This window comes from Aquarana catesbeiana, linkage group LG02 (genome assembly GCF_042186555.1).
Source record: "Aquarana catesbeiana isolate 2022-GZ linkage group LG02, ASM4218655v1, whole genome shotgun sequence".
In the NCBI taxonomy this organism is placed as follows: Eukaryota; Metazoa; Chordata; class Amphibia; order Anura; family Ranidae; genus Aquarana; species Aquarana catesbeiana.
The window spans coordinates 572,154,066-572,226,154 of NC_133325.1; the positions used below are offsets into that span (position 1 = coordinate 572,154,066).

Consider the following 72,089-nt stretch of genomic DNA (forward strand, 5'->3'; position numbering starts at 1 on the left):
TGGCCCAGCCAGAGCCCTGACTTAAACCCAATTGAGCATCTCTGGAGAGACCTAAAAATGGCTGGCCACCAACGTTTACCATCCAACCTGACAGAACTGGAGAGGATCTGCAAGGAGGAATGGCAGAGGATCCCCAAATCCAGGTGTGAAAAACTTGTTGCATCTTTCCCAAAAAGACTCATGGCTGTATTAGATCAAAAGGGTGCTTCTACTAAATACTGAGCAAAGGGTCTGAATACTTAGGACCATGTGATATTTCAGTTTTTTTCTTTTTTAATAAATCTGCAAAAATGTCAACAATTCTGTGTTTTTCTGTCAAAATGGGGGGCTATGTGTACATTAATGAAGAAAAAAATGAACTTAAATGATTTTAGCAAATGGCTGCAATATAACAAAGAGTGAGAAATTTAAGGTGGTCCGTCCCCACTGTAATTACATAATTACAATATCATGGGAATCTGAAGTGTGTCTGTACTGCCTATAACACAATTGTATTGGAGTATTAAAGGAAATCCAGCATGACACACCAATGAAGGCCCAATTGGGCAACAGACAGCATAGTTTGAGACACCCACTGACAGGTGATCCCCCAGGGGTGGACTCGGGGGGCTATTGGGACAGACTAAATATATATAAAAAAAATATAATTAATTGATAAAGCAGTGGTTTTGACATAGAGCCAACGCACTAAAAAGAAAAAGAGATGAAAATACAAAGGATAGAGTGATAGGGGAGGGGGTGGGGTAAGGGAAAGGGGGGGGGAAGGGAATGGGAAGGGATGTGAGAGAAGAGGGGAGGGAGGAGGGAAGGGTTTATAGGGAAGAAAGAGGGAAAAGGGAAGAGAAAAGGAGAGGGGGGAGGGGGAAGAAGGGAAGGATGGAAAGGTGTTGTGGAGAGGGGAGGGGGGGTTTTGGGGTGTTGGGGAGTTAGGGGTGATTGGATGAGATAGCACAGGACACCGATGAGAGAAGTGGGGATAAATAGCAGAAGGGAAGAGGGAGAAACGAGAGAAGGGGGTAAAGAAAGAATAATTAATTGCCATGCCATCTCTCTACCGCCATCCACATGGCGGTAGAGAGCTGGAATGGCCTTACATGAAAAGAAATGGCATTTTGGAACCTGCCACTGTGGTACAGCACATTCCACAAATTCACGAAAGGGGGCTGAGTTTACCAGCTGAAAAGGCAGCAGTTGCAGTGCTAGCAGTTTGGCCAAGCTAGCATTTAGACACTGAGCATGAGGATGGCTGGAACCAAATTTTTTTTTACGTATCAGTATCTGGGTAGGGAAATTTGCCTGCTGAAACCAACTGGTGGTGTACTGCTAGCAGACTGGCTGCAAGTACTTGTGACACCTATTGCTATACCTTAATTTCTCTCAGTACAAGTTTTTTAGAGGACTGGAGATATAGTAGAGTTTGAGATCCCAGATGAGGAGGAAGGAGAAGTCTGTCTTTTTCTATGATGTGGCTCTTTCAGATGCTGCTGCCAACGGACTGCATGGCAGGTCATCATCAGTCTGGTCAAGCATGTGGTGCCCAAGTGGCTGCTGTTCTGGCCACGCTTGATCCACTTCAGACATAGGTTACAAACAGCAATGGTGCACTCTGCTGCACAAAAAAGGCCAACACCAAGGAACTTTTAAAAGTCAGCGGGGAGTCAGCAGTGCCCTGCACCTGCGGAGCTCTGCAGTGTGATGCAATAGGGTGGCTGCCCTTAAGCTGACCCCTGGAGGACATCCTGCCTCGTTGGAGTTGTGCTTCCTCTTCCTCCTCACTTTCCTCCTCTCTTCTCTCAGGCACCCAAGTACGGTCAGTGACCTCATCATCCCCTCCCTCCTCAATATTGGAAACATGATTGCCAGTATGCTGCAGCTTGGGGAACGTGACTTCCAGCTTCTTGTCCTTCTGTGGCACCCCCCTTTCTAAGCTCATGTTACTCCCTTCCTCAACCTGGGAACCAAGATCAGAGCCTTCAAATTGCTATGCATCCTCCAGCAGCATGTAACTGACACTGTGGTCAAATCATTCTGGGGACTCCTCCATGCATGATGGTGGGGCTACAGAGGGTGTAACTGGACAAGGAGGCAGTGGAATAGGCCGCTTTGGCAGCTGCGTTGGAAGGCAAACGATTATGAGCCTGGGTGACAGAGGATGAGGAGGATGAGGACGGCTTTGTTATCCACTCCACCAACTCTTCTGCATGTCGTGGCTCAATAACATGTATATAGTAGTGAACCACAGAGAGAATTTATAATTCTCAGTAAAGCGTTGCCAACATCCCAAATTATATTGAAAAATAACTGGCTCAATAACATGGCCAGCAGCAGAAAAAAAGGACACGCGTGCCCCACGGCCACCTGCAGAGGATGCACCATGACCACCACTGTTGACTAAAGACACAGAGGCTGCTTGCCCTCTTTTAGTGGCCTGTGAGCGTCTGCCTGTACTTGGTGGCCTTCCGGACATGATGGGGATTTTTTCTTTTCACAGCATACTACACTGTATCATATACTGTGTACACTGCCTGAAGTGTATTAGAAACTGTATACACTGTATTTTCTACTGTGTACACCGCCTGCACTGTATTAGAAAAAGTACACCGGGTGCACTGTATTACATAGTGTGTACATCATCTGAAGTGTATTTGAAATTGTACACACTGTATTATATACTGTGTACACTGCCTGAAGTGTATTTGAAACTGTACACCACCGAATGCACTGAATATATAGGCTACACTGAATGCAAAGTGTATGTGTATATATATAAGTGTGTATACAGTCTAGCATATATATCTCTATATATATATCTATATATATATCTATATATATAGATATATATATAGAGAGATATATATATTAGACTGTATGGGACATCGACACAATTCTAATCTTTTTGGCTCTATACACCACCACAATGGATTTGAAATGAAATGAACAAGATGTGCTTTAACTGCAGACTTTCAGCTTTAATTTGAGGGTATTTACATCCAAATCAGGTGAACAGTGTAAGAATTACATCAGTTTGTATATGTGCCTCCCACTTTTTAAGGGACCAAAAGTAATGGGACAATTGGCTGCTCAGCTGTTCCATGGCCAGGTGTGTGTTATTCCCTCATTATCCCATTTACAAGGAGCAGATAAAAGGTCCAGAGTTCAACTCAATTGTGCTATTTGCATTTGGAATCTGTAGCAAAAACATCAGGTGTGGCCAAATCAACACCCTTAAAAAGAAAGAACGCACCAGTGAGCTCAGCAACACCAAAAGAGATGGAAGACCACGGAAAACAACTGTGGTGGATGACCAAAGAATTCTTTCCCTTGTGAAGAAAACACCCTCCACAACTGTTGGCCAGATCAAGAACACTCTCCAGGAGGTAGGTGTATGTGTATCAAAGTCAACAATCAAGAGAAGACTTCTCCAGAGTGAATACAGAGGGTTTACCACAAGATGTAAACCATTGGTGAGCCTCAAAAACAGGAAAGCCTGATTAGAGTTTGCCAAACAACATCTAAAAAAGCCTTCACAGTTCTGGAACAACATCCTATGGACAGATGAGACCAAGATCAACTTGTACCAGAGTGATGGGAAGAGAAGAGTATGGAGAAGGAAAGGAACTCCTCATGATCCAAAGCATACCACCTCATCAGTGAAGCATGGTGGTGGTAGTGTCATGGCGTGGGCATGTATGGCTGCCAATGGAACTGATTCTCTTGTATTTATTGATGATGTGACTGCTGACAAAGCAGCAGGATGAATTCTGAAGTGTTTCGGGCAATATTATCTGCTCATATTCAGCAAAATGCTTCAGAACTCATTGGAGGGCGCTTCACAGTGCAGATGGAAAATGACCCGAAGCATACTGCGAAAGCAACCAGAGTTTTTTAAGGGAAAGAAGTGGAATGTTATGCAATGGCCAAGTCAATCACCTGACCTGAATCCGATTGAGCATGCATTTCACTTGCTGAAGACAAAACTGAAGGGAAAATGCCCCAAGAACAAGCAGGAACTGAAGACAGTTGTAGTAGAGGCCTGGCAGAGCATCACCAGGGATGAAACCTAGCGTCTGGTGATGTCTATGCATTCCAGACTTCAGGCTGTAATTGACTGCAAAGGATTTGCAACCAAGTATTAAAAAGTGAAAGTTTGATGGATGGTTGTTAATCTGTCCCATTACTTTTGGTCCCTTAAAAACTGGGAGGCACATATACAAACTGTTGTAATTCCTACACCGTTCACCTGATTTGGATGGAAATACCCTCAAATTAAAGCTGAAAGTCTGCAGTTAAAGCACATCTTGTTTGTTTCATTTCAAATCCATTGTGGTGGTATATAGAGCCAAAAAAATTAGAATTGTGTCGATGTCCCAATATTTATGGACCTGACTGTATACACACATATATATATATATATATATATGTATACTAGAGTGACTGTATATATATATCAAGTACACTGCAACTATTTAACTAACCTGCCTGCCTAATTTAGTTCAATCTCTCTGTCCACGTCAACAACACTACACACAGTCGCTCTGTAAGCAGCCTTATATAGGGTGGGGTGTGGATTTAATCCCCCTGAGCCATGATCAAAGGCACCCTGCAGAGCACGCTGTGATTGGCCAAAGCATGCAGGTCAGGTGCATGCGTTGGCCAATCATCAGATGCTAATGCACTGCGATCTCTCAGTGTATTATGGGGCGTTCCGCAGTGCTCAGATTTCCCACGAACGCCCCATATTGTTCTCTGTTCGGCGAATGGGCGAACACCCGATGTTCGAGTCCAACTTATGCTCTACTTGAACATCGAGCTCATCCCTATGCTACATCAATCTTTGCAGTATTAATGTAATTGCTGAATTACACTAGATATCTTCCCTAAAACTTACAGAGATAATGTTTCCGCGGTATATTCGGCAATGATTCTAGAAACAATTCTCTTAAAATATCAAAGTACAGATTAGAATTGCAAATTTCCATTACTTCCTAGATGTAAGTGTATTTGTTTGGCTTTTGACTTCCTTTTTATCTGCTTTATTTTTTTCTGTGATCGTCCAGCGTGGCATCCCTATAATCTCTGGTGTAAAGTACAATCGAGGATTGGCAGTTTCAGCCTATATAACACGAACACAGATTCATGTTAATCAGTAAATAGCCAAAGCATCACAGGCTCAAAGGTTACAGAAACTGAGTTAAGGACAGAAAGTAATCCTAACAAACGCTAGGACTTTAGTTCATTGAATACACATTTTTGGAAATTGTAATTTCGAAAAATAATTTTGGATCATTATGGGACATGCAGTAATTATGCTTTTACAGTTTTATATTTTAATACAAGGTAAGACAATATGTATTATTATTTTTAATTGTGATGGCATTTTAATCACAAAGAAACCTAATACTGTCTGAAAAGAATATGTTATCAGTATAAGTAAAGTGTAAATGTATGAGTGTCTGGCAACATTAATAGAATATTTCAATCTTGAACTAATAATTATGTAAAATGCTACAATTAGCATGACTAAAAACACTGCTACATGTAATTTAAATCAAACATATGTGGCTTTTGAAAAGTTATTCCCATAAAACAATAGTATTCAACATAGCATATTTTGTACTGGAATGTATGATGATAAAACTAGTATGTAGGAATATTTGACATATGTAATCCTAATGAACATTCTGTCAGAATGAATATTATTAGTCTGTGCAGACTATATAACACATAACATTCATAAATTTTTATTTTGATGGTGGTGGATCCAACATTTATTATTTTTCTGTCTTTTTTGGTAATTTTTTATTTACATAGAATAATCTGATTTTAAGCATACATTTTTTTCTATTTGCTTATTAGGTAGTCTAGGATATTCGTTTTTTTCCGAAGAAGCTCAAAATCAGTTTTTGAAACTTAAAAGACAGGCGTTTTCTAAGCACTTTTGGGAACCCAATCACTCAGAGATTTCATGGAGTTCAAAAATGACAGAGAAGGTAACATTGTCAAGCAAAAACTGGAAATGCAAAATGATATGATTTACATAGGTTGGACTTGATGGACTTGTGTCTTTTTTCAACCTCACCTACTATGTAACTATGTAATATGTGTTTTGTTAGTTTTTATTGTCCTTTTTTAACTTTTAAAGATAATTTGACAGAAATACTAAAGTTTACCATTTATTGTAAGTATCATGCTTTTGCCAAGTCTGTCAAAGTCTAGATTAATGGTAATACAAACTTTGCAATGCCGAATAATTCTAGGCAGCGTCCTGGCACAGAGGAGTGTCTAACATTCTTATGCTGCAACTTCTACATCAGCAAAAATGTCAGAGAATTAAATAAAAAAAAAAACATTGATGTTCAAGGTTTTGTTACTTAGCAATGATACCGTTAATTAAAAAAATTAACAGAATTTCTTCATTGTCCTGTTCTGCCCTGCAATACAGTGATCTAGATAGATATTTCAGAGACTGGCTTATTATTTTATTTTAAATTTCTTGAATTTCTATCTTTCACTATAAACATGTATGAAGGTCAAGATCCCACATTTGGAATAGTTATATATTTCAAGTATATAAGTGTAATGTTAAAATTCTACAAAATCTAAAAAAAAAAATTTAAAAAAATCTCATCCTGCTGTATTTAATTCAGTCTGAAACGTAATACCGTGTGTCTCTTAACATTTATGTAGTATATAGGTTTAATAAAAATGTTTTATCTTAAGTTAAACCCATCTACCTGTCAAATTAGCACACTTGTTAGCTATTAGAATGACATTAAACCAAACTCTTGAATGCTACTGTAGGCAGTTTAAAATGAAATAAAAAAAGATGCTTTGCTTTTACAGTGCCTTAGCTTTATCCATGGTCCTGAAATTTGCCATTGCAATGTGTCTTTCAAGACATTGATTTGTCATTTAAAAAAAAAATAAGAGCACTTTCAAATAAAGGTTTATGAGAGCTCCTCCCTTATGAGGATAGTTATCTTACCTACTACACAGCCTAGATACAGACATACTTGATCAAAACGTGCATATATCTTCAGCAATCAATATCCCTTGATCTTTTCATCAATTTTACATTCTGTTTTAAATAAAGGTAGTATCTGCTGTGGTCAGCAACTTTTTAAGGAAACAAATGCTGATTGTTGAACAAAGTAACAATTAAGTAAGTTCTAGGCAGGGACGTGCAGTCAGGGGAGGCAGGGAAGGCAGAGCCTTGAACACAAAAACCCACCAAATACGATATCGAGCCCCGAGTATCATAGCTCAACGACCGAGGGGGGGGGGGGGGGGGTAGGTGGTCAAAGTCCTACCCCACCACTGGTCAAAATTTGGGGCTCTTGGGACCTATGGTTCCAGAGATACAGGGCTCCTTGTGCAGCCTGTCAGAAACCACATACAGAGTGGCCAGTTTAAATACAAGCTGGCACACTTTGTTTGCAGCAAACTGAGAAGATGAGCTCACAGTGTCTCTCACTTCTTGTCAGAGGCACTGAGCTCAATGGACAGCCTGGAGCCTTGGACCAATAGTAAAGCACCTTTGGCCCCAGCTGTCCAATAAAAATGCTGCAGTGGAGGCTCTCCTCTTACTGCAGTATCATAGAAGGGGGCATGTGTCTAAAAGACAAATACTCCCTTTCAACCTAGCCCTCTTAACAAGAAGGAAAAATCATGGGTTTATGAGTATAAGGTTTACCCATAATTCCATGTTTTTCTCACACAGTGAGAAAGAATGACAATCTTCTGCTGCTGAAAAGGTACTGTTTTAATCAAGCTAAATCATATATTATAATGCTATATGTTATAACCTAATAATGTATTCTTTATCTATTTACTGTGAAATTACTGGTTTGAAGTTTAAGCCACCTGCTTGAATACAGATTTTGAAAATATAGTAAATTACCTTAAAAACAATATATAATTATTATTTGTATATTACTTACTTATGGTAATTAACCCCTTCCCACCCATGCCAATTCTGACACTTCTCGCCTACATGTAAGAAATCATCATTTTTTTGCTAGAAAATTACTCAGAACCCCCAAACATTATATATATTGTTTTAGCAGACACCCTAGGGAATAAAATGGTGGTTGTTGCAACTTTTTATGTTACACAGTATTTGCGCAGCATTTTTTCAAACACTTTTTTTTGGGGAAGAAACAGTCTCATGAAAAAAAAAAAACACTAGTTAGCCCGATTTTTTTGTATACTATGAAAGATGATGTTACACCAAATAAATATATACCTAACTTGTCACACTTTAAAATTGCGCACACTTGTGGAATGGCACCAAACTTCAGTACTTAAAAATCTCCATAGGCAATGCTTTCAAATTTTTTACAGGTTACATGTTTAGAGTTACAGAGGAGGTCTAGTGCTAGAATTTTTGCTCTCGCTCTAATGTTCGCGGTTTATGTAACCTGTGTGTATCTGGCACTGACCTCACCACATGTCCCTGGTTCTAGGTCATTTATATTAGAACTAAAGTTGCAAAAAAAATTTGGGGATATGTACATCTCTTGTTTAGCTATCTCATGATACATTTGCCATAACTTTCTTCTGAAATAATGTGTAATCTGGACATAAAGAGCCACTACCTCTTTTGAAACAACATTTTGATTGAAATGACATCTGAATGTACTAGATTTATTGGGATGATTATGAAACAACACAAAACGAAAATGCTTCATGTGCTTCAAATTATTATTTTTTTTCAAGTAAATTGAGAATAATGGTAGATAGAGCATAGAACACATTCAAGTTGATTCACTAAAATTGAAGAGTGCAAAATCTGGCACAGCTCTGCATAGAAACCAATCATCTTTCAGGTTTTTTTGTTAAAGCTGATTGGCTTTTTTAACAGTTTTAATAAATCAATACCATTGGCTTTGATTTACTAATGAAGTAGAGCATGTTCACTTTGCAAAGCAAAGTTTCAGTTAGCTTTTTGACTTTGGGAAAGCTGTTCTGACTTCAAACATCCAATAGTAAGCAAAATAATGTTCTTTTTTATATTCCTTGAACATGATTGGGTATTCCTTTTGATCTCAAAGCCCTTCTCTGAGTTGACCTCATACATAGATGTAAAGTACCTTATTTTCCCCGTTCTCACATGACAATACTTACCACGTGGGACAAAACTGTCTCTAAGCTGTGATTCTCCTGTATTATAGAGCCCATGACTGTCTTTTTTGGGAACCCAGAATTCCCCCCTGCTTTGACACAAACCAAGTTTCTGGCTGAGCAAAGACCCCCTCGTAGGTTGTCCCCAATTTTATGACCACGTTGCTGTGGCATTCCATGTTTCTCCCTGACCACATTGCAGTCACTGCCATACCGGCAAGTTGCCACTTACGTAAACTCTTTTTCTGACAAATGAGAACTGCCCTTCCTGTTAACTCCATTCGAGAGTCCCCTCCTTCAGGAATTTGCCTTCAATACACTGGTCAGTGGGCCATGGAGCATAACATATCTTTTTAATCTGAGAACTCGGATAAAGCTGTTACTCTCGTGCATCAACTATCCTTAGCAAACAAGGCTCAGGAGACTAGCTTTAAAATACTCTCTGGCTGCTACCAATGCCCAAGTAAATGCCATTAAATCTATCCATCGGTACCAGATCAAAGTCGGGAATGCCAAAACCACGCAGGAATCATGTCACAGATCTGGTAATTCTGTACCTGCATTAATATATTTTACTGATTTCCATGTTACCAGGCCCTATCAAAATTGCCAAAAAGGACATTCTTCAGCATTTCCTTACTGCAGCCCACACTGTGATCCCTTGGCATTTGCACTCACCATAGACAGTTTAATGAATTTCATTGGTATAAGCAACAATTTTTACTGAATGGTATAGATGGGCTGTGATTGGCCCTGTCTGTACCATGTGATCTCTGTGACCAATCACAGCTAGCAACACAATTGTATACAATGCATGGCATGAAAGGAAGCCATCCACAATTTACAATTGTCATGTGACCTGCTGTGATTGGTTACAGCAATTACATGATACTGGCAGCGGGCCGGTATAGTGATCAGTCATAGGCTGTGTCCAGTGACAGATCGCGCTGCTGCGTGGTGCCCTCTGAGAGTACATCATATGAAGTCCACTCAGAAGGACGAAAGGCCCATTTGCCCATCAATCTGTTATAGGCCGGGCAGGAAGTTTTTACTATATCTGTTCCCCTCTCCCTCTTTATATTATTAACCACTTCTCCCCTGCCTTTTTTTATTTTCTGCACATTCAAAATCAATAAGTTCAGATTGAAAACATAATGAAAATTCTAATGAACATGCCTAATTCCTAATTCAGAGTCACTGTCTCAAATAGATATTTAGACAATCAATGTATTAATGATATGTATGATAATCATTTTTTTAAGGCAAGTGATACATGGAAGTCACTGGTAAACTTGGCACGGTATTACCTGAATATAGAGTCAACATATGCATCCCATTATTCTCCTAATATTGGGTAAGTGTGGTATTTATTTTTTATTTCTTCAGTACCTTCCAACCAACTCTACAAGTGGTATTTGCTGTTTTCCAAAAAAAAAAGATACAAGAAAAAAACCTGAATATTATTTATTTATTATTATAATGTCATCCTCAGTAGACAGATATATGTTTTTAAGAAGAAAAACTAGCTAGATTTGAAATGCTTCAAACACCATATTGTTAGGATACCACAAGCTAGTATCCTGCAGAGAAGGTGTGACCTTCTGTGTGATATGTAGAGATGCACAGAGGAGATGCACAGAGGAGACAGTGCAAAAAACAATGAAGATTATTGAGCACACAACATACACTACTGTGCAAAAGTTTTAGGCATGTGTGAAAAATGCTGTAAATTGAGAATGCTTTCAGAAATAAAAGTGTTAATAGTTTATTTTTATCTATTAACAAATTGGAAAGTAAATGAACAGAAGAGAAACCCAGATCAAATCAACATTTGGTGTGACCACCCTTTGTCTTCAAAACAGCATAAATTCTTCTAGGTACTCCTGTGATCCCCAGAAGAAATAGAGCAAAAAGAGCTTTGACCCTACTTCTTCTTCAAAGTGGTTGTAAACCCTTACATATACCCCAAATATAAAACAACAATAGTGAGCACACCAGTCAATATAACAGCTGGCATGCAAGGTGACTGTACAAAACCTTGTGATTAAATAATAAATAGTAAAGGTGCAGCGCTTAACAAGAGTGAAAAAGTGTACATCTAAAACAATAAATAAATAAAAAAGTCCAATTAAAAGTGAGTTATATATAACTATAAACAAAATCCACAATCTGTGACTAGTCCATCCAATACGTACAGTATTCTACAGTATAGGTGAACTATACGTTCACCAGAAACGAATATCACCCAAATTCATGATGAATTCCTGTGCAAGGGAACCTCCACCCAAAATATGAACTCACAAGAAATAAAACATATAAAACCAACCAGGAGTCAAAGAAAGCTTATATAGTGTAATATTTATTGTAAAAATATTTAACCACTTCAATACAGGGCACTTATACACCTTCCTTCCCAGACCAATTTTCAGCTTTCAGCGCTGTCGCATTTTGAATGACAATTGCGCGGTCATACAACACTGTACCCAAACTAAATTTTTATAATTTTGTTCCCACAAATAGAGCTTTCTTTTGGTGGTATTTGATCACCTCTGGCACCAATGAGGTGGCACCGATGAGGTGGCACTGATGGGCACTGATGATGGGCACTAATATGCGGCACTGATGGGACACTGATAGGCGGCACTGATGGGCACTGATAGGTGGCACTGATATGCAGCACTGATGGGTACACATAGGTGGCACGGATGGGCACTGAAAGGCGGCATGGATGGGCACTGATAGGCAGCATGGATGGGCACTGATAGGTGGCACTGATGGGCACTGATAGGCGGCACAGATGGGTACTGATAGGTGGCACGGATAGGCATGGATGGGCACTGATAGGTGGCACTGATGTACAGTAATTGATGGTATGGATTAGACATGTGCACACTGAAATATTTCGTTTCAGAATTTCGTTTTCGTCCAAAAAATAAATTTATTTAGTTACTCCCGAAATTTATTTTTATTTATTTAGTTTTTCGTTAAAAATTGCATTTGTCCGAAAATCCAAATTAAGGTCAAATCTGTCATTGAAGGCTTATGGTGTCTGTTGAATGCTCAAAGAAGATTCGACGGAGCAGCTAAACTGTATGACGCCGTATAGTTTACCTGCTCCGTCGAATCTTCTTAGAACTTTCAACAGACAACATAAGCCAAAGTACGTGTGTACTTAGTTCTAGCTATTTTACTGCTCCTCCTCTTTGGTTACAATCAGCCAATAACAGTCATCATCATCATTATCATAATTTTTATTTATCTTTTCTCCCCTACGTCGAATCTTTTCTCCCCTACGTCGAATCTTTTCCCCCTACGTCGAATCTTTTCTCCCCTACGTCGAATCTTTTCCCTATGTCGAATCTTTTCTCTCTATGTAGAATAATCTTGGACTAATAGAGCTAAGGTTAGGCACATTCGACCACAGGTTTGATGGACACAGATTGTTATTGTCATCATCATGTTGAATCTCCTATCTATATCGAACTGTTGTAGCAACGAAAACGAAAATAAAGCATTTGTTTATGTCGGATCTTTCGTTTTTCGGATTCTGCACTTTCGTTATCGTTTGTTAAAACGATAACGAAAATACCTGAAATTCTGACGAAAAATGCATTCGGACGAAAACGAATGCACATGTCTAGTATGGATGGATGCCAATCAGTGCCAAACAATAATGCCTGCCAATCAGTAATGTCCATTGTGGGCACTGTCAGCCTGACACACCGCACCACCGATCGCCGTGATGCGCGCCCCTATGGGCGTGCGGTGGCTGTTATCCTGCTGGATGTCATATGATGTCCAGTCAGGATATTGAAACCACTTTGCCGCCATCATTTTGCTATATGGCAGACGGCAAGTGTTTAAAATACAAGAAAATATGCTGCAGCATTAAAAAACAAGCCAAACAGACAAGAGTGGTCCCCCAAACACGTGGACACAGCAGCGTGGCATCAGCACACAGCCCCCCCCCCATGTGTTTGGTGCACATGCATGTTATCAAGGAGACCAACTAAAGTTTTTTATGGTTATACTGTATATAATTCACTTCATTTTTAATTGGACTCTTTTACTTATTAATTGTTTTGGACATACACTTTTTCACTCTTGTTAAGTGCTGCACCCTTCATGTATCCAGTGAGGTGACTGGACTGTACCTGTTTATCTGCAGTCCTCCCTACTCTACATCCAGTTTCAAAGTCCAGAATTTATAAAGCTTGTCTGAGCTTTCAGAAAAAAGGGGTGGCAAGCTGAAATTACACTCTGCAGAGCTCAGTGAAGGGAGCTCTAAGAGCTAATTGGAGGGAAGGGACACATCCCCTTTACACAGCACACAGAAACAGAGAAGAGGCTGTCAATCAGCTAGAGCTCCCTCCCCTGTCACCTTTTTTCTTTTGGTGTCAGGAAAACTTGTCAAAAGTGACTCATGCTGATAGCAAAGGAATGAAGCAGCAAACAGAAATTATACTTAGTGCTCTTTGAGGTTTACAACCACTTTAATATGAATTTTTACTTCTTTTTTAAAAAAGTAAATCACTGCATGGTTGGAATAGTTATGCTAACAACTATAATAAAACTACCAGTACTCATAAGCAACATTTTTTTTGTTAACCGAGAGCATGGATGATCAACACAATCAGAGAAATATGTTTGTAACTGCAGCTTAGAAATCAATATATATTGCATGTATATACTTTAAAACAAACACATATGGCACTGAAAATATTGAAGCTGGTAGGGGTAGGGGGCATTAGGCAAGATACAAGGTTCCTAAAAACCTTGAGCAAAGTTTGAGATAAGTGGGACTTTGAAGGCGCACTCTTACATACTTACATACGTACATATAGTAACACAGTTTCGTAAAAAATATATTTATTTAAGATAAATGAAAAAAGTTAAAATAGCATTGTATACAATACATCTGCATCCATTTTGGGTAGAAAATGACACGTTTTGATGTTGTAATGCTGTAGTTCACACTTGTATTCTACATGTTTTGCCGTAAGGCTTCTTCAGGAACAGCATGGAATCTTATCTACTAAATAACAAAATATACATGTCAACAAATGTTATTGCAATTTACAAAATACAATATACATAGAGAAAAAACATGATTGTGTGCAAATGGATGCACCCACCTAACAGCGTTCCGAGGTATCTGGTGCCTACCTCATGATGCTGAGGATCCGGGACCAGTTGATGGCCTAGGGCAGAGGAGGGAGTGAAGATCATTGGCCCTTTGCATCCGACCAGTGGAGATCGCCTCAAAAAAGCCGGGTCTCCCGCAGGGAGTAGTATTGACAAATCGATCAAATTCAAATTAGTTATCTTTATACAGGATCATGCCCTCAACGCTGCAGCATTGAACTATGCTATTAATCCAGTGGACAATTATTACTTCAAAAACGCATCTTTCAAAAATAGTACTGGGAGCCTATAGATTCATCCAATAGTCCAATACTCTTATACCATATACTCCATTGAAATTGCATTGCCTTTTGTGTAGAGTCTAATAGTACCTGCCTCTATGCCGCAGCAGACCAACAGGGCATCTCCAAGAGAAAGAAAAGGGGTAACATAGAGCTTTCCAACAACCTAGGGTCCCAACTAGATCTACAAGTATGAATCACAAGATGTATCATCGGTTTCCCGGCCCCCAACAGTGTGGCGGTCGGGACCACCTACTTTGGGGCCTGATTACGTGAAAGTGCTAGTGTCGGTGCACACGTCCCAATCTACCTATGATATTATTAACCTTTCATCATATCCATTGTCAGGGGATGAGGCCAAAGTCTTACGACTTGGCCTCACCTTTTGCCCAGACCAAGAGGCAGACCACTTTGAGCTTGTAAAGGACCTACATCTATTTGCTAGGCGATTGATGTATAAAGTCCATAGAGACACTCAAAACCCCATCCATGATAATTTTGTGTTAGAAAATTTAACCATGGAGGATCTCAGGGCCCTTCAAGACTTTATGGAGCTCTGGGACAAGAGTAATCCGGAGGAGGATGGTTGGGTGTTTAATCCATCTGGGACTGTTCCAGATGTACCCAACCATCCCCTTAAACCTGTATTTGATCCACCAAAGACATACAAACAAAAAATCTAAATCTTTCCCCATCCTACAAGGAAATCTGAACATTTGGGCCTTTGTCATTCTGGTGACCAAAGAGATAGAGGCAATGAATTGGAGGTCGGGACCTTGTCCCAATCTACCAGTAGAACTAAAGAAGGCTTTAAAATTCCTAAGAATGAATAGAAACATTATCATCAAACCCTCAGATAAGGGTGGGAACCTCGTAATAATGAATGTTGAAGGCTATGAGAAGATGTTTTATGATATTGTACGCAATGGTGACTGGTACAGACAAGTCCTGAAGTCTTATGCCCCGTACACACGAGGGGAATTTCCGTCGGAAAAATCTTGGATGGTTTTTCCGATGGAATTCCGCTCAAGCTTGGCTTGCATACACATGGTTACACAAAAGTTCTCTGAACTTTTGACTGTCAAGAACGCGGTGATGTACAACACTACGACAAGCCGAGAAAATTAAGTTCAGTACTTCCGAGCATGCGTCGAATTGTTTCTGAGCATGCATGGTTTTTTGCGTGTCGGAATTGCATACAGTCGATCGCATTTTCGGATAGGAACTTTTTCCGACTGAAAAATAGAGAACCTGCCCTCAATCTTTTGCTGACTGGAATTGCGCCAGCAAAAGTCCGATGGAGCATACACACGGTCGCATTTTCCGACCAAAAGCTCACATCGGTCTTTTGCTGATGGCATTTCCGATCGTGTGTACGGGGCATAACAGTACAGTATTAGAAAATACCTTTAAGTTTTTGGATAACGCCAACCCTAGGACCCCAACCTTCTATACACTACCCAAAGTGCATAAAAGCTTGGTGTCACCACCAAGGCGGCCAATTATATCAGGCTGTGGCTCACTTACCGAGAACACCAGTATGATTATAGATGAATGCTTATACCCACATGTCAAAGGACACCACAGAACTACTTAAAATCATTGATGGACTACTTGTCCCAGATGGAGCTTAGCTAGCTGCAATAGATATAGAGGCTCTTTACAACTCCATTCCACATGCCCAAGGAGTGCATGAATTCCTGTATGAGCGGTTCCTGTATGAGCGAGATTTGGATTCTCATAATTACAGTGACTTGATTTTGGAAATGCCCAGCTTTATCCTTACCCATAACACCTTTGTATTCAAGCGGTCCCACTACCTGCAGATGCAGGGGATTGCTATGGGGGCAAGGTGTGCCCCCTCATATGCCAACCTGTACCTGGGGGGGTGGGAGCATGACCTTTTTGCAGATGAACTTCAGCAATCAGCAGGATACTATCTTGGCACCGTTATATTGACAATATCCATATGGTAAGGGCAGGATAAAAAGACGATCTCATTGGGTTTTTAGACAGTCTACAATTTAACTCTTATAATTTGAAATTCATGCACAATATCAGTCAGGAAAGGATCACATTCCTGGACATAGAGATATTCATAAATGAAGCTAGGACCCTTTGCTGTACCTTGTACAGAAAACCCTCAGCGGGAAACACTCTACTGCATGCGACTAGTTCACATCCTGAATCCCACTCATCCGAAGTATCCCATACAGTAAATTTTTGAGACTAAGACGCAATTGTATACTAGATGAGGACTTCCAGAGGGAAGCTAACTCATTGAGGGAGCGTCTTCTGGTGAGGGGGTATAGCAAGACATGCCTTAGGAAGGCCTTCAATAAAGTGAAGCTCCAAGAGAGACATTCAATAATCTACAAGCCTAAGGAGTGAAAACCAAAAACATCAATAAGAATTGTTACCATGTACAAAAGACAACATCGCAAGGTATGCAGTGTTCTGGTACCTTCTTACCTCTGATCAGAGAATCACCAAATTCATCAAACCCTATCTAGAGGTAACTTATAAAAGATTTATGTCCCTCAAGGGTGTCTATTCACCACATGGGGGATGATTCAGGGCCATCGAGCATCCCTGGCACATACCCATGTGGCAAATGCGATTATTGCCCATTCATCCTAAGAAGTGGCAATGTCTCTCTTCCAAATGATGCCATGTGGACCCCCAGATATAGGGTGACTTGTCAGTCTATCAGGGCGGTCTACATCATGAAATGTTGCTGTGGAGCCTTTTATGTGAGGAAAACAAAGCGCCCATTTTATCACGGAATTAGAGATCATGTCTCCCTAATATCCAGCAGGCATGTGGGACTACATCACAACTTTGATCCAACATCGATCAAATTCTTTGCCTTAGAACATATTCCAGCACATGAATGAGGGGGAGATATTGATAAAAAATTACTACAACTAGAAAGCAAATGTATATATTTGCTACAAGCAACTAGGTATCCAGGTTTGAATGAAAGAATTAGGTATAAACCATTTATTTGATTCTTTATTACTCAATTGGAACCCTCCTTCTCTGGGCTATAAGCCTAATTATGACTTCCTCATTTTCATTTCCATCTTCCCCCCCCATCTAAGGGATGATCTATCTAAGGGATGATCATGGCTCCCTTTTGGGCACTTAATGCGGTCTTCTTCTTTTCTATTCTATTTTTTGTTTTTGTGCCAAGGAACTTTTATAATATGTTATATGATCATATAGCAAATTAGTGACTTGGGCACTTGGTGCCTTGATCGCCAGTTTATTTGCACTTATGTCCTGTGTGTTCATAGATGTATATACCTCTTTGTTTGATACTGTATTTGTTTTGTGTATGTGGTCAAAATGGATGCGCCGCCCCACTCTTTCAGTGTTTTATTTGTCTTTTCTCCCCATTTCCTTCTGGGACTTATGGGGGGGGTCAAACATTTATTCCATACAATTCTTGAAATATTACATTAATCCGAGATCGCACCGACCAGCAATTGCTATTGTCAATGGATTCCCATATGGACGCCCAAGGGCGTTCATGGGGGATAGCCTCATAAATTTGTGACCAGAATTGGCCGCTGCCAGTGGGGCTTCACTCTGATCCAGCCGCTCGGTGCTCTGCTGTGCCCCACACTGTGGTCATCTCACCATCAGGGATGCGATGTTGTTCGATGCACAATTGATGCACGTTCGATGTGGATGCAATGTTTTTCAATGCACATTCGATGCACGGTTGAGCAGTGCACACTGGGGGCATGACGTGCATAGGGAGCTGTCTGTCGTCATGTGGTCTCTCCCACCCAAGCGTCCGCGTTGCGTCACCACCGCACAATATTCACGTCATGTTGGACACAATGGGGGGTATAAAAGGACCCGCGTGGCAAATGCCATGTTGCTGGTGTACATGAGAGCCTTGTTTTTGAATGTCCATGGCATGCAGGTTTGTTGACTAGTAGTAATGACTCTTGGTCTGCAAAAGACTAGGTTTGAATTTTGCTTTGACCATGGCTACATCTTGTGATTTGCACTTGTAGATCTAGTTGGGCCCCCTGGTTGTTGGGAAGCTCTATGTTACCCCTTATCTTTCTCTTGGAGATGCCCTTGACTGTTGGTCTGCTACCGAATAGAGGCAGGTACTATTGGACTCTACACAAAAGGCAATGGAGTATATGGATTTGTTAGATAAGCAATTCTCTGTTGTTTGCTTTATAGAAATTAATAAAGCTGGTCACTATTGAATTGTGTGCTTGACGCTGTTGGATGAATCTATAGGCTCCCAATACCATTTTTGAAAGATACGTTTTTGAAGTAAGAATGCTTCACTGGATTAATAGTGTAGTTCAATGCTGCTGCATTGAGGGCATAATCCTGTATAGAGATAACTAATTAGATTTTGATTGAATTGTAGGTTGTACCCTTCAAACGAGTACACATTACCGATACCCCTCCCTGCGTGAGATCTGTTTTTTTTAAGGCGATCACCACTGGTCGGATACAAAGGGCCAGTGATCTTCACCCCTCCTCTGCCCTAGGCCATCAATGGGTCCCGAATCCTCAGCATCATGAGGTAGGAACCAGATACTTGGGAGTTCTGTTGGGTGGGTGGGCGCATCCATTTGCACACATCTAATCATGTTTTTTTTTTTTTCTATGTATATTGTATTTTGTAAATTGTAATAACATTTGTTGTCATGTATATTTTGGTATTTAGTAGATAAGATTCCACGGTGTTCCTGAAGAAGCCTTACGCAAAACATGTAGAATAGAAGCGTGAACTACAGCATTACAACATCAAAATGTGTCCCTTTCTACCCAAAATTTATTGTATATAATGCTATTTTAACTTTTTTCATGTATCTTAAATAAATATATTTTTTTACGAAATTGTGTTACTATATGTACATAAGTGCACCTTCAAAGTTTCAAGTCTCCCAAATTTTGCTCTCTATGTATATTTAGGAATGGTGGTGCCATATACTCTTTAGAATAGATTCGGGAACTGACCACATATACTTTTTGCGCTATTTTCTTTATTAGTCTTAATACATTCTAGTAGTTTGAGAGACACTCTACAAGTTTCCCCATTGATATCTGTAACAGGGATATTATATTGTAAGCTCACTTGGTGCAAGGTGAAATTTGAATTGTATACACTGTATATTGTAAATGTTTAAATATTGATATAATGATAATACTTTTTAATGTAATAATATTTAGAAAACATATAATATTATACATGCGACCTATATGGAAATACATTTTATAGAAGTCCTTCCTTTGCCTTTATCGAGTTAAATCAGCAAAATATATTTGACTTATAATTTTAAAAATAGATTTAATCATTAGAAGGAAGCCTGGTATTTTAAATACTTCATAAGCCATTTTAATTATTTGCCTTGTTGGAAAATATCAATTATTTACAAGAGTTATCAGTTCCTATGAGCGAAGTGCATAAAATATGTAGAGGCTTTTTAATTTTCCTTCAGAACTTCGACATGCAGTTACACTTTGATTCAGAATATATGCCCGACTCATGGTAAATAAGCTAGTGATGTATACAATTAATTTAATAGTAATGTGGACAAAATTTTACAATTCAGCTTCATGTACTTGAAAATTGAACTACCCATTTTAAATCATATTTAGGATCAGTTTTTAATAACATAGGCAAGTTTACTGCAATTACATGTAGTAACATATATGGTTAAATTGTAAAAAAAATGGCTTTACAAAAAAAAGAATATTAAATGTAGTTTAAGCTATGTATGTGCAACAATAAACTTGCATCTGTTGTTTCTGGAATGTAAATGTAAGACCCTTCTATTTGCAATCCATATTCTAATGAACTCTGTAGCAGCTGCTCACTTTGAATATAAATGAAGAGAATTGATCACAGTTTGCAGAAAAATATGCTTAGTTTCATTCTGAAAGCTGCCATGATAAGAGACATGGTAGACAGCTTAACATACACCCCAAATATGTGATAGGATTACATTATTACTTTACAACTAAAGCAGCAGTGCTGCTGAATTTAATTGTATTCTGAAAGGATTCCTAAAATATATTTAATGCCGACTACACATCCCAGTGTTTTCAGCAAGTTTTAATATTATGAGTTACTTTATGAGGATAATAGTACAACTGGATCAAATCGATACAGTGGTGGACTATGAAAGGACCAAAATGGCAGTTAACTGAGGCTCCAGAATCCAGGAGGAGCCATTACAACTTCAGCCCCAGAAGATTTGGCTGCTTTTGCTTTAACTGACAATTGCGCAGTCGTGCGACGCTGTACGCAAAAGTTAAAGTTTCTACAAAATAGGGGAAAGATTTATGGCATTTTTTTTTTTTTACTAGTAATGGTAGTGATCTGTGATACGCGACATTATGGCGGACAGATCAGACACTTTTGACACATTTTTGGGACCATTGACAATTATACAGCGATCAGTGCTATAAAAATGCACTAATTACTGTGTAAATGTCACTGGCAGGGAAAGGGTTAACACTAGGGGCGATCAAGGGGTTAACTGTGTTCCCTAGGTGTGTTCTAACTGTAGGGGGATTGGAGTGACTGGAGGAAATGACAGATCGTTGTTCCTAGCTAGTAGGAACTCACGATCTGCCTCTCCTCTCCTCACAGAAGAGGGATTTTTGTGTTTACACACACACGTCCCTGTTCTGGCTCCGGTGCCCATGATCACGCATGGCCGGCGGTCATCGCGACCGCCGGCCACGTGCATCGGCACCCCCACGAGCACCTGCTATCCTGCTTAAAGGAGCCGACATACAGCTACGACGGCTCGCAGGATCGTGCCGACCTGCAGCAGTATAATGACGGCGGCTGGTTGGCAAGTGGATTCTGGAAAGGTTCTGTACTACAGTAATGTTTATAGTGAGTCAACTATAGCTTTGCCAGTTTTTAGACTTCATTCTCAGGGAGGTCAGCAATGGTAGCCTTTTGGATTCCTTTAAAAAGTGACAGAAACCTAGCGAACTAACTATATACAATATGTACAAATATATACAATATGGGAAGCAAGGGTAACAGGGGCAATGCAAGAAAAAGGGGAAATCAGGACTGGGTACAGGAACAAGGGAGCAGCAGAAAGGGTACAGGATACAAAGGTAGCTCAAGAGCGGGATGGATCTGGCAGCAAGCAATGAAATCAAAACGTTGACACAAGCTGCAATAGTAGAGGTGGGGCTTAAAGGCTAAGTTCACCTTTGTTCACCTTTTTTTTTCTCTAAATTCCAGCTCCCCTATATATCAATATAGCATTAATGTACTTCATTTGAAAAAATAAAAAAGCTTTCCATTTCTTCTACACACACTTACCTCACTGTCTTAATGGCTGTGTGAAAACACTGCTCCATTACATCTGCCTTACTTCCTGGACAGACTTTAGGTCATGACACAGTAAAGAGTTGACCAGCCGACCTCATTAGCACACACCCTGCATCACCTACCTTCAGCTGGTCAACTCCTTCCAGTGTCATGACCTAAAGTCTGTCCAGGAAGTAAGGATAAGTGTTTTTAAACAGCCATAAGGACAGTGTGGAAAGCGTGTGTAGAATAAATGGAAAGCTTTTTTTATTTCTGCAAAAAAAGTACATTAATGCTATATTGGTATATAGGGGAGCTGGAATAAAAAAAAAGAGGTAAACAAAGGTGAACTTAGCCTTTAACCACTTCCGGACTGCCGCAGTTTTATTGCGGCAGATTGGCTGTCTGACGTTGCCTTACGTCACTTTCCCTTTTGGTCGAGTGGCTCACGCCGATATACATCGGCAAAGTGGCATGGTTGCGCAAAACAACGCACCCGTACGTCGCTGCGTCATCTCGATGTCCGCCGGTGCCCCGCGATTGTGACACTGAGAGGCAGAACGGAGAGATGCCTATGTAAAGAAGGCATTTCCCTGTTCTGCCTAGCAACATGACAGGGATCTACTGCTCCCAGTGATCGAGAGCAGTGATCTCTGTAATGTTCTAGTGAACCCACCCCCCTACAGTTAGAACACGCCTAGGGAACACACTTAACCCCTTGATCGCCTCCTAGTGCTTAACCCCTTCCCTGCCAGTGACATTTACACAGTAATCAGTGCATTTTTATAGCATGGATCGCTGTATAAATGCCAGTGGTCCCAAAACAGTGTCAAACGTGTCCGATCTGTCTGCCGCAATGTCGCAGTCATGATAAAAATTGCAGATCGCCGCCATTACTAATAAATAAAAAATATAATAAAAATGCCATAAATCTATCCCCTATTTTGTAGACGTGATATCTTTTGCGCAAACCAATCAATATAAGCTTATTGCGATTTTTTTACCAAAATATGTAGAAGAATACATATTTGCCTACACTGAGGAAGAAATTTGTTTTTTTTAATATATTTTTTGAGGATATTTATTATAGCAAAAAATAAAAAACGCAGAGGTGATCAAATCAATTTTGCTTGGGTACAACGTTGCACGACTGCGCAATTGTCAGTTAAAGCGACGCAGTACCGTATCGCAAAAAAGAGCTTGGTCAGGAAGGGGGTAAATCCTTCCGGGGCTGAAGTGGTTAAAGAGGAGCTCCAGTCCCCCCCCCCCCCAAAAAAAATAAAAGTCAGCAACTACAAATGCTGTAGCTTAAAGTGTCACTTTAACTGACAATTGCGCAGTCGTGCAACGTTGTACCCAAGCAAAATTGATTTGATCACCTCTGCGTTTTTTATTTTTTGTGCTATAAACAAAAAAAGAGCAAACATTTTGAAAAAAAAAGCAATATTTTTTACTTTTTGCTATAATAAATATCCTCAAAAAAAAAAAATATTTGGCTTTAGTTTGTTAGTGTATTTAAATCTGCTAGTCGAGGGGCGTGGCCTGACCTGGCATGAGGAAAGTCGCTTGATTCCAGAGCTCCTGCCGCCACGGGAACAAACTGATTAATACCGAAGGTATTTATATCAAAAATCTTGCCACACTATGGGAACGGCTTCCCGAACCTCATCTGCCTCCCGTTCACGCTCCCCCAGGGCTCCCCCAGGGTCACAGAGCCACAATATCCCGGAGATGTTCCGGAACACCAGGAGCAATATGGCGTCCTCCCAGCACGGGCCTTCCCGTTCCCAAGCACAACAGACACCACTACTCAACTCGCCTCAGACTAACTCCCCTCCTGCTCCACCTCACGGAGGAGGGATATGCCTTGAACCAGGGCTACAAACACCGATCTGCCTACAGGATCTCCGATCCATTGCGGACGATATTAAGGACACCCTGGCGGCAGCCATTTCAGAGCTGCGGCTCGACATGCGCGATCTGACTGACAGGGTTAATGTAGTGGAAAGAGTGACAGACCGCCATGAAACAACCCTTCGCTCTACTGCCTCCTCCATCGACTCACATACGCTGCACCTACGTGACATGCAAAGGCACATCGAGGATCTCGACAACCGCGGCAGACGCCACAATCTCAGGATCCGCGGTATGCCCGAAGCAATAGAAGGCGATCAAATCACCCCTGCTATCACTGCTGTTTTCAATAACCTCCTCAACAGGCCTCCCCAGACCCCCATTCTCATGGACAGGATCCACCGCGCACTGCGCCCTAAAGGCAGGGAGACTGATCCCCCACGCGATATTATTTGTTGCTTAGTGGACTTTAAAATAAAAGAGGAAATACTCAAACAAGCAAGGGGACAAGATTCTCCACGGCAGCGCTCCCATTCAAATCTACCAGGATTTGTCAGGCATAACATTGCAGCACAGACGAGATCTCAAGCCACTTTTGGATGTCCTGAGGGAGAGGAACATTCCTTACAAATGGAAATTCCCATTTTGCCTGTCCGCCTCCACCCAGGGCCGCACGGCCCTCTTAAAGGTGCCCGAGGATCTGCCACACTTCTGCGACCAACTTGGCATTCCAATGACGCAGGTACCAAACTGGTACGCTCCTTTCCGTCATCAGAGCTTCAACAATGCCACGGAGCGGGATTCCCCCATGGAGACTCAAACTTCCAGCCTCCGCAGGAGACGCTCTCCTTCTGCTCACCATTACAGGGCCGACTACCGCCGCTACAGAGCCCCAGCTTCCCCTGAACCACCTCAGTCCAGGAGAGCCCGCCGGGGCCGCTGAAAAGGGCATACGGTGTACCCTCTCTCTCTCTCAGTTAGCCCCGTTGGGCCCCTTTGAAAGTTACACCGCAAGAAACCCTCTCATGTTGGGCCGCTGAACTTTAAGTTATTTATTGTTTTCACAATCCGTTACCTTTATTTTTATTTTTTTACTTTGCCTCACACCAAGTTGATTTTCTTTTTGTTTTTGAGCAACAATATTGTGCGACCGCTCCAGACCCCACAGGCTTCAACCCGCAACAAAGCCGCTCAGTAAACCATAGGTCGACTGACCACATCCTCTCTCACTTGGAAACTGAACTACCAAGCCACCATTGGGTGCATCCACTAACGGAAGCTCTCCCCATTGGATCAAACTCCTCGCTCTACCTGTGATGTCTGCCCAACAACAATTACCTAACCCCCTACTACAACTACCAGGATTCCAGAGGCCTTACAACCACACCCCTCGCAGAGATGACGTCAAGCTGGGTGCCACTCTCCTCCCCCTGATCCGACGACAGACTCCGCACAACGCGGCGGGACTTCCTACCGGATGTAACGGTTCATATTAACAGCGAGATCCGCCTCCTTTCATTACAGCGCTGATGGTCGATCCCTGTAGTTTCACTACATCATACCCAGCAAAAGAAAAGCACTCAAGCCTGGCTAACTACGTCCGCACTGAACACACTGCAGCTGGACATCTGACTGCAATCAAGAGAGGCAGCGCTTTTGAAAGGTCGACCCACTCGTGCCCCAGACTGCCTTACTGCACAGAGCGACGGATAAGGTACATGCAGTGAGGTACACCCATAGACTGAACATGACACATGGTCTTCTCTGGACGCCTCTTCATCTTTGCCTCACCAGGCTAGCATTAACATCTCAGGAAATTTTTTTTTTTTTTTTTTTTTTGTTATGCATGATAACCTTGATATCATAGTCTGGTAACAAGTTTAACTTTGCTAGCACTAGACATTGATAGTTATAATGTGTAGAATGATATGTCATCTTTGATAACCCATAGGGCCCCTCCCACTAGCACACACCGGTGTTCTCACATATGTACTAATGTATTACCTATTATTTGTGTCACAGGATCGGCTCACCCTCCTAGTTTGGCTACGAGACACACCAACCACCCTCGATCGTTCTGGGGGGGCCACAGTGCTAAACCCTAACCTAACACACCCAGACGGGGAGGGACAGCGGATCTCATTAAAGCACACCCACATGCCCAACCATTCACCCCCCCATATATAATTATTGTAGCTCAGTTTCAATCATTACTATCCCATCATCTAGGCTTAAGATATACCTTCTGCCATACTAATTACCATCCTGTGGCGGCAGATAACAGATAACAAACCTACTTTTAATTTATCTCGTTTAAAGTTTTAACTCCAGTTCGACTGCATTTTATTAAGTACATTTCTCACTGTCCTGTGTTAGACCGACCCCAAAACAACTGCAGACCAGAGCGCGATACCTTCATAAGGTGTTCGTGCTCTGGCCTTGTATTGTACTTGACCGACACCTAATCCCACTGAGGTTGTGGACACCCCTCTCCACACCTTTTCGGTTCCCCACCAGTGACTGACGTGTCACGACTCCTTTCCAGCCCGGCGGTATCTCCCTTCTCCCAATTCTCCTCTACCCCTACACCCCACCTACCTGATGATGCCCACTAACACCATCAACCCCCCGCGACACAAATGTTCAACCTTCAACAAACTCCATCAAACTCTGCTCACTCAACATTAGGGGGCTCAACACCCCCGAAAAGAGGTCCAAACTCTTATACTGCTTACGTCAATCAAAGACTCAGATAGCACTAATACAGGAAACCCACTTCCGAACCGACGCAATCCCGAAACGTACGGACTGCCACTTTCCCACAGTATTTTACGCTTCCAATGACGAAGCAAAATCAAAAGGCGTATCCATTCTGATCTCGAAACAATGCCCTTTTTTAGTTACCGCAGTACAGAAAGACCCACAGGGCAGATTTCTCTTTCTCAAGGGTTCCATCTACGGTAAACAACTCACGATAGCCAACATATACGCGCCCAACACCAAACAAGTATCCTTCTTCCGCTCCACACTCCAACACCTCACTAGCTTCCAGTAGGGCACATTGATTGTTGGCGGCGACTTTAATGTCGCTCTCAATCCGTCAATGGACACATCAAGCGGTGACTCCTCCTTGACCTATAGGGCACTTAAAGCTATCAAACTACAACTACACAACTTACTGCTTCATGACACGTGGCGCACGTTGAATCCCACTGTGAAGGACTTTACCTTCTTTTCCGCCCCTCACGATAAATACAGTAGACTAGACCACTTCTTTTTATCCCAAAATGACTTGACCAATCTAACCAAAGCTTCTATTGACCCGTCCATACTTTCAGACCACAACCCCATTTCAATGACTCTACTTATACCAGCAGCGCGCCCCAAGAACCCCATTTGGCGACTAGACAGTTCCCTCTTGACAGACCCAGTCAATGCACAACGAGTGACTGAATGTCTCTCAAATTTTTTTACTGAAAATTCGTTGGAGACCACTGCACCATCGGTCATATGGGCCGCACACAAATGCGTTGTACGGGGTGAATTGATAGCCATAGCCACACAACGGAACAAATGTAGAAATGCACGTATCATTGAATTAACCACACGCATTCGCACGCTAGAACAGGCCCACAAAGCTTCACTGGAGACAACAGCACTGGCAGATCTCACTGAGGCCAGAAGGGAACTCCTGGAGATGCTCAACAGCACTATGAAACGCAAATTTGCACTGACGCAAAAGCTTTATTATGAATTCAGCGATAAAGCCGGTAAGCTTCTTGCAAGAGCTCTCCAATCCAAGAGGGCGACACAGACGATCCATAAAATACGCCGTCCAGCAGGTGATGCAGCAGTCTCTAACAAAGACATCTCGGACCAATTCGTTCGATACTTTTCTGACCTTTATAACCTCCCAAAAAACCAATCCATTGCAACTCATACGGACCGCTCGACCGCTATTTCTGACTTCTTAGCGCAATACAGTCCTTCTCCCCTCTCCTTAGACGACTCCCAAAGCCTAGACCAACCCCTTTCCTCGGAGGAAATCCTTTTAGCACTAAAACAAATGAAAACAGGCAAGAGCCCTGGCCCGGACGGACTATCGGTCAGTTACTACAAAACCTTCCCGACTTTACTGATCCCCAACCTCACCAAAGCCCTCAACAATCTCACCCCCCACTCACCATCCCACAAGGACATTCTAGAAGCACACGTTACCCTTATCCCCAAACCTGGCAAAGACCCCACGTTGGTATCAAACTATCGCCCAATTTCATTACTAAATGTTGACGTTAAACTATACGCCAAAACCATAGCAAATCGCATCCTACCCCTTATCCCAAACCTCATATCGCTAGATCAAGTTGGTTTTGTACCGGGTAGGGAAGCCCGGGACAACACCACAAAGGCCCTGAATATTCATCACTGGCTTTCTACTACCTCCACCCCGGGATTTTTCCTCTCCCTTGACGCAGAGAAGGCGTTTGACAGGGTGGCCTGGGATTACATGGAAGCTTCGTTACGGGCGATAGGCCTTCCTCCCCGCATGCTACAGATGATTATGGCCCTATATTCAATCCCTATGGCAAGAATCAGAGTAAATGGTACCCTGTCAGACGCCTTCTCTGTCTCTAACGGAACCCGACAGGGTTGCCCCTTGTCCCCTTTAGTTTTTATTTTGACCATGGAACCTCTACTCAATAGACTCAGGGAGAACCCCTCAATTAAAGGCATAGATATTAAACGCAAGCAATACAAAATGGCCGCCTATGCCGATGATATTTTACTATTTCTGACCGAACCCATCACCACCATCCCCAACTTGCTGGCCGACTTCTCACACTTTCAGGCTATTTCCAATCTAAAAAAAATTTATAAAAATCCAAAGCCCTCAATATCTCCCTACCAAACTCTATGGTTTCCCAATGCAAACTCAATTTTCCCTTTAGTTGGGAAAAACAGGCCATTTCCTATCTGGGAATAAAGATCCCTGCAAATTTGAAGGACCTATACGCGAGCAACTTCGTACCAGCGCTCACATCAATACAAGGCGACCTGCAGAAATGGTATTTGGGATCTTTTTCATGGATGGGTAGAATCGCCATTATCAAAATGAATGTCCTACCCAGACTCCTCTACCTTCTTCAGGCCATCCCTATAAAACTACCACCCTCCTTCTTTAAATCATATAAACACATGTGCAGACTCTTCATCTGGGCTTCTAAAACCCCACGTCTTTGCTGGGATAGGCTGACACTACCTAAACCTTTGGGAGGATTAGGACTCCCAAATATTCAAAAATACTACTGGGCTTGCCACCTAACCAGGACAGTAGACTGGCATATTCACCATTCCTCGAAGGATTGGATTTCTATAGAAGATTCCTTTGCCAACTTACCAATTAGGAACGTACCGTGGATAGGAATTGCATCTACCCCCAAAGAATACAAAACACATCCCCTCATAGGGACCACTCTCACCATACTTAAATTAGCCAGCAAAACACTTGCAATTAACCCCTCCATTGGTCCCATGACGCCCCTAGACAACAATCCGGAATTTCCACCCGGGCTTACACTCAAAGACCCAACTCGTAATGCACGGACATTCAATGCCAGAGCACAAAGTTTCTTTCGCAATGGCTCCCTCTTACCATACAACGAACTCTTACTCTCCATCCCAGACTATGACATCCCTTTCTTCAAATACCTCCAACTGCGACACTTTTTCTCCTCCCACAAACACACTACTAATTGGCATGCAGACCACTCCCCCTTTGAACTCATCTGCTCTAGTACAGAACCTCAGAGCCATCTAATCTCCTCCATCTATTCTCTACTACACTCGAACTATACAATTAAGGAAGACAAACTGATTCGACAATGGGAGTCTGACCTTTCTTTAGACCTCACCCCCATTGAATGGGATCATATCTTCACCCTCCTACATAAAGGCTCAATCAACGTCAAGACCCAGGAAAACAGATATAAACTGTTTTCAAAATGGTACAGGACCCCAGACAAAGTGCACCACTTCCACCCGACGGTACCCTCCACCTGCTGGAGATGCAATACAGCGCACGGTACCCTCCTCCATATTTGGTGGGACTGCCCTATCATCCAACCCTTTTGGCTGGAGATCCACAACCTAATCTCGCAGATCACCACCTACACGCCGGCCTTTTCTCCAGCACAATACCTCCTTCACCACACCAAGACCCCACTAGGTTCCTATAAAAAATCGCTCACACTTCACCTTATAAATGCCGCCAATCTCTGTATCCCACTCCTTTGGAGAACCGCTACCCCCCCTACGATAAAAGATTGGATCAATCGAGTCGACAAAATCGCGGACATGGAAAACCTTATTAGTCAGGCCCAAGATAACCCGTCTAAATTCCACAACACTTGGGCATGTTGGCTCCACTATAAACAATCTACAGTCCAGAATACACAGCCACCCACCACATTACCTTAACTGTAAGATCTAACCACCCGCAATCATAACACGTCAAATTGCCAATTACTATGATACCTACTGGCCACGGGAAAGCTACCAAACAATCTTCTTGCAACCGCCACTGCTCCAATACTCTCGCTGTTTCACTGCACCCACTGGTTGCATAATAGAAACTTGCTATTATCAAGTCCCTGCTCCCCCCCCCCTCCTCCTCTCACCCCATCCCCTTCATTACCCCCCTCCCTCTCCCTCCTTCCCTCCTACCACCGTATACACACTCCCTTCTCTACTCCCTAACGAAACTGATCTTGTATCCTTCACATACCGTCCCATGTCCGAACCAACTTCACAGGAAACTGGTCACCCACCCATCCACAGCAAGTTCCCTCACAAGGGGTGGATGGCTATCGGGCAAACCAATGCAGGATATAGTATGCTTGACATGGACAACTACCTACTGACACTAGTTGAAACCACATCTATCAATGTGTTCTCTTACTGAGAAAAGGCACTCACATCCCATGTTAACGAGGTCAGGCAATAGTGCCTTATTAATTTGTATGTTTTCATTTTTGTACAAAGCAATGTAATTTACATGTTTGTTTAAATCTTGTATCCTTGAAAACTTTCAATAAACTTCTTTCGAAAAAAAAAAAATAAATAAATTATTAAATCTGCTAGTCCATCTAACACTCCCTCCCTGCAGACTGACAATGCTGCTGCCCAAATGCAGCTCCTGAGCTCCTTCGTCCAGAGTATGGGCGCTCTAATACAGGAGGTGTGTTATGGGCCAGATCGCCAGGTGAAAACAGAGGGGAAAAAAGCCTAAAATAAGAAAACGAATGCAGCACATCTAATAATTGGTAAGCTGCAATATAATACATTTTTGGTTTGGGGTTTAATACTGCTTTAAAGCATTGCTGCATAGTAAATATAAGCACTAGTTTAGGTGAAAAACCATCAATTTTGGCAATCAAGTTTGACTGACAAAATACACTGCTCAACCTCTACTACTGACAAGCTGGCAAGTTAGCATGATATAAAAGATTACTGAGGCCGGGTTTACACTGATGCGAATCGGATGTGGGTTTCACCACATCCAATTCGCATGACAGGAGAGTGTGACCGACTCTGAATGGAGCCGGTTCAAACATCTCAGTGGCGGCTGTGGAGCGCACAGCAGAAGCGTTCTGTGCATCTTCGGCTCAGTTTTAGGACCGAATTTAGGCAAAATTCAGGCCTGATTCGTCCCTGAAACGAAGAACAGGGACACACTGGACCCCTGCTGTGAGCCGCTCCGCACAACAATGTGAACCCAGCCTAATGCCGTGTACACACGAGCGGACTGTCCAGCAGAAAAGGTCCGACGGAACGATTCCATCGGACATTCCGATCGTGTGTGGGCTTCATCTGACCTTTCCTGTCGAAAATTCCGATGGACCTAGAAATAGAACATGTTTCAAATCTTTCCGACGGACTCGAGTCCGATCGAAAAATCCGTTCGTCTGTATGCTAGTTCGATGGACAAAAAAGGACGCAAGGGCAGCTATTGGGTACTGGCTATGAACTTCCTTATTCTAGGTCAGTCGTATGTCATCATGTTCGAAACGATCAGACTTTGGTGTGATCATATGTAGGCAAGTCCGTTTCATTGGAACTCCGTTGCAACTCCGTCAGAACTCCGTCGAAAAGTCCTTCGGAGTTCAGGCGGACGAGAAGTCCGCTTGTGTGTACACGGCATTAGTGTTCCCTCCCTTAGTCCTTGTTGTGCTTTCTAGATTACCTGGTTCATCTACCAATTCTTCTTCTGCATCAACCCATAATGGTTTATACATTTATCTCACATGCAAGCATTTACAGAATTGGTAACCCTCTGCCCAACACAACCAGTCCCTCCTTAGAGTTCTCTATTCTCTCTCTATAAGCAGGTGCCACTCTGTCTCTTCTCTCTTGCTGCCCATAGTTGATCAGGTTTTGCCTTGACTTCTCCATTTTTTCTGCACAGTTTGTGATTACACTTGACCAAATAATAGACAAACAGCTAAAATATTTTCTACTTGGGCTGCGATGCATATCAGTATATTACAAATCACTCATGAAATGTACAACACACGTTTGCCTAAAGTTTAAATAAGTTTAACTATGTTTCTATTCTATTCTGACTGTAATTATTACAGAATCAAAAGTGGCTGGAATTTGATCTCTGTAGTAGAAAAACTAAATAAACCTTAGCTTTTCATTCTGTTTTTGCCACAGGAACCAAGTGAAAGATTACATGAGTGTGCTCTGGCCTTTTGAAAGCAAACATCAAGATTAGATACATAAAATGAATCGGCTAAATATGTAAGACTTGTGTGTGTTATCATGTGTTGTGCTTTAATGGTGCTAAGTTATAATAAATAATTGTATTCTGAGCGCATGTGTAAATTATTTGCATTGGACATTGAACTCATTTTTGAGCCCTAAAAGGCTAAGTTTACCTTAAAAAAATGCACAAGATTTTGCAGGTAAAAAAATGTGCATTTACTTTTTTTTTTTTACACTTCAGCCTGCAAAGCATTGCACTCGTGATCAGTGGATTGCACATGCAATGTCAGGATCCTGCGGGGAATCAGTACAGCTGTCTGCCCATACCTCTGTACAGGCAGACAGTTTCTGAGGTGCAGGAAAAGTCAATGAACTACAAGGGTGCTGATCAGCGCTCTTGTATTTCATTGAGAGCTACAAGCCTTCTGCCATGGTGGCAGTTGGGACTTGTATGCCATTCATTAAGAGATCCCTGTGAATGAATAATGTGGCTGTGTGAACATAGTCCCTCACTGTTTTTAAAAAAACAGCAGTCCCTGCTGTTTTTAAAATGTGACAGTGGGTGCAGGGGGAGGATTCCCTGCCCACTGTCAGGGGGGCAGCTCAAGTGAAGAGGTCGGCTGCTGCATAGTAACATGTTACTAAATAAGGCTGTAACCTAACAGGTGAACTTTAATGCAGGTGAAATGCACCTTTAATGCAGGTTAAAGTCTAAAGCTTAGTACACAATGCCAAATGTCAGGTGGAATCGGCCGGCTTCTGTCACAGGGGAATGACCGAAAAAGGTCAGCCGATCAGCGCTCTCGACCAATGGCTGAGAGCGCTAACCGGAGTGTTCTAGTGAGGGGGGGGTCGTCCGCTTGTCAGAACAGAATGAAATGGCAGGAGAGATCACTGTACTAACATCGGATAGTTAGTACAGCTGCTCCTCCTGAGCTGTCAGGTTTTTTTTTTTCCTTCATCCCTGCTGGGTTGAAAAAAAAAACAAAACAACTAGTGTGTAGGAGGCTTAAGACTGTGTTCAATTCCTATTAATGTAGTGAGGTGTGTCCATATGTTTCAATCATTTTTATTATAGTTCAAATAATAGTCAAAAGCATTCAAGCAAATAAACCAAGATAGTACATAATTTGATATTATCATCAGACCAGCACTATATTTTTGTTTGATAGGCGTACAGGGGCAGGTGCATGGTCCGGAAAGCAGACATCTGCCCCTGCATGCCTGTCGAACTCTAATGTGCAGCTTCTGCAGCTCCATTCACTAACATAGGCTGCATGCACACACCTTAAGATGGCTCCAGATATGTAAACAAAAAACTCATTCACGCTGTACTAGCCTCATCGCTCGTGTGAATGAGGCCTTAGTGTGTTGATTTCCTAAATCAGGAAATGTCCACTTAGCAGGGTGAATGCCTCCACCTGATCCTGAGTGTCTGCCTGCCAATTAAAGGTTTCTTCTTGTATTTATCCATGTGTATGGATGGTTATTTGCTGTTCTTTTACCCTGGATCCCCTGCCTGTTCTAATGAAAATGTATATGATGCTTTTAGCTGAGAGTTTTTCTTGTATAGATAGAGGAACTGTGGGGAGATCTTGTGCCTGTACTACAATGTATTGCTATGTCTTTATATGAATAAAATATATATAATATATTCTTCATAAATATATGAAATTGAAAAAATTAGCTGTCTGGAGTTCTGCCTACTATGTATTTAGTATAATACTCAAAAAAGGTGTGCAATCTCTTTGGAAATTATCAATAATCATAAACAATGTATCATATTATGATGTAAATTTATAAAATATAAGAAAAATAACATTAAAGAAAATAATGAAAAATGTATACAAAATGTGCATATATAATCCACCAATAAAGAAGGTAATAAAATTGTGCATATATAGTCCACCCCCAGTGTCCAATCAGGGCTCAAGGGCCATCCAATCTCTAAAGCTTATGAGTTAATAAAATAAACGTTCAGTGCTCCCAAGAACCCAGACCACTAACTGTGCCAACTGTTTACCAGAGAAATTTGATGTCTTTAAAAATAAGAGATAAAATGCGCTTTCACAAATGAATTGGCTGCCTTCGGATCCACTGCACCTTCTCAACATACGTCTCCTCCACACACATCTCAACCAAATAAATTGCCCCTCTCCTTAGGAATATTGTAAAGGAATAGAACAAACTGCCATAGAGTAATATCATTAAAACTTCTTGTTTATTAAGAATAGAAAGGTACCTACAAACATCTAAGCAAAAAAAGCATAAAAGGCTCTGCTACTGTACACGTGTGGGCATGATGATGTCACAGACCACAAGCCTGTGACTCATCTACGCTCCAGTCCTCTTGAACCTGTTTATAGCAAATTTGTAGATTATACAAAGTGCTCAGGAGTCATTTCAAAGTTAGACCTCTGGGAGTGCCAGAGTCTCACATCCATCTATTTGGTCATAAGATGTTGTGTCCTCATCTTTGCACACTCCAGAGTCAGAGAACTTCTCAGAGGGAAGCCTCTGAGCTGTGTGACCATTGGGCTGAATGGTATTGGTAGGCTTGTTAACTTCTGAGAGGTACTTATGGAGGAAAAGGGGGGTAGAACTAATGGACTTTTAACAGTCAAGACACTTGTGGATCACAAATTTGGACAGGTTGTTTATAACATCTCCCATCACCTCATTCCAGATGTCACAGACTGGTATACGATTCCTGAAACTTTTTCCCACAGTGTCTGTAACTTGCCTTGCTGATGTGCACCTTTGCACCAATCTGATCCCTATCTCCAGAGTGCAGGTCAAAGTTCAATGTTCCCAACTTGTCTTGTCCCACCCATGACTGATCTTTAACAAGCTTTTGAACCTTCCGACAGGCATATTTCACCTCTTAAATCCAGGACTTCAAAGTGTGATCTATTTCAGTTTGGAAGATACCCTAAAGGTTGCTGGGCTCCCTAAGAGTATATCCGAACATGGCATTATAAAGTGAGTGACCTGTTATGGAATGCACTGTGTGGTTTTATTTCCAGACCCCTGGATGTTCCTCGAAAGGTGGAGGAGAATACCAATATATCATACATATATCATGTATATAAGTCAGGATACTATCTAGGTTCATGTCCCTAAGAAAGTGTTCCATCATCCTCTGGAAGGTGACAAGTGCGTTTGGCCCCAAGGACATTCTTTTGTACTGAAACAATCATATGGGGGGATGAAAGCAGTCTGGTCAATCTGCCTTGGCAGCAGAGATCTATCAATAACCAGTGGTGAGATAAAGTATGGAAAAAATTCATACACCCAAGAAAGAGGATAGGTGTCCCTAGTAGTAACAGCATTCAGACGCCTATAGAGCACGCAAAAACACAGAATTGTACCACTCGTGTTCTCTTTTATCAACCCTTGTTGTATCATTTGTTTCACTATTTGCTTCACTGCTTGGTAGAGGTGAGAAGGTATGCTTTGGTATCACTTCTGAATGGAAGGACACTCTCCCGTGTATATTACATGTATGATGGCATTTCTACAGCCCAGATCATGGTCCCTTTGTTAAAATACTTCTGACCACTTATCTATTAGTTACCTTAATGCCTTTAACTTAGTGATTGACAGTTGCTTAGAGGTCAGTTGTAAGAGCAGGAGTATTTATTCCCAGGTCCACTCTTGGTCTTTCTGCTGACCTCTTAGCAGCATTCACTTTTGCAATGTAGCGGTTACCATGAAATTCCCAAAGCCCATGTGTCCCACTTTAGGGGAAATCACATCCATAATCAAGATCAGTTCTGCCTCTAGTGTCCCTGGGAGTAGGCAGAGTGAAAGGGCTTTGGTGGTACATATTCTGTTTAGTATTGTGTTTTGCCAGAACACTGTGAGTGTCCTGGTGACAAACAGAGACACTTTCGAAGGCAGGGGTTCCAAGAGGACAGTGTGACCTTGCAGTCCATGGCATAACCCAGCATTCATGGGTGTACGAGCTCCTAACTGGGTGGTATTATGACCTCTGTTCCAAAGTGGACCCTGACTACACCAGATTTTTCCCAGACCTCTGCCAAGCTTGTGATAGAGTCCTTCATTACTTTTAAGACATGAAGTAGTTCTCTAATCTTTTAGGTATATAAAAAGGAGTAGATCATCCTTTGAACAGCTCATGTCATATGTACTACTATTCCATTCTGGCCAAGATCCTTTCCCCACAATTTTACTTTCATCCAGGTGATCATAACTACTTTGATGGGGAGTTCTGACTACATCTTTGGGTTTCCCTGAACAACTGAGGGCAGGAAACAGTAGAATTTATATCCTCTGGGCAAGTCTGTGAGTCCTGTGAATTATGGGAGCCCGGGGGAAAGAAAACCGTTAAAACCAGTTAATAGCCTTATATTGATTTATATGGTCAGTTCATGCAGAACCAATGGTTCAGTTTTTTGTAAATGCTAGGGAGTTAAATCTCCAAAAGTGTAAGCCCAACATTTATTTTTCCAGAATGTTTGACATCATGCCTCACATTTTACGGTTATTTTAAGCAAATTATTATTTTTTGTGATTTTGTCTGTTTTTTTCCTGGAGATCTTGGCAGCAACAATGCTTCCTGTTGCAAGCTGACAACATTAAGCCATTGCATCAAAATTAGGTATTCCTGATCACAGCTTGAGCACTCTTTTGGGGGAATTTATCAGAACTGGAGCAGATTGTAAATAATCAGCTTCTGTCTTCAGCTTGTTTAGTTAACCCCTTCTAAATGCTTGTGCCAATTGACATTTGGGTCATGTGATTGCTATGATCGGCTGTCATAGCGGTCACATGATCGGAAAGCTCCCGATCACAAGTATGCATCGGGAGCTTTCCGGTCCCCACTGGTGGCTAAACTAGGAGTATGCAGAATGTGTACTTTCAGCACAGAAAAGGGCTGCCCACCAGCCAAGAGGCTGCATATATGTGCCATGTCATCAGGAAGAGGTTAAGCTTTGAAAATGAAAGATAGAAGTTGATTGGTTGTCATGCACAGCTGCTCCACATGTTGGCTGTTCCAGTTTTGATACATTTCCCTCCATGTTTACATTTTTGTGGCTGTAATCAGGAGCAGTTCTCCTTCACACAGCTTTAGCTGTCCTTTTACTTTGCCTTTGGGAAAAAAGCAGATCATGATCTCAGTCTCACCTTTCCTCATTTAATACTTGAGTTAAGAAGAACAATTACAAAGTATACATGTATTCATTCCAGAGAAGAGGATATGATCACCTCACTACAGCTTTGCAGGTGCACATTAGTGCAGTGGCGTCTCCAGCTTTCATATTTAGGGGGGGCACATGCGGGGACAGGGACAAAAGTTGGGGGGCAACTATAAAATGCATATATATATATAGATATATATATATATATATCTATATATAGATATATATAGTTATATATAGATATATATATCTATATAGATATAGATATATATATCTATATAGATATATAAATATATTCTGGGGCCCTTTACTACAACCCCACAACGGCCCTTTCACATGTTCTGCAGTGAGCTCCCTTCCTACTGTATTGGGGTCCCCCAGGGTGGTAGAAAACAAGATATATATGTCACCAGCATACCAAGAAAATATAAGGATCCAAAGCAGTGGGAGAACTATCAGGGTTGCAAAGGTTGTCTTGCCTCCGGGCCCTGGTGTTCTGCCACTGTGGGGTTTCCCAGCCTCCTCTTGCTGTCCTGCCCCTGCTATTGACTGCTCTGGTTTGGCATCTCTTGGAATTTACAGGCTGGTTCTCCTGTCCTAAGGATGGGAGAAATCAGTCTGTTTTTTCAGTAACTGAGAGTCCTGGTGGAGTCCTTCCTGCAACTCGCTCTTCTCCCTGCCAATGAGGATGCAGGGGAAGGAGCAGATCTGGCGGCCGTGGTTGCGTGAGCGCTCGCATTATGCAGTGTCATCAAGCAGAGGGAGGGGGGAGGAATCACCCGCAGGAGCTGATTGGGGACTCTCTCCCTCTTATGCCGCGTACACACGGTCGGACTTTCCGGCATACTTGGTCCGGCGGACCAGAGTGTGCCGGACAATCCGCCCGTGTGTAGGCACCGGCGGACTTTTCCAGCGGACTTTTTCCCAAAAGCCCGCCGGACCTAGATTTGAAGAAAGTTCTAAATCTTTCCGCCGGACTCAGTTTCGGGCGGAAAGTCCGCTCGTGTGTGTGCTGGTCCGACGGAAAGCCCGCTCGTGTGTAGGCTGGTCCGACGGACCAGATACAACACGAGGGCAGGGTATTGCATCTCACGCTCGCTGCAATAGGAAAAACACATTTTCCTATTGCGGCGAGCGCGGGGCATACCAGGCCCTTAGGTCTGGTATGGATTATAAAGGGAAGCCCCTACGCCGAAAAAAACGGCGTGGGGTCCCCCCTAAAATCCATACCAGACCCCGATCCGAGCACGCAGCCTAGCCGGTCAGGAAAGGGGGTGGGGACGAGCGAGCGCCCCCCCCCCTCCTGAACCGTACCAGGCCGCATGCCCTCAACATGGGGGTGGGTGCTTTGGGGGAGGGGGGCGCCCTGCGCCCCCCCCCCAAAGCACCTTGTCCCCATGTTGATGAGGACAAGGGCCTCTTCCCGACAACCCTGGCCGTTGGTTGTCGGGGTCTGCGGGCGGGGGCTTATCGGAATCTGGGAGCCCCCTTTAATAAGGGGGCCCCCAGATCCCGGCCCCCCACCCTATGTAAATGAGTATGGTGTACATGGTACCCCTACCCATTTACCTAGGAAAAAAGTGTAAGTAATAAAACACACTACACAGGTTTTTAAAATATTTTATTAAACAGTTCCGGGGGGGGATCTTCCTCCGGCTTCGGGGGGTCTTCTTCCGGGGCTTCGGGGGTCCCTCCGCTTCATCTTCTCCCGGCGTCCGGTTGGTTCTTCTCCGCTCTCTTCTCCCGGTGTTCCTGTTCTTCGGCCGGCTCCTCTGCTGTCTTCAAGTAGCTCTCTTGCCAGCAGAGGTCCGGACTTCTGGGCTTCTGGGCTTCTGGGCTTCTGGGCTTCTCTTCCCCAGATGTTGACACAACGCTCTCTCCTGCTGGACTGCTCTCCGAGGGCTGCGTTGTGACTTATATAGGCGGAGACCCCGCCCCCTTTTGATGTCACAGTCCCTGGGCATGCTGGGACTGTGACGTTTTAGGGGGCGTGGTCAACATCACCCAGTGACCACGCCCCCTAAAACGTCACAGTCCCAGCATGCCCAGGGACTGTGACATCAAAAGGGGGCGGGGTCTCCGCCTATATAAGTCACAACGCAGCCCTCGGAGAGCAGTCCAGCAGGAGAGAGCGTCGTGTCAACATCTGGGGAAGAGAAGCCCAGAAGCCCAGAAGCCCAGAAGCCCAGAAGTCCGGACCTCTGCTGGCAAGAGAGCTACTTGAAGACAGCAGAGGAGCCGGCCGAAGAACAGGAACACCGGGAGAAGAGAGCGGAGAAGAACCAACCGGACGCCGGGAGAAGATGAAGCGGAGGGACCCCCGAAGCCGGAAGAAGACCCCCCGAAGCCGGAGGAAGATCCCCCCCCGGAGCTGTTTAATAAAATATTTTAAAAACCTGTGTAGTGTGTTTTATTACTTACACTTTTTTCCTAGGTAAATGGGTAGGGGTACCATGTACCCCATACTCATTTACATAGGGTGGGGGGCCGGGATCTGGGGGCCCCCTTATTAAAGGGGGCTCCCAGATTCCGATAAGCCCCCGCCCGCAGACCCCGACAACCAACGGCCAGGGTTGTCGGGAAGAGGCCCTTGTCCTCATCAACATGGGGACAAGGTGCTTTGGGGGGGGGCGCAGGGCGCCCCCCTCCCCCAAAGCACCCACCCCCATGTTGAGGGCATGCGGCCTGGTACGGTTCAGGAGGGGGGGGCGCTCGCTCGTCCCCACCCCCTTTCCTGACCGGCCAGGCTGCGTGCTCGGATCGGGGTCTGGTATGGATTTTAGGGGGACCCCACGCCGTTTTTTCGGCGTAGCGGGGTTCCCCTTTATAATCCATACCAGACCTAAGGGCCTGGTATGCCCCGCGACGGGGCTAGTAAGGTGTCAATCTCGCCGATAAAAGCGGCAAGATTGACATCCTTTTCTAGTCCCGTCGCACCTGAGTCACGTTCAAAATGAACGGACTTGTCCGTGTGTGGGCAAGTCCGTTCATTCTGAAAGTCCGCCGGAACTCCGGCGAAAGTCCGTCGGAAAGACGGGCGGACTTAGCCCGCCGGAAAGTCCCGGCGTGTGTGGGCAAGTCCGTCCGTTTTAAAGTCCGGCGCACCTGGCGGACAAAGTCCGTCGGAAAGTGTGCCGGACCAAGTAGGATAGAAAGTCCGCTCGTGTGTACGCGGCATCAGACATTGATTTTTTGTAAAAAAAAAAAAAATTTTTTTATTGGGGGGGCACATGGTGGGGCACAGCATAATGTTGGGGGGGTCAGGGTCCCCTCTGCCCCCCCCCCCTAGGGACGCCATTGCATTAGTGACATAGTGGGCAGTGGGTTTAAAGGCTAAGTTCACCTTTGTTTTCCTTTTTTTTGTTTCTAAACTTCATCTCCCCCATGTACCAATATAGCATTAATGTACTTATTTTGCAAAAATAAAATCAACCATCAAATGATGAAGGGATGGTGTGACTCTCCTTCTGGGTGGCCGCTCTCACACGCCCGCTGGGGTGCTCAGCGTGGAGATCGCAGTCTCGCCGTGTTGGTAGGACACGGCGCGACCCCGTTCTCTGTGAAGAGCCAATGACGCGGCTCTTTAACCATGTGATCGGCTGTGTTCAATCACAGCTGGTCACATGTAAATGCGGAAGTGCCCATAATCGGCTCTTATCGCCTCACACAGAGTGTGTGGCGGGGAGAGCCGATCAGTGGCATCTCCTCGCAGGGGACACCGGACGAGTAATCAAGGCACTGATCATCAGTGTCCTAATTACAGTAAAGCCCCACAGTATCACAATCAGTACCCATCAGTGACACCAATCAGTGCCCATTAGTGGTGCCAGCCAGTGCCCATCAGTGCATGCTCATCAGTGCTGCCCATTAATGCCCATCAGTGCCGCCTATCTGTGCCCATCAGTGTCCATCAGTGCCGCCTATCAATGCCCACCAATGCCACCTATCAGTGCTGGTAAGATGAATAACCTGATCACTGTGGTGGTGTGTGATTCCATCTGCTACAATAAGGCAAGTGTTGGGAATACTATCCTCTCCGGCTTTTTCCTATTTTATAGATCTATATCAAGCACTGCATGGGACTTACATATGCAGTTAAGTAACACTTACAAGTCTGGTTCCTTCCCAAGCTTGTGACTGGACAGCAAAAGCAGAAGCAATACACTGATGAGCTCCTCAATTTGTCAGTCTGCTCTCTCTTACTGTCAGCATGCCCCTTGATAGCACATGAGCACTGCGCATGGCTCTTAGCACTGCTTCTTCCTATCTTATACTAAGCTTTGCTGCATAAGAGAATGCAAGATTCTAATAACAAGTCAAAGCTTGCTTAAAAATAATACATTTAATGACGTATAATGAATCCAGTGCTGTATTAAATTTTAAATTTTATATCTGTCCAGTTCAGTTTTAAGACTACACAGTATTAAAAAAGCACATACATGAAAGCTTATCATTGTCAAATGAGAGTGATTATACCTGGCTTTCAAAATGATTACTCCACAGATTTTTTTTCTTACAGTAGCAGAGTGTCCCACAACACATATAGGCAACGCTGTATTCTGGCCTAGGCCAACAAGGCCCAGGCCTAGGGCAGCACTTTGCAGGGGGGCAGCACGAAAAGAGTCCCCGCCGGCTTGCGCTACACTGTTAGTGTAAAACCAGTCTTATGGGGCGGACTGGGCTGAGAGGCAAATTAGTCTAGTGCCCCCATAAAGCGGCCGCACTGCTTCCAGTATGCAGGCGGCCGGCATTCTGCAACTGTGGGAGGGAGGGGGGGCGCCGCTTCTAATTTTGACTGTCCTATCATCCTGGACCACAACCCTTCCTCACTGTGCTATATGTTTTCTGCAGCACCATTGGCATGGTTATATCTTCTTAGTCCTCTCCATAAAATTATCAGAAATTTGTGCTTAAAGTAGAACTATAGGCAACACTTTTTTTTCTAATTTTGGATAGAATAAGGGAGGGTTATAGCCCCTGTCAGTTTATTTTTTTACCATCTCTGTCCCATTGCAGCGATTTCCCTTCACTTCCTGCCCCATAGCCAAACAGGAAGTGAGAGGAAATCTATACAAATTAGGGGAATCCATTGCAGCCCCCCCCCCCGGCCCTCAGACCCAGTGTCCCCACTTGAAAATTTCAGGGCGGGTCTTAAACAGCAAGGGGTGTGGCCTTGACAGGAGGGGTGGGTCATATTTAAATTAGGGGGTTCACAAGTTTAGTCAGGCCTAGGGCAGCACAAAACCTAAATACACTACTGCATATAGGACAATTCATATGGCGTACTTGGAAGTGCATGATAGAAAATGTAAACTGATATGTAGTTCTAATATTTGATATAATACAGACTAACATTCCTAAAGCATATCTACTATAGTCTTTTGACTTGATAACATGTGTAACTATTAGGTTTGCATGGAATAAAGTGGCATAAATTGTAAGGCTTTCTGCTGTGAATGACAATAATTGCACTGCTTATACAGTATAACGTTGATTACACAGTAAGTATAAACGTAAAGGTTTATTTAATAATAGATTTTCCATTTTACTGACAAGTGTATGACTTCTTTTTGTGTGTTTCTTTTTCTTTGATTTATTAGGAAAACAGTAGTAATTAATATGCCCAAGCTTGATTTATGATAGTCTTCTTAAGAAATGGCAAGGGTTTTTATATCAGATTATGACCACATTGTATTTGCCTCGTTGCTAATGAAAGGAATGTAAATGATTGTCATGATATATGACTTCTATGTATACATGCCTCTAACCCCTGGTGATTATACAGCAGGGATAGTGACTAATACAGCCTTGTACTTTTGCCAAAAAAATCTGCATCAGTTAAAATGGAGGGCATGCCAGGAATATTGCACTGTTGCCTAAGGAGATACTTTTCACTATAGAAGCAAGTGGAGAATTTGCAGTAAATGTGCAGAACCTTAGAATATGGTATGCATCCAACAGGGACTTCTTTTCTTCCATGTGTATTTAAATAGGTACCTTGTAGGGAGTTAAGAGATCCAACTGTGAAACAAGGTTAATCTATTGACGTTAAGGAATAGGTCCATTATGCTACACAAATCACTTGTGCCAAGAAAGCTTTCCTTCCTTTGTTCATTACACTTGTCAGACGATGATTGAGTGTAAGCACTGCTGTTCTAAATAGCTTTTCAAAATTAAAGACACAGGTTAAAATGCTTGTTAGCAATTCCTTAGCATGGTTTCTGAAAAAAAATGTTCAGAAATCTAAACCACTAAAGTAAAGCTTATCAGCATGATTCAAAGCTCATTTAAAGCACATTGATTATTCAAGTGACAGTCACCAAAGTTTATATTTTTTATCTTTAGTACAGCGACAAAAATATTGCAAGAACATAAAAAAAGAAATACAATATGTGTTATCTGCTGGTCTCATCTTTTTTTAATTGTGTCACATTTTATGGATGGGAACAGTGACAATTTATTAAGTTTGACTTTGCTACTTGGCCTGTAAGTGAAAAAAAAAATCCAACTGTTATCCATTTTGTAAAAGCTTTCTTTTAGGTAATGACTGTCAAGCTATCACAACTCCGCCCTTTAACAGCTGAAAGTGCAAGGCCAACACCAACCAATCAGAATTAATTTTTTTCTGCAGTTTTGACTAACAAAGTTAAACTGACAGGTGTTCTAATCCCTCTCTACTCGATCTAAAACTAAAACAAAGTTTTGCCTTCAGTTATATTTTAATTTATCCTATTTTACCACTTCAAGACTGAACTGTTTCACCCCTTTGTGCCTAGGCCATTTTTCAGGTTTCAGTGCTGTCACACTTTAACACTGTACCCAAAAACATTTTATATAATTTTTTTAAGACAGGGCTTTCTTTTGGTGGTATTTAATCACAACTGGGCTTTTCATTTTGATATATAAAGGAAAAAATACCCAAAATTAAAAAAAAAACCAAAACATTTTTCTTAAAAGAGAAGTAAAGGATTTTTTTTTTTTTCCTGATTAATACTTGCCTAGGTGGATGCAGCATCAGTCCGATGCAGCATCTGTTCCCCGGAACGTCTACACTGAGAACCCAGCAATCGAACATCAGCGATCCCTCAGTTTTCACAGCTCCGTGAACAGAGAGCTGCAGACTGTCAGTCACAGCTCTCTGCTCTTCTCCCTTCTCGCTCATTGGAGTGCTGAGCTGTGAAGGGGCGGAGCGGCCATCTCAGGCTCTCAGTGGCTCCCTGAGAGGCTGAGCCGGGTGTCAGTCCAGGCACCTGGCAGATCCAGACTCTGTGGTTGGGATGAGGCGGTGCCTGGGCTGACATTGGTGATGTCAGCAGAGAGTGGACTTCAGCCCTCTCTCTCTGCTGAAAATGGGTCACAGGAGTGCAAAATCAATTGCACTCCTGTGATCCATAGGAGAAGTACAGCCAAATGAGCTTTGGCTATACTTTTCCTTTCATTTTTGTTATAGAATTTGCAAATAAATACCGTATTTATCGGCGTATAACACGCACCGGCGTATAACACGCACCCCAATTTAGGAGGGAATTTTAAGGAAAAAAACTTTTAGGAGGGAAGTTGAAGGGAAAAAAACTTACATTTAAATGCCCTTCATTGCAGCCTTGTCAGTGCAGCCTTGTCAGTGCAGCCTTCCCCAGTGCAGCCTTGTCAGTGCAGCCTTCCCCAGTGCAGCCATGTCAGTGCAGCCTTGTCAGTGCAGCCTTGTCAGTGCAGCCTTCCCCAGTGCAGCCTTGTCAGTGCAGCCTTGTCAGTGCAGCCTTCCCCAGTGCAGCCTTCCCCAGTGCAGCCTTGTCAGTGCAGCCTTCCCCAGTGCAGCCTTGTCAGTGCAGCCTTCCCCAGTGCAGCCTTCCCCAGTGCAGCCTTGTCAGTGCAGCCTTCCCCAGTGCAGCCTTGCCCAGTGCAGCCTTCCCCAGTGCAGCCTTGCCCCAGTGCAGCCTGGGATCCCCTGTCCCTGCTTCCAGGGCTTCAAAATTGCGGTCCGCGATTTGAAAATGGCGCCGCCGGCGCCGAAGTACACAGAGCCGGTCCTCGGCTCTTTCCGGCGGCTCTCGTTTACTTTCGGCTCCACTCGTAGTCCCGAGCGGAGCTATCCGAGTAGGTTCGGATAGCTCCGCTCGGGACTACGAGTGGAGCCGAAAGTAAACGAGAGCCGCCGGAAAGAGCCGAGGACCGGCTCTGTGTACTTCGGCTCCGGCGGCGCCATTTTCAAATCGCGGTCCGCGATTTTGAAAATGTGACAGCTCGGGATCGGCGGGGATCGGCGTATAACACGCACCTGCGACTTTCCCCTGATTTTAAGGGGAAAAAAGTGCGTGTTATACGCCGATAAATACGGTAATCGCTTTTCAAAAATGTAACCCCCTTCTTGCCTTCCAGCCCTTTAAGGGTTCTAAAAGCTGGGAAGCAGAGGCGGGCATTTGGGTCATGTGATTGGCCGTCACAGCTGTCAAATGATCGGAGGAAAGTTCCCAATTATTAGTATGCATTGGGAGATTTCTGGTACAAGATGGCTACCATGCTGGGACAATGCAGGGAGAGCGCGGTAAGTAGTTTTAACAGGACCGCATATATGTGGCTGCTCGGTGTTAAGGTCCACCCACCGAGCGGCCACATATATGTGTGTAACAGGCAAACAGAGTATTGGTAACTGTAAGCGCAAACACACAAGTTCATATATAACAGGAGATATAAAGGGCTGAGCAACTTAGTCCATAGGGGACAGGCTGGAAGTTCAAGGGTTAAGTGGTAACCGGTAATGTAATGGTTAAAGTAGGCTGGTAGGCTAGGCAGCTGCTGTCCTCAGAGAGCTGGCTCTGTGATAGATGAGAGAGGGTTAGAGAAGGAAGCGCCACCTGAGTGTAGTATTAACAAATGATGTTTAATGACACCAGGTAAAAACACACTTACAGGATAAAAACATATAAAAGGCTCATCTGTATAGGTATGTGGTCCTCGGTGTTCCCTCTGATCCTGTGGTGGTAACGCTGCAGGGATGCTGGGCTGCAGAAGGTGGATTACCAGCCGGGAGCTCCTTCTGTGGCCATCAGGAAGAGACTAGGGGCCAGCGTGAGGCGCACGTGGAGCGTGCATGACGTCACAGGTCGTCCGTCTGCTTCCGGGTTCGGTATCCAGGGGAGGGATCGTCCAGGAAGGAGGGCTAGCAGGGAGGTTGAGAGAAGGCCTATTGAAGGAGCAGTGGCTCCGTGCGCGTAGCCTTCTCTCAACCTCCCTGCTAGCCCTCCTTCCTGGATGATCCCTCCTCTGGATACTGTACCCGGAAGCAGACGGACGACCTGTAACGTCATGCACGCTCCACGTGCGCTCCACGCTGGCCCCTAGTCTCTTCCTGATGGCCACAGAAGGAGCTCCTGGTTGGTAATCCACCTTCTGCAGCCCAGCATCCCTGCAGCGTCACCACCACAGGATCAGAGGGAACACCGAGGACCCCATACCTATACAGATGAGCCTTTTATATGTTTTTATCCTGTAAGTGTGTTTTTATCTGGTGTCATTAAACATCATTTGTTAATACTACACTCAGGTGGCGCTTCCTTCTCTACCCCTCTCACTAATATATGTGTGTGGTTGGCGTCTGAGGGTTAAGCCAAAATGTATTCTGCTACATTTGTTTGGTAAACAATAACCCAAATCAGTGTATATTATTTAGTCTGTGTGAAAGTTATAGAGTCTAAAAACTATAGTATATATTTGAAAATTGAAAAATCCTGAAGTACTGACTGCCTTTCCCAATTCTTGAGTCCCTAAAATTCCAGGACAGTACAAATGCCCCCCAAATGACCCCTTTTGGAAAGTAGACAGTCCAAGGTATTTATTAAGAGGCATGGTGAGTTTTTTTAATTTGTAATTATTTTGTCACATTTTTTTGGAGATGTGAAGAAATTAAATAAATGTCTCTTTTTTAACAAAGTTGTAATTTTAACACACATAACATAGGCATACTTACAATTACACCCCTAAAAAAATTCTGCGATGCCACCCAAGTATGGGGATACCACATGTGTGAGCAGGGCTTTTTTTCTTAGAGAATAGGTGCAGGAACTCCCCCTTTCTAAGTCACCTCTTTTCTCCGCCCCTACCCACTTACGAGCACCATTCCTTGGTTTCACCCCCTACCCGTCTGCCAGTACTGCCTTTTTTAGAGAATACAGAACCAAGTATCATTTTGTAATTTGTATGGAATTTTTATGGAATTTGGTAATGATAACAAGTAAAGCACTAAAATAGATCCCCTGCAGCCAGTAACAGTAGAGCCCCCCCAGCAACAATAGATTCCCCCATCAACAATGGACCACCCGCAACAAGATTCCCCCCAAGCAACAATAGACTTGTGGCATCAACAACAGATCTCTCACAGCCAGCATCAATAGACTTTATGGCAGCCAACAACAATAGACCCCTCCCTCAATAGTAGATTTCTCTCAGCAACAACTGACCCCCAGCAATATAAGACCCACCCCAAGCAACAATAGATCTCCACCAGAAACAGTAGACCTCCTCAGCAACAATAGACCCCTAGTGCTGGAGGTGCCGGAACTGCGTTCCCCCGCTGAAAAAAAGCCCTGTCTTTGAGACTTTTTCAGAGCCGAGATGCATAAAGGGCCTAAAACCTCTGGGCTTTCAAGGGGCATATTTTACTAATCTAATTTCCTAAATACATATTAGATTTCTTGAGTCCCTGAAATACCAGGACAGAAGAAACACCCACAAAATGACCACAGTTTGGAAAGCAAACACCCCAAAGTATCTTCTGAAGGGTGGCATCATATGGAGTCTTTTAAAAATGTATTTTTTTTTGTCATAAGTTTTTGTAAAACGCAGGAAAGAAAATGAAAATGAATAAGATTTTCCTAACAGCATGGGCATACTTAGAATTACACCCCAAAACACATTATGCTATTCTTCCGGAGTATGGCGATACCACACGTGTGAGACTTTTTCACAGCCTAGCTACATAGAGTGGCCCAAAACCCAAGGAGCCCCTTTAGGCATTCTAGAGACATAAATTACAAATACACTAATTTCCTGACTACCTATCACATTTTTGGAGGCCCTAGAGCACCAGGACAGTAGAAGCGCACACAAATGACCACATTTTGGAAACTAAACACCCCAAGGTATTTTTAAGAGGCATGGTGAGTCTTTTGAAGACTTCATTTTTGTGGCTAAAGTTTTTGTAAAATGCAGAATAAAAAGGAAGTTGTATTTTTTTTTACACAAAGTTGTTAATAAACATGATATTTCTAACACACAGCATAAGCATACTTACATTACACCCCAAAACTCATTCTGCTACTTCTCCTAAGTATGGGGATACCACACGTGTGAGACTCTGTCACAGCTTAACCACATAGAGAGGCCCAAGATTCATAGAGCATCTTCAGGCTTTCTAGGGACATAAATTACGCATCTAGGGATGGGCTGATCACCCCCCCGGTTCGGTTTGCAGCAGAACATGCGAACAGGCAAAAAATTTGTTCGAACACGCGAACACCATTAAAGTCTATGGGACATGAATGTGAAAAATCAAAAGTGCTAATTTTAAGGGTTAATATGCAAGTTATTGTCATAAAAAGTGTTTGGGTACCTGGGTCCTGCCCCAGGGGACATGTATCAATGCAAAAAAGAGTTTTAAAAATGGCCATTTTTTCGGGAGCAGTGATTTCAATAATGCTTAAAGTGAAACAATAAAAGTGAAATATTCCTTTAAATTTCGTACCTAGGGGGTGTCTATAGTATGCCTGTAAACTGGCGCATGTTTCCCATGTTTACAACAGTCTGAGAGCAAAATGACATTTCTAAAGGAAAAAAAAGTAATTTAAAGATACTAGCGGTTGCGCCAGCAGCTATAATGAGTTGTCGGGTGTCTGCAATTCTCATAACAGTCATTGAAAAAAATGGCCTGGGGTTCCCCCACAGTGCATTGCCAGGCCCTTTGGGTCTGGTATGAATATTAAGGGGAACCCCGAACCAAAATTTAAAAAAAATGCGTGGGGATCCCCCAAATTCCATACCAAGCCCTTCAAGTCTGGTATGGATATTAAGGGGAACCCCGTGCCAATTTAAAAAAAAAAAATGACATGGGGGCCCCCCTCAAAATCCATACCAGACCCTTCAGGTCTGGTATGGATTTTAAGGGGAACCCTGCACCAAATTTTTTATAAAAATGGCGTGGCGGTCCCCCTAAAAATCCATACCAGACCCTTATCTGAGCACGCAACCTGGCAGGCCGCAGGAAAAGAGGGGGGACGAGAGAGCGGCCCCCCTCCTGAACCGTACCAGGCCACATGCCCTCAACATGGTAAGGATGTCCCCATGTTGATGGGGACAAGGGCCTCATCCCCACAACCCTTGGCCGGTGGTTGTGGGGGTATGCGGGCAGGGGGCTTATCGGAATCTGGAGGCCCCCTTTAACAAGGGGACCCCCAGATCCCGGCCCCCCATGTGAAATGGTAATGGGGTACAAATGAACCCTTACCATTTCACAGAAAAAGTGTCAAAAATGTTTAAAAAGACAAGAGACAGTTTTTGACAATTCCTTTATTAATGTCTTCTTCTTTCCCCGCTTCTTCTTCCATCTTCTTCTGGTCTTCATTCGGTTTTCTTCCTCCATCTTGTTCTTCCCCCACTTCTTCCTCTTCTTCCTCCGATCCTCTGCTTCTTCCTTCAGTCTTCTCGTCCGCATCTTCCTCCGGCTTCTTCTTCCCCGCTTCATTCTTCGGACAATCTACATCCATGGGATGTTCCCTCTGTGTGACCCTTCTGTTCTTCTGACAGATCTTATATAACTGAGGGGTCACCGGGTGGTGACTGTCAGAAAAACAGAAGCGTCCCCCCCTTTTCCTGCGGCCTGCCAGGTTGCATGCTCAGATAAGGGTCTGGTATGGATTTTTAGTGGGGGTCCCCTTAAAATCCATACCAGACCTGAAGGGTCTGGTATGGATTTTGAGGAGGACCCCCATGCCATTTTTTTTTATTTTGCCACGGTGTTCCCCTTAATATCCATACCAGACCTGAAGGGCCTGGTATAGAATTTGGGGGGACCCCCACACATTTTTAAAAAAAATTTTGGTTGGGGGTTCCCCTTAATATTCATACCAGACCCAAAGGGCCTGGTAATGCACTGTGGGGGAATCCCAGGCCATTTTTTAAAATCACTTTTATGAGTATTGAAGAGACCTGACAATTCATTATAGCTGCCGGCGCTACCGCTAGTACTTTTAAATGACTTTCTTTTCCTTTAGAAATGTCATTTTGTGCAGGGACTGTTTTAAACACAGGAAACATGCACCACTTTACAGGCATACTATAGACACCCCCCCAGGTACGAAATTTAAAGGAATATTTCACTTTTATTGTTTCACTTTAAGCATTTGCGCCCCCAAAAACGGCAATTTTTAAAACTTTTTTGCATTGATACATGTCCCCTGGGGCAGGACCCAGGTCCCCAAACACTTTTTATGACAATAGCTTGCATATTAACCTTTAAAATTAGCACTTTTGATTTCTCCAATAGACTTTTAAAGGGTGTTCCATGACTTTCTAATTTGCAGCTAACACTCCAAATTGTTCGTTATTCGGCAAATGGGCGAACAGCCAATGTTAGAGTCGAACTCATGTTCGACCCGAACAGACAGCCCATCCCTAGTCAGTGGTAATATGCAACTTACCGCTGACCGCCTTGTCCAACGAGGCCAAGACATAGCCTTCCACATGCCAGTAGGGAGCCGGAATGACCTTCCGTGAAAAGAAATGGCATTTGGGAACCTGCCACTGAGGTACCGCACATTCCACAAATTCACGAAAGGGGGCAGAGTCAACCAGCTGAAAAGGCAGCATTTGGAGTCCTAGCAATTTAGCTAAGCTAGAATTCAGCCGCTGAGCATATGGATGGCTGGGACCAAATTTCTTTTGACGGTTTAGCAACTGGGGTAGGGAAATTCGCTTGCTACAATCGGATGTTGGTGTAGCGATAGCAGATTGCCTGCAAGTACTTGGCACACCTAATTCTACACCTTCATTCCTCTCAGTGCAGGTTTCTGAGAGGACTGATGGTATAGTGGGGTTGGAGATCCCAGCTGATGAGGAGCAAGGAGAGGTCTGCCTTGTTCTTTGGTGTGGGTCTTTTAAGTACTATTGCGAACGGACTGCATGGGAGGTCGACATATGTCTGGTCAATCATGTGGTGCCCAAGCGGCTGCTGTTTTGGCCACGCTTGATACGCTTCAGACATATGTTGCAAACAGCAACGGTGCGATCTGCTGCACACATATCAAAAAAGGCCCAGACCAAAGAACTTTTCAAAATACACAGGGAGTCAGCAGCGTCCTGCACATGTAGAGCTCCGCGGTGTGATGCAGTCAGGTGGCTGCCCTTAAGCTGGCCCCTGGAGGGCATCCTGCCTCGTTGGAAATGTGCCTCCTCCTCCTCCTCTCTTCTATCAGGCACCCACGTAGTCAGTGACCTCATCATCCCTTCCCTCCTCGTCACTGGAGCAAACCTGGCAGTATTCTGCAGCTGGGGGAACATGACTGCCAGCCTTCAAAATGCTGTGCATCCTCCTGTAGCATGTACCCGACACTGTGGTCAAACAGTTCGGGGGACTACTCCATGCATGATGGTGGGGCTAGGAAAGGAGTGACTGATGACATTGAGCCGATGGAATAGACCGCTTTGGCAGTTGCATTGGCAGGCAAACTACTCTGAGCCTGGGTGACAGAGGATGAGGAGGATGAGGACGGCTTAGTTATCCACTCTACCAACTCTTCTGCATGTTGTGGCCAGCTGCTGAAAAAAAGGACAAGCATGCCCCACGGCCACATGCTGAGGATGCACCATGTCCACGACCAGCACTGTTGGCTGTAGACACAAAGCCTGCTTGCCCTCTTTTAATGGCCTGTGAGCATATGCCTCTCCTTGGTGGCCTTCCAGACATGCTGTAAAATTTTATTAGCAAAACACCGCCTGAAGTTTACTAGAAAAAGTACACCAGGAATGGCCTGCAGTCAGATATAGGCTTGGCTAGACTAGAATGCAGTGGATATATATATGTAGGAGACTATATATTTAATGCACTGCAGATCACTGAATCACCTGCCTGCCTGACTGAAAGTATATTTGAAAATATACACCAGGAATGGCCTGCAGTCAGATATAGGGTTGGCTAGACTGGTATGCAGTGGATATATATATGCAGGAGACTGTATATATATATTTAATGCACTGCAGATCACTGAATCGCCTGCCTAAAAGTGTATTTGAAAACGTACACCAGGAATGGCCTGCAGTCAGATATAGGCTTGGTTAGACTAGAATGCAGTGGATATATATGTAGGAGACTGTATATATATTTTACGCACTGCAGATCACTGACTCGCCTGCCTGAAAGTGTATTTGAAAACGTACACCAGGAATGGCCTGCAGTCAGATATAGGCCTAGTTAGACTAGAATGCAGTGGATATATATGTAGGAGACTGTATATATATTTTATGCACTGCAGCTCACTGAATCACCTGCCTGCCTGAAAGTATATTTGAAAACGTACACCAGGAATGGCCTGCAGTCAGATATAGGCTTGGTTTGACTAGAATGCAGTGGATATATACGTAGGAGACTGTATATATATTTTATGCACTGCAGCTCACTGAATCACCTGCCTGCCTGAAAGTATATTTGAAAACATACACCAGGAATGGCCTGCAGTCAGATATAGGCTTGGCTAGACTAGAATGCAGTGGATATATACACGTAGGAGGCTGTATTTATATTTTATGCACTGCAACTCACTAAATCACCTGCCTGCCTGAAATTATATTTGAAAACGTATACCAGGAATGTATTTAAAGGAGAGATCTGGGGAATTGGCGCTGCCCTGTTAACATTTCAAAAAAAACAAAAAAATATAAATAAATATATAAAAAGAAAAGAAAAGAAAAGGGCTAAATGTGTATCCCTTAGGTGAATGTACCCCTACGCTTGTGCCAAAATTAATAAAATTAGTGAAAAAAATTGTTTTATATAATGTGCAATCCCTTAAAGTGAACGTGCAATTCCTCTGTATTGCGTAAGTGAATATTACAATATATGGGTTTGGTTTAAACTTGCTCCACCTCCATTGCAAAAACTTCACATTTACAACATATCAAATCATATCAAACCAAAACTTTTGAAAATTATTAAGTAGTCTCCTATAAAATTGTTGGGGTCCGTGACAAAACCCACTATTTGGGGGCTACCAGTATCCGTGTGAGGTTACCACATATCCCTAATATATATGGTGACTAAAGTGCACTGTGCATAAAGTGAAACCAAAGTGTGTTAAACCTCTATAATACAGTCTCAAAATTCATATATAATAAATTCATATATAAAAAATTCATAAAAATAGGAATCCAAACCATTAACACTCAAATAAAAAGTAACGAATATGGATACACATCTATGAAAAAAGTCCCTGTGATGGACCCAGGCAGGGTTAGAATGTCTTAATTTTTATAGACAAGAATATTAAGAACGTCAGGATCGGTTAACATGCATTTAAAAATGCCCAAGGGGTGGTAAAAGGTGACTTCCGTGCATGTAGAAGCTGGTGACTCCAAGTGCTCCCCTCCGTGCTCCCCCACTCACCAGAATCCGTCACCCCCTAGGGGGTATTGGGCAGAGGAGTGGGTGTCTCTGGATGACTGCCTGTGATGGATGTCCCTCTTAGGCTTTACTGCTCCGTGAGTTCCTTCTGTTACACTGGTGGTGAGGGTCCCCTTCTGCTGATCCAGGTCCGGGTACCTCCACTACTATCCACCTCTGTACTGCTAGATCCTCCTCCCGCAAAGAAATAGACAGGGGGCTTGCACAGTGAAGTACGTCCAGTTTATTCAGAGTTTAAAAATTAAAAAGCATTACAACCACGGCAGGGTGCAAAGGATGGGATCGGGAAGCGAATCCGAGCGTGCGTCCCACCATGCGTTCCAGCCGGCTCTTCCGGGTATGACGTGTGAGCGTGACTCCGCCTTACACGTTTCGTCATCAGACGTTGTCAAAGACGGTGTCGACGCTTCACGCTTCACACACAGATATAGTCCTCCCGGCTTCATCGAACCTCCCCTAATTATGTAAATAACGCTCGGGGGGTGTATGTAAATTAGCAGAGCCGCAGGTCTATATGGTCTATATACCAGCATACCACCTATTCATCATAGTTAATTACACATTACATACTTCTACAATAAACCAAATATCTGTCTGTGAAATCTTTTGTTGTAATTGGGAGACAATAATGTCCAAACTTATTAGCTGTTTGTCTTTGTATTAAATAGTCATACACAATAGACTAAGATATTTGGTCGAATCATACAGAAAAGAAGCCAAATCGAAATAAGGATGTCAGAAGATAATAGTGTAATAAACCTTGGTACTATGAGCCTAGATGCAATAACCGTATAAAAAAATATATATAAAAAATATATATATATATATAAATAATGCTCTTAGGTATCTAAAAAATACTTAATTACTTCTAGAACTTTGATCAGATAAAATATTAATTAAAATTTTTTTTTAATAATATATAAAAAATATAAAAAATATATATAAAAAAATATATATAAAAAATATGTGAAAAAATTAATTAATTAAAACTGGGACTAGATCATCAATAATTGGTGTATATGATTTATAAGACCCACTTTACATTATATGCAGAATGGAATAAGAACTAGAAATACCCAGAAAAAGTTTATGCTGTAGAAAAAGGAGGGGTAAAAATGGGGGGTAAAAAAGGGGGGTAAAAAAGGGGGGTAAAAAAGCTCCCTAACACATGGGATACCCACTACTATGATATATATATATTTTTTTTTTTTCCCAAAAAGTTTTTATTAAATTTTTGGTCAAACAGAAGTTATGTAACATACATTGCAATAAACAAGGTTACAGGTGAATAATAGACAGTCATAATGCAGTTGTACAAGCTGTCCGCCCTTGAAAAAGGCTTTCATCACCATAGGTGAGTCTATGAGACATACAAACAGTAACATGTGTGAACTTGCAAGATTCCTAAGTTATTTTTAGCGTATGTAACACGTCCACGGGCTGGTAATTAGCCCGAGGGAACCCGTGGGGAGCACCGTGGAATTGACAATCATCAGATAATTGCTGATGTATCTTCTGTCAAGATAGAAAGCAGTGAGCATTAAACCCGGGAGAAGCTTGTGGGTGGGGTGCAAACCACTGGGTGACAATCCCGGTACCATTCACCCCTAAAGGGAACTTCGCTGTGAATGGACCGAGATTTTGGAGAGGAAAATGAATAGAGTACAGATCAGTGGTGTGGTGGTATGTCTGTTTAGTTCCCGGTAGGGACTCTGGAGGACGGGCTGGGACTGTAGTGATCATAGCAATGCAGACATGTGCCCTTACTTGCGGGTTAAACAGGAAGGGCATTTACTGGTATTTGTATAATGTGAGTATTAGTGTGAGACAGTGCGGGGAGGACACTGTAGGGAGGAACTGGGATGGGGGCGAGAAAGGCGGCATTGTTATAGGGGGTTGACCCACACGGGGAGTATAGGATAGCTTTTAAGAGGATCTTGGAGGAGTTTGGGACAATGATGTCCACGTTTGGGTTTGTTTGTAGTGTAGCCAACTCGCCCAAGTGGTGTAGAATTTGGTAGGGTGGTCATTGGATTGGCAGATAAGGTTTTCCATGTCGGCTATTCTGTCCACCCTGCGGATCCAATCTCGGACCGTGGGGGGGGCAGTGTTCCTCCAAAAGGCGGGGATGCATAGGTTGGCTGCGTTGATGAGATGTAAAGTGAGGGATTTTTTATAAGAGCTCAGGGAGGCGGGAGTGTGGTGGAGCAAGTAGTGTGCTGGAGAGAGTGTTAGTGGGAATGTAGTGATTTGGGAGATCAACTGATTGATTTCATTCCAGAATGGTTGTATCTGGTTACATTCCCACCAAATGTGTAGTAGAGTGCCCCGGGATGTACCACATCTCCAGCAGGTTGGGGGAATGGTGGGGTGAAAGTGGTGGACCTTCTCAGGTGTCCTATACCATTTGGAAAACAGTTTAAACCTGTTTTCTTGCGTGGAGACGTTGATGGAGCTTTGTGCATGAGTGTGAAGATTTGGTCCCATTCGTTGGCTGGGATATCTATGGACAGATCCTTTTCCCATTGGCATATCAGTTTGTCCTGTTTGACTTTGTGGTGCGAGAAAAGGAGGGAGTAAAGCGTGGAGATTAAGTGACTCTGGGGCTCGGTGCTCAGGCAGAGAAGTTCAAGTGGTGAGTGGTCTCTATGCCACTGGGACGTATGTGGGGTGGCCTGAAGAAAGTGTCTTAGTCGTAGGTATTTATAGAAGGGTATAGCGTAGTTGGGTAGAGCTGCAGAGAGTAGTGGTTGGGTAAGGAGCGATCCGTTCTGAAAAAATTGGTGTGCCCTCGCCTGCGAGGTATGTATAGCAAGAGTCTTATGTTTAAGTGTCAGGCCTGGGGGGGAAGTCTGGGTTGTTGTCAAGTGGCGTCATAGGGCCAGGTGAGGGGATAAGATTGAGCAGTTTGCATGCCATTTTAAAAATGGAGAGTGTGGTGCCGATGAGGGGGTGGGAAGTGAAATCCTGGGGAATCTGTCTATGGTTAATCCAGGGTGAGTTGGCAATTGGGAGACTCGTGAAAGAATCTTCCAGAGCAATCCAGTCTTTGGAAAGATGGTGTATGTGCCAATCCACCACTCTGGCTAAATGGCAGGCCCAATGGTACTTTTGAAGATCAGGAAGGCCTAAGCCTCCAAGTCGTTTGGGGAGAGCCAACCTATCCCAACTAAGTCGTGGGGCTTTAGTTGCCCAAATGAAGGTCCTGCAAATACACTTGTATGAAAGGAAAAAGGAAGTCGGGAGTTTGATCGGTATAGCTTGGAGGAGGTATAGGAATCTGGGAAGGATATTCATTTTTAGTATGGCGATCCTGCCCAGCCAAGAAAAGGAGCCCAGGTGCCACTTCCTGAGATCCGCTTGGATGGAGAGGATCAAAGGTAGAAAATTTTTGGCGTAGAGATCGGATAAGTTTGTTGTAAGTTTGATTCCGAGATAGGAAATGTCAGATTTTTCCCAACTGAATGGAAAGTTGTTTTTGCATAGGTTCACAGTGGCCGTTGGCAGTGTGATGTTGAGGGCCTTTGATTTCTCAAAGTTGATTTGAAGATTTGAGAGGTATTTGAAAAGAGCGAAGTCTGTCAATAAGTTTGGTAAAGTTGTAATGGGGTCTGTCAAGAAAAGTAGAACATCGTCAGCATAAGCTGCCAGTTTATACTGAGTGTGAAATACGTCTACACCCCTAATGGCCGGGTTGTCCCTCAGTCTATGAAGCATAGGTTCCATGGTCAATATGAATATTATAGGCGACAAGGGGCAGCCTTGGCGGGTGCCATTGGACACAGAGAAGGCGTCCGACAATTCCCCATTAACCCTGATTCTCGCCCTCGGAGAAGAATAGAGGGCCAGAACCATCTGCATCATACGTGGTGGAAAGCCTACGGCTCTCAAAGAGGCTGCCATGTAATCCCAAGCGACCCTGTCGAACGCCTTCTCTGCATCCAAGGAAAGGAAGAAACTAGGTGTAGACGTTTTTGTGAGCCAGTGGTGGATGTTCAGTGCTTTGGTGGTGTTGTCCCTAGCTTTGCGGCCAGGGACAAAGCCCACTTGGTCTAAGGAGATTAGGGTAGGGATGAAGGGCAAAATGCGATTGGCCAATGCTTTAGCATAAATTTTTAAATCTACGTTTAGTAGGGAGATGGGGCGATAATTGGTCACAAGTGTAGGGTTTTTACCCTGTTTGGGCAGTAGCGTAATGTGTGCATCAAGCAGGTCGTTATTAGCCACTGAGTCAGGGGCAAGGGTGTTTAGAGCTTTGGTTAAATGTGGGAGGAGGGTGGTAGCAAAGGACGTGTAATAGCTGACCGAGAGACCATCCGGTCCAGGGCTTTTACCGGACTTCATTTGTTTTAAAGCCGTGTGTAATTCAGTCACCGAGAGAGGGAGGTCTAATGATTGCACATCTTCAGGGGGAAGAGGGGTGGGGCAATATTGTGCTAAAAATTCTTTGATGGCATTTGGACGGTCTATTGAAGTGTCGGTAGCGTGGGTGGATGGAGGAAGGTTGTATAATTTGGAGAAGTATTGAATAAATTGTGCTGATATGTCTTTATTGGTAACTAAGGCCTCCCCTGTAGGACTGTTAATCTTGTGGATGGTGTTAGAGGCCTTCCTGGCTTGGAGAGCCCTTGCCAGGAATTTACCAGCCTTGTTGCCAAATTCGTAGTAAAGCTTATGCGTTAATGCGAATTTCCGTTTCAGTGTAACGTTTAGCACATCTAAAAGTTCTTCTCTCGCCTGAGTAAGTTCAGTTAGGGTAGCCGCAGCAAGGGAAGCCTTGTGTGATTGTTCGAGTTTGCGTATACGTACAGTGAGTTCATTAATATGGGCATACCTAAGTTTGTTGCGTTGCGCCGCTATAGACATCAGTTCTCCGCGAATGACACATTTATGTGAGGCCCATGTAATAGCGGGAGTGACATCAGTTGACGAATTGTTTGAGAAAAAATCTGCGAGGCATGTAGACAGTCTGAGGGCATTGACCTCGTCAGACAGCAATGAGTTATTGAGGCGCCAAATACGAGTCCGTTTGTGTGGGGCGGCGAATTGTAGAGTCATGGAGATGGGGCTATGGTCTGAGAGTAAGGACGGTTCAATGGTCGCGCTAGTGAGGTATGTCAGGTCTTGTTGGGAGAGAAAGAAGTGATCTAATCTAGAATATTTGTTGTGTGGGGAGGAGAAGAACGTGAAATCCTTTTCTTTAGGGTGTAGGGTGCGCCAGGTGTCATGGAGTAAAAGGTTGCTTAGTTAGTGTTTGATAGATCGTAGGGCTCGGTATGTGAGGGAGGAAGTCCCAGTAGACGTGTCAATAGACGGGACGAGTGGGACATTAAAATCACCGCCGACAATAAGGGTGCCGGAGTAGAAATTGGAGAGTAGTTGCAGTGTATTAAGAAAAAAGGAAACTTGGCCTGAGTTGGGAGCATAAATATTGGCGATTGTAAATGTTCTCTGGAGTAGAGTTCCTTTTATAAAAAGGAATCTGCCGAGTGGATCTCGGTGAACGTCAGTCACTTGGAGGGGGCAGTGTTTAGAAATGAGGATGGATACCCCTTTCGATTTTGCCTCAGAGTTGGAGGCATGAAAGGCCGGGGGGAAGTGACTGTTGTGTAATTTGGGGATCGAATCCGTCCGAAAATGTGTTTCTTGTATCAGTGCTATTTGCGATTTGGATTGTTTGAGTGATTGGAGGAGTTGGGATCGTTTTTCAGGAGTGTTCAGACCCCTGATGTTAACCGAGAGTGATTTGAGATCATTCAGTTGAGGAAGAGGCATCTTTCCGTGTGGGTGGGTGTTTGAGGTAGCCGCCATTATGAGGGGACGGGGGGAGGGATAGAGGGTAGGGGGAGAGCGGAGCGGTCCGCTTTACAGGGGATAGGCTCGTGTGAGGCGAGTAAGAAACCAAGGGGTTACCGAAGAGGTGTGGAATGATATGTCCACAAACCTCTAATATAAGAGGTCGGTGTTGTACGGAGTGCGCCTGTGGCGCAGTTCCCTACAGGGATTACTGAACCACAGTGCGGATCCGTATGGAGGTTGACCCAAATCTAGGCGATGGAGAGATGAGGGTATTACGTGGAAAAGGTACAGGTGGTGGAGTGTGATCTGCCGCCACAGGACAAGAAGAGTCAACGGTAGAGGTAACTAGCTATCATAGCAGTCTTCTGGGACTGGTAGCAAGAGCTTTTCGTTAGTGTGTAGAGGTGTGCGTTGTGCCCCATGGGTTGTAGAAATATGTGGACCCCTAGGGTGCTTAGCATTGTATAGTGTGCCGTGGGGTCGCTCTCCGTCTTGATCTGTGAGCAATGACAGCCCAAGAACCATGTCATCTCCCCCAGGTCAGCCATATCCATGGCACCCAAAGGGTCTGGTGGTGTAGTTAGGGGAGAGGAGCCACGACCCACACACAAATTGCAGCATAAAACAATAATAGTCTAAAAATGACAAAAAAAAAAAAAAATGTGTTAACTTGCGATTCTTGAAGCAGCCCTTTTAAGGTCAAGTACTGCCCAGCGTAACCTAGAGAGCAGAGCTAGATAGGCTATAAGCACTAAACAATAGGTGCAAGGTAAAAGTAACATTATATAACAACAGTCATAGTTTTGGTGTAGGACTATATAACACAAGAGCATATCGTTAGAGTGATACTACCAGAACAGTCCAGCAGTGTAGAGTGGGAGAGATAATTGGCACGTCGGTAACAGCGGGTGCTGTCCACCGGGAGGCGTTGAGAGTGTTATTCTAGATGCGATTTCTCACATACCGTGGAGGATTGCTGACGGGAGCCGGATGGTGGCAGGAATGCTGGATTGAAGCAGGTGCAGAGGAGGTGAGATGCAGGAGTGGAGCCATCGTTGCCGGAAGTGTCATACGAGGAGTCCTTCAAAGCACATCTCGGGGGAGACAGGAAGTCCGTACAGAGAGGCGGGATGGCGTGGTGGTTCTGGCTTACACCCGCTAAGCAGTGTGGGGAATGTAGTTCCGCGCTGGGTAGATCGATGGAGTGCGGTCGTTTACACTTGAAGCTGACCAGTATAGCAGGGTGGCGTTGCTGGTATGGCAGATGGTAATGGCTGTCTGAGGTACAAGGCGCAGTCCATCGAGCGTCGTAGAAGCAGCAAGCGGGGAGGTACAGTGTGCAGGGAGGAGGCTCGGGTGTTCAAGCTGAGGTCCTGCCGTTGTAAAACCAAAACGAAAACAAAGAAAATAAAGTTTGCAATACAGAACTGATTCAAAAGGTCAAACGGCTATTATACGGTCCAACTGGGTGAACTGACAGGAGTGGCAGGGCGTTTACAACCCTGATTTAATGATCCCTATGGGTTCTTCTTGACCGCGAAGATATGGTGGGATTGGCTTCCTGTGTCCCCCAGCGCGATGGATGACGTGGCTCCTTGGGGTAGAAGGAGAGCGGTGCCTGCGGTGTCTGGAGCTTTGTGTTTCCATGGGTTCGTCCTGTGGCCTGTCCTGATGGGATGGCCTGGGGCGGAAAGCCACATACCACAGAGGAACAGAGATCAGGGGTATGCCGAGTGTGGAGCAAAAATGTGGTAGGTCCTCAGGAACCCTGAGGACAGCTGAACGACCATTAAAGGAGGCCATGAGGCAGAATGGAAACTTCCATTTGTACATAATATTTTTTGCTCTGAGGGCATCCAGCAAGGGCTTGAGATCGCGCCTATGTTGCAAGGTGATGCCCGAGAGATCCTGGTATATTTGGACAGGGCAGCCCTCGTGAAGAATTTGCTGCATGCCCCTGGCTTGTTTGATGATTTCCTCCTTTAATTTGAAATCGACGATGCAGCAGATAACATCTCGAGGTGGATCGTTCTCCCTTCCTTTAGGTCGCAGGGCCCGGTGAATTCTCTCCATAGCGATGGGGGTTTGAGGGGGGCGCTGTAGGAGGTTGTTAAAAATGCTTACTACAGATCGTGAGATGTGCTCCCCTTCTATTGACTCTGGAAGACCTCTGATTCTCAAGTTATGCCTTCTACCTCGGTTATCGAGGTCTTCCAGATGTCGCTGCATGTCTCACAATTGTGGGGTATGTGAGTCCAGGCAGGTTGTGACAGTGTGCAGCGTTTCTTCTTGTCTCTCCGTAGCGCTTTCAACTACTTGTACTCTGTCTTTGAGCTCACGCAGATCCAGCCTGAGTTCTGAGACGGCCGCTGCGAGGGCCTCCTTAATGTCGTCGGCGACTGAGCGGAGGTCTTGCAGATTAAGGGGAGGATGAGGTCTGAATTCAATTCCCTCTTCCCCGCCATGAGAATGCGGGGGTTGTTGTGGCTGACCGCTCGAGTCAGTCGGCGGGGTTAACATCTGAGGAGAGTAAGGGGGCCCGTGGCGGGAAGGCGCCATGTTGTGTCTGCCGGCTCTGAACATCTCCGGGATGTTCTGTCCTTGTGAGCCAGCTAAGTCTCTAGGGGACCGAGAGCGGGAGGCAGAAGAGGTTCGGGAAGCCGTTCCCATAGTTAACAGGGATAGTAGATTGAAAATACCTCCGTAATTCAGTAGCTATCTCCTGTGGCGGGCAGAGCTCGGGGATTAGACGTCTTTCTCCATGCCAGGTCAGGCCACGCCCCCGATATATATTTTTTTTATGTGCAGGCTCAGAGATTGGCCTTTTATTGGTCACAGATATATGAATTTAGCCATTGAGTTTATATATGGTGTTAGGAGGGTGCTTTGTACCCTCCTACCCCATGTATCAACCCCATTTTTACCCCCCCTTTTTCTACAGCATAATCTTTTTCTGGGTATTTCTAGTTCTTATTCCATTCTGCATATAATGTAAAGTGGGTGTTATAAATCATATACACCAATTATTGATGATCTAGTCCCAGTTTTAATTAATTAATTTTTTCACATATTTTTTATATATATTTTTTTATATATATTTTTTATATTTTTTATATATTATTAAAAAAAAATTTTGAATTAATATTTTATCTGATCAAAGTTCTAGAAGTAATTAAGTATTTTTTAGATACCTAAGAGCATTATTTTTATATATATATATTTTTTATATATATTTTTTTATACGGTTATTGCATCTAGGCTCATAGTACCAAGGTTTATTACACTATTATCTTCTGACATCCTTATTTCGATTTGGCTTCTTTTCTGTATGATTCGACCAAATATCTTAGTCTATTGTGTATGACTATTTAACACAAAGACAAACAGCTAATAAGTTTGGACATTATTGTCTCCCAATTACAACAAAAGATTTCACAGACAGATATTTAGTTTATTGTAGAAGTATGTAATGTGTAATTAACTATGATGAATAGGTGGTATGCTGGTATATAGACCATATAGACCTGCGGCTCTGCTAATTTACATACACCCCCCGAGCGTTATTTACATAATTAGGGGAGGTTCGATGGAGCCGGGAGGACTATATCTGTGTGTGAAGCGTGAAGCGTCGACACCGTCTTTGACAACGTCTGATGACGAAACGCGTAAGGCAGAGTCACTCTCACACGTCATACCCGGAAGAGCCGGCTGGAACGCATGGTGGGACACACGCTCGGATTCGCTTCCCGATCCCATCCTTTGCACCCTGCCGTGGTTGTAATGCTTTTTAACTTTTAAACTCTGAATAAACTGGACGTACTTCACTATGCAAGCCCCCTGTCTATTTCTTTGTGGGAGGAGGATCTAGCAGTACGGAGGTGGATAGTAGTGGAGGTACCCGGACCTGGATCAGCAGAAGGGGACCCTCACCACCAGTGTAACAGAAGGAACTCACGGAGCAGTAAAGCCTAAGAGGGACATCCATCACAGGCAGTCATCCAGAGACACCCACTCCTCTGCCCAATACCCCCTAGGGGGTGACGGATTCTGGTGAGTGGGGGAGCACGGGGGGAGCACTTGGAGTCACCAGCTTCTACATGCACGGAAGTCACCTTTTACCACCCCTTGGGCATTTTTAAATGCATGTTAACCGATCCTGACGTTCTTAATATTCTTGTCTATAAAAATTAAGACATTCTAACCCTGCCTGGGTCCATCACAGGGACTTTTTACATAGATGTGTATCCATATTCGTTACTTTTTATTTGAGTGTTAATGATTTGGATTCCTATTTTTATGAATTTTTTATATATGAATTTATTATATATGAATTTTGAGACTGTATTATAGAGGTTTAACACACTTTGGTTTCACTTTATGCACAGTGCACTTTAGTCACCATATATATTAGGGATATGTGGTAACTTCACACGGATACTGGTAGCCCCCAAATAGTGGGTTTTGTCACGGACCCCAACAATTTTATAGGAGACTACTTAATAATTTTCAAAAGTTTTGGTTTGATATGATTTGATATGTTGTAAATGTGAAGTTTTTGCAATGGAGGTGGAGCAAGTTTAAACCAAACCCATATATTGTAATATTCACTTACGCAATACAGAGGAATTGCACGTTCACTTTAAGGGATTGCACAATATATAAAACAATTTTTTTCACTAATTTTATTAATTTTGGCACAAGCGTAGGGGTACATTCACCTAAGGGATACACATTTAGCCCTTTTCTTTTCTTTTCTTTTTATATATTTATTTATATTTTTTTGTTTTTTTTGAAATGTTAACAGGGCAGCGCCAATTCCCCAGATCTCTCCTTTAAATACTTCCAATTAACTCCTATTAGGAATTAATTAAGGGGAGGCTGCGGCCCTTCTAAAATATTTTCCTAAGCGCGGACTTCTAATCTAGTATACCAGGAATGGCCTGCAGTCAGATATAGGCTTGGCTAGACTAGAATGCAGTGGATATATATGTAGGAGACTGTATATATATTTTATGCACTGCAGATCACTGAATCACCTGCCTGCCTGAAAGTGTATTCGAAAACTTACACCAGGAATGGCCTGCAGTCAGATAAAGGCTTGGATAGACTATAATGCACTGGATATATATGTAGGAGACTGTATATATATTTTATGCACTGCAGCTAGCGAATCACCTGCCTGAAGTATATTAGAAACAGTACACCAGGAACGGACTGCAGGCAGATCTAGCTAAACTGGATACAGTGGATATATATATATATATATATATATATATATATATATATATATACACGAGACTGACTGTATATGTATATATTAAATACACTGCAGCTAACTGAATCACCTGCCTGCCTATATACATATATATATATATATATATATATGTGTATATATATATATATATATATATATATATATATATATATATATATATATATATATATACACACAAGCCTGGATGCATATATATATATATATATATATATATACTAAATACACTATGGCTAACTGAATCGCCTGTCTGCTCAATCTAAATGAAATGACACTCTCTCTCAGTCAACGCCAGCAACACACTACACAAGGCCGACGTGCAGGTGGCCTTATATAGTGTGGGGCGTGGACTTAACCCCCTGAGCCATAATTGGCCAAAGACACCCTGCCTTTGGCCAATCATGGCTCTCTTTTCTGACGGCGCTGTGATTGGCCAAAGCATGTAGGTCATAGTGCGTGCTTGGCCAATCATCAGACAGCAATGCACTGCGATGTCGCAGTGCATTATGGGGCGTGACGCGCCGCTTGAATTTGGCGTGAACGCCCCATAATGTTCGTATTTCAATGAACGATCGAACAGCCAATGTTTGCGTCAAACTCATGTTTGACCCAAGCATAAAGCTCATCCCTAAAAATCACAATAAAATACATTTCCGTTCTTGGTTGTAACATGACAAAATGTGGAAAATTTCAAGGGGTATGAATAATTTTTCAAGGCACTGAAGGCACCATGTAAGGGAGAAAGAGACGTAATTTCTGGGAGAGCCGAGAAGCTTTTCTCTTTTACTATCCCCACATTGGTTTGGATGAGAGTGTTTTCACACTCACTACCTGCATTCGGATAGTTTCATAACTGGGTACCGGGTTCCATCCTGTTCTGTGGGAGTTCCAGAGTACATCATTGGAGTTCCAGGTTCTGGTCGCCATTAGCTTGATTGACCCACTGCCGCTGGCATTTGAGTCCACTACGTCTGGTAAGAGTATTCATTCTTATTCCCGGGTGGAGGACAAACTATCCTTGGTGTTACATTGGCCATTACAGCTGTTTCATCTCACTTCCAAAAGTATTTCCTCCAAGAGTGGATCCAAAATCTTTCTTATTTGGGCTATTTGCCTTTACAAACTCACTGTATTGGTGATTTCGCACATTATTGGCTATAGCCATTGGACTTTGTACTTTTTCTATATACAAGCACTTTATTTCATATGTTTTCATGCACTGTACAATATGTTGCATTTATGATGGTTTACAGCACTTCACTGTGTTTTTATATATTTCCTTGACTTTGTTTGAGTGTTAGCTGCTTTTCACATGATTGATTAGCGCAGTAATTTCACAAACCTTTCCAAGTTTATCGTTTATAGTTTGCTTCAATTAAGGTTGTGTTAATTGAAAATTTAGTTATATTGGCTATCATATTCTGCCACATGGAAATTTCAAAAGTTTTGTCCAGATCTGTTTTCAAAGAGTCATATAAGACAATTTCTGAGTTGTCTCTGTTGTCCATACAGCATACTTATTGTGGAACTGTCAGGTTTCTGTGGTAGTGAGCCCTTGTAGAACACCAACCCAGAGATCCCCAGGGAGCAAAGTCTAAGCCCCAGCCTGCTTCTTCACCAAGGCCCCTAATGGTGGGGATGGACTTGCAGCAAGATGGAACCAAGTTGCAGCCTCTAGGTATGCCCAGCTGATGATATGGAGACCACTCGCGTATTCAGAGTACAGGTGGCAGGAGACAGAAGAGGATCTGGGAAGCAAGCCAAGGTCAGGGCAGGCAGTAGACATGCACAAAGAGAATATAAAGCTGTGGTTGGTAGCCAGACACTAAATACACAAAACAGGAGCTCAGAGAACTATAACATGTTTTATACCGAACAGCAAACTAGGCGGGCCAGGAAGTGATAGAAAGGAAGGAGATAAAAACCCACAGTATAGCAGGCAATGCCCACAGGTGAGCACAGAAGCCAAATAACACATGTGAAAAAAATCTGAGTTTTAGCAGAACCACTGCAGCAAGGAGGTAAGAATATGCAGGCAGGAAACTGCAGGCTAAACCATGACAGGAACATTTATAGTATTTCTACAATTTCTTGCATATATCATTGCCTAAACCACATCTTCCTTGAGCTTTGGGTGGCACAAAAAATGTGAAGTTTATATTTTACACACTAAAATGAAAGGAATATGATACACACTACATAGGTGTAAGTTAATAAGTTTCTGGGAAGTCTCATTTGATAAAATACTTTAGTCATGCAGTGTTTGAAAACATAAAACAAAATAATCAAGATAAATTAATACTAATTAGGATACTTAAGGTCACAGGCCACGGGGGACTGGATTTGCTGAAATGGGTAGTCCAAATTTGATAGGTTTAGTGGCTTTGGATCAGAAGTTAAATAATAATTCCAAGCATGGTTATATAATACATAGTTACATTAGTCCAGCTTGGACCAATGTAAATATATACAGGAATATACCATACCTGGCTGACGCAACCCTAGAAGCTGGAAATCACTGAAGTAGACACTGATACTTCAGTGATTTGAACTACGCAAACTCCTCAAAAGCGCCGCAAAAGTGCCCGACATTTTATGGGCAGTTTTCAAGCGCCTCAGTGTGAAAGGGGTCTAAGGACTCTAGCTGGCAGTTGTAAAAAACAGATGTTAATACAGATGAAAAATAGATGAAAAATCTGGTCCGCATGTGTGAAGGGGGCCTTAGGGGTGTAATAGTTTACTAATGTTCCCTGTGTCAAAGATTGTTCCTTGTAAAAGTAGATGCTGGCTGGTAGGATTTGTCATTTCTAATGTAAAGTAAAGGGAGTATTTTTGTGAAAGGCAATGAGAACAACACATTTTTTCCTCCTAAAGTTAGCTTTAAAGACTTGGGGATTGTATTATTAGGGATGGTATTGGATTAGTTATTGGGGATAGTAGATATTAATGTGAAAGTATTTAGGTTGTGAACAGATGGTGAACATTGTTCCTTGTAAACATATTATATTGGCATTTTGAGATGAGAAATAATTAAAAACTTGGAGTTGAGTTTTCAGGGTTCAAGCCCTGAACACTGTGTGAATATTAAAGGAAATTTTTGAGGTACGTATTATAAGAATTTAGGGTGAGGCGAATCTTTAGGACACATGGTCAGATAATTTCCAGAGTACCAAAATACACCAGCTGGGAAAGGAGGGGAGTGAGAATAGGTAAGAGGAGAGGTGATAGGGGAAGGGAAATAGGTAAGATAGGAGAAGCAAGTAAGAAGTAACATTGTATAAAACAAGTCTGAGGTAATACTAAACGGCAAAGTGTAGTGCTAGCCAGCAGCATATAGGTTTGTGCTGATTATTAGGATCAAGGAAAATTTCAGGCTCCAGTTCATATTTAGAATTGTGCTTAAAGAGAGGCTTTAAGAAAGGCTTAAAGGAAAAGACTGTGATCTCAGATATAGTAAAGACAGAGAGATTGCAACACAAGGGGTGGTGTAAATTTACGTTAGTGTATGGATCTATGTTAGGGGTAAATGTGGGGGCATTTGTGTGCATAAACATACTAAATTATGACATGCAAAATGTGTTGTGGCATGGAACAACGTTCTGCCAGCAAAACCAAAAAGTCAAACCACTGATACAAGGAGAAGGACAGAAGAATGCAAACCCAAAAGTTGCTTTTTGGCCACAGCACCATTTGTGACAGTGAAGTTTGGTATTATTGATGTTTGTGAACAGAGTAAATACATGGGTGTTATCCAGTGAAATAAGTGATTTAATAGTAGAATTTTTAAATCTCTAGAAAGTTACAAACATTTACACTACACAATCATATTATAGGTTAAACTGTTTATTAACTTAACTCTCCCCTCCGGGCTCTATCATGTTTGATCCCCTACTCAGAAAAAAAAGCCACATTTATCTTCCCTGTCTTTTGCATGTTGGAAAAGTTGTCCCCGAATAATACACAAACCCTGTCCTTTACTTTTTTGGACATCAACTTTTAATCAGTCTGTATGGGTGGAACTCCAAAGGGTGGAAGTAAGCGGGAAATTACTAGTGGGGCTATGTTACAGGCCCCCTAATCTGAGGGAAAAGGTAGAGTTGAATCTCCTTTCATAGTTAGAAATGGCAGCAAGACTGGTCATCATAATGGGGGACTTCAATTATCCCAACATTGACTATGTGGATTGGACAGTCCAATCTTTAAAGGCCCTCTATTTCTTAAATGTTCTACAGGACAACTTCATGTCCCAATTGGTGGATTCCCTGACTAGAAGTAATGCATTGCTAGATCTATTAATTACAAATGATACAGATCATGATTACAGATGTGGAAATATGGGACAACTTGGGAACTAGTGACCACAGAATTATTACATTCTGCAAAAATCATAGGAAAGGGAGGCACGAGAGGAGTACAAGAACACTAAATCTCAAAAGAGCAAACTTTTCTAAACTGCACTCAATGCTGCAGGATATTAAGTGGGACCAAATCCTTGAAACATTGAACACAGAGGAAAAATGGGAATGCTTTAGGAACATATTAAATAAAAGTGCATTCCAAGGGGTAATAAATATAGAAGAACAAATGTTAAACCTGGGTGGCTAAACCAAAATGTAAACTGTCACATTAAGGACAAAAAAATGGCCTTTAAAAAGTACAAAGCAGAGGGTTCAGTGTCAGCATTCCAACACTACAAGGAATGCAATAAGAAGTGTAAGTATGCAAACAGGGCGGCTAAAAAAAGACTATGAGAGACACATAGCGGAGGAGAGTAAAAGTAATCCCCAGAAGTTAAAATATATATATATATATATATATGGAAAATTATTGATAAAATTAAGGGGAAATATAAATTACCCTTAAAGAATGGGATTTTTGAAGGAGATCATTATATCTGTATAATAAGGTATAGAAAAAGTGATCTCGCGCATTTAAATCTATTCACACATGGTGTAAATGGGCATATAAGATGACATAGAATATATATTAACAGGGGTTATGGCGCTTCCTATCGGGTACTAAATGGGAGGGGTGGTTGTACCCAGCTGGTTTCCCTCAATAGATCCTAATAGAGGTACCTGGTGCCTGCCAGGGAAAGCTTAGTTACCATAAAGGTATATATGTTTAGCCTGCACATATGCACACATATATCCACATGTATCCGTATATATCAGCGGAGATAAGTGGCATATATCACATATATCCACATACATCCATATATGTCAGCGGGGATAAGTGGTAACTTCAGTGGTGGTTCACCAGAGCCTTATATTAAGGGGTGTGGGCTAAGGCCCCTCATACTATGATAAATCTGCACCATAGGCTACCACTAGGTGAACTACCTATACCTTATATGTGTAAAGCTTATAGGATCCAAAGTAATTCAAACCATCAGAAATAAAAATAAAAATAAAAATAAAAATAAATATAAAAATCCTACTCCCCGTGCAAAAAAGGCATATATAGGATTAAGTTACTAACACATTACATATTATATCAAAATTAGTGAAAATAAATGTATTATAATCAAATGAGTCCAAAAAACCACGATCCACAGTTTGCAGTGATTATATCAGAATTAGTGAAAATAAATGTATTATAATCAAGTGAGTCCAAAAACCAAGATCAACAGTTTTGCAGTGATTATAGTCCTTAAGGTGAAAGAACTTGTGAAAAAACTTGTTCAGCTCCAATGTTCCAAAACAATTTCGTGACTTAAGTGCTCTCGGATAAATTCCTGTGACTTTTGTGCACCCCCTTACGGGTCCCCACTCACCAGATCCAACAGCCCCTAGAAGGGGCGACCAGCATAAGATGTCTCAATCATGGTCTCCTCTCCGCGGCAGTTTTGCGGGCTCCTCAAGGTGGTTGCCGTGCCGTTAGTATTCCCAATGGATTCCTCCAGCCTCAGATGGAACAGGTTACATGGGAAATTGCAATCCCAATTTTCTCTCCCCCACCGTCCTACCGACCACCCAGATAGTTTCCTGCTATTGGGTGCAATGTTCACAGTGGTTCCCTCATGGAAAGAAAAGATAGGAAGCTCCCATGGTGTAGTATATATAAAAACGCTTTTATTCAAAAAAACTCCATCAACTAACAGTGGAGTAAGAAGTAAAGAGTTCTTAATCAAAAAATAGAAATAACTAAATAAATACCAGTAAATAAAAAAACAGTAATTAAAACAAGGTAGCTAACTCAGGAATAAACCTGAGAACAGACCCGTAGCGGTAAAAAAATCCACGTATCGCTGGTTAGAGCTGTTTGCGCTCCACCTGCGTTCCACCTAGGGTCCGTACCCGGAAGTGACGCCACGCACATTACGTCACTTCCGGGTACGGACCCTAGGTGGAACGCAGGTGGAGCGCAAACAGCTCTAACCAGCGATACGTGGATTTTTTTACCGCTACGGGTCTGTTCTCAGGTTTATTCCTGAGTTAGCTACCTTGTTTTAATTACTGGTTTTTTATTTACTGGTATTTATTTAGTTATTTCTATTTTTTGATTAAGAACTCTTTACTTCTTACTCCACTGTTAGTTGATGGAGTTTTTTTGAATAAAAGCGTTTTTATATATACTACACCATGGGAGCTTCCTATCTTTTCTTTCCATGAGGGAACCACTGTGAACATTGCACCCAATAGCAGGAAACTATCTGGGTGGTCGGTAGGACGGTGGGGGAGAGAAAATTGGGATT

At 43.0% G+C, this 72,089-nt stretch overlaps 1 protein-coding gene across 1 annotated transcript; it reads left to right on the forward strand.

Annotated features, from left to right (window-relative positions):
- The first annotated feature begins 5,126 nt into the window (after positions 1-5,126).
- LG02H3orf85 (linkage group 02 C3orf85 homolog) lies at positions 5,127-34,147 on the forward strand. Its single transcript, XM_073616094.1, has 4 exons — positions 5,127-5,337; positions 5,857-5,990; positions 10,386-10,477; positions 32,443-34,147. Exons 1-4 carry the CDS (start codon positions 5,289-5,291, stop codon positions 32,501-32,503), a joined length of 336 nt encoding a protein of 111 aa, XP_073472195.1. The 5' UTR covers positions 5,127-5,288; the 3' UTR covers positions 32,504-34,147.
- Positions 34,148-72,089: the final 37,942 nt, after the last annotated feature.

Bases quoted from the DNA above. Each gene is read 5' to 3' on its own strand.
- LG02H3orf85 (XM_073616094.1), top strand. From the start codon at position 5,289: ATGGGACATGCAGTAATTATGCTTTTACAGTTTTATATTTTAATACAA. The intron at 5,338-5,856 runs GTAAGACAATAT...TTTGCTTATTAG, and splicing joins GTTTTATATTTTAATACAAG to GTAGTCTAGGATATTCGTTT. The intron at 10,478-32,442 runs GTAAGTGTGGTA...TTTTTGCCACAG, and splicing joins CATTATTCTCCTAATATTGG to GAACCAAGTGAAAGATTACA.